This window comes from Coptis chinensis, chromosome 8 (genome assembly GCF_015680905.1).
Source record: "Coptis chinensis isolate HL-2020 chromosome 8, ASM1568090v1, whole genome shotgun sequence".
NCBI classification, from domain to species: Eukaryota; Viridiplantae; Streptophyta; class Magnoliopsida; order Ranunculales; family Ranunculaceae; genus Coptis; species Coptis chinensis.
Window position 1 is genome coordinate 25,464,314 of NC_141463.1, and position 71,587 is coordinate 25,535,900.

Consider the following 71,587-nt stretch of genomic DNA (forward strand, 5'->3'; position numbering starts at 1 on the left):
CATGGCGAATCACGACCTTCTAGATTGGAATAGATTCTACAATGCTTCTACACTATACCACTAAGTTTTCATCAAGGCTTCATCAACCCCTCTAATGGAGGTTTTAGCCTTGAGTCATCAAACCATCATTTCCCATTGAATTATAACTACACATCATATTAAAATTCTAACTTAACTAAATTAATTAACAATGTTTCAATCTACTTAAACTACGAAATGATAATCAACAAGAATTAAAACTAGATCTATAAATTGAGATGACAAAAATCGAAATTGACAAAATAACTATTTTATTTATCTAATCAATCAAGAACAATGATTCAAAGACTTAATCTAAAACAAGAATTGAAAATGGAACTAAAACTTAATTAATCTACTGAAAACTAGATCTAGAATTATCTATATTGTTTTAGGTCTAACTAGCTATCATTAACAAAGAGCTAAGCTTTGGTTTTTATACTTTCAGATCCAAAAATCGTGCATGGGCTTGGAGCCATGTTTTGGGCCAGAGAATCAGGCCCAAAACCCAATTCTTTCAGTCCAAAAAGGCCTCTTCAGCTGCAGTTGGCTTCAACAGACTTTTCGTCCACTTTTGCTCTTCTGATTGGGTCAAAGCTTGAACCATTGGAAAGCTCTTTCCGATCCGGTCGTTTTGACATAGGGTAGGCCCCATTCCGAGGTCTGAGTCCAAAGATACGGCCTTCGAAAGTTCTGCTGACTTGTGTGTTGTTTCTGCCCGCGACGACTTTTCAGCTTTTGACCGGGCTTTAGAAAGGCTTTGTCTTCTTGAATCTTGGCCTTTAATCACGGAACTCCTTAGTAACCGACCTTTGCTCCTTTATCTCGCTAAAGTGGCACATTTCTGCACAAAATGGACTTTGAAACCTAAAATGCATAAAAACACGTAATCAGTGTTAACTCTTAATTATTACTCACATAATTGGTCTAAAAGTATGACTGTTACAGGGTTAAAACTACAGTTTTGGGCTCTTATCAGGTGAGGATTATTCTCCTCATGCTTGACTTTGTATATCCACTTATTCTTGAAAAATTTTCGTCTTTGTGGTTTCTCAACTAACTCATAAGTGTGATTCTTATGCAAAGAATTCGTCTCGTCATGCATGGCCTTCAACCACTTTTCTTTGTCTATACCTTCAAGTGCCTCTTGATAGTACATAGGTTCTCCACCATCCGATAGTAAAACGTACGTATGTGGTGGATACCTAGTTGAAGCTAGTCTCTCTCTGTCTTACCTCCTTGCCCCATCTGCTGGTACCTCAGGAGGATGCACTTCTGCTTGCTCTGGTGGTGGTTCATGCATTTCATCTGCATCTTCTATACCAATAGGTTCTATCCCATCATGAGTAATAAGATTCTCATCATGAGTTTCAAACTCATGGTTCTCTACATTCTCAATGCCTTCTGCACGTTCCACAGTAGGAAGAACTTCTGGTTCTGAATCAACAAGATCATTAGTGAAAGCCTGTAGCTTCTCACCCTCCTCGAAATCTGCTATAGTTTGGTCTTCCAAGAACACAACATCTCGACTTCAGATTACCTTCTTGTTAATCGGATCATAGAGTTTGTAACCAAACTTTTCATCTCCATAACCCAGAAAAATGCACTGCTTGGCCTTGTCATCAAGCTTGGATCTCTCATCCTTCGGAATATGTACAAATGCCCTACAGCCAAATACCTTAAAGTATCCATAATCAACATCTCCACCTAACCATACTCTCTCTAGATAGTCACTATTTAGAGGCTTTGACAGCGATAGGTTGATCACATGCACGGCTGTACACATTGCTTCTACCTATTAGCTTCTAGGTAGATTAGAGTGAGATAGCATGCATCTCATCCTTTCTACAATGGTACGGTTCATTCTCTCTGCTATTCCATTCTGTTGCAGTGTCTTGGGAACGATCTGCTCATGACGAATCTCATGACTCTGGCAATACTCTTCAAATGGCCCAATGTACTCACCCCCATTATCTGAGAGAATACACTTCAACAACTTCTCAGTCTCTCTTTACACCATGCTGTGGAATTTATCAAACACGCCAAGTACTTCATCCTTAGTTTTCAGACTATAGACCCATATCTTTCTTGACGTATCATCAATGAATGTCAATAAATACAAAGCTCCCTAGTGGGACTTTACTCTCATAGGACCACATAAATCAGTGTGTACTAGTTCAAGGACATTATCCTTTCTGTGAGATGGGAATCTTTAGAAAGACACCTTTGTTACTTTCTTACCAAACAGTGAGTACATGTATTTAAATGTGTACCTTTAATGTCTGGCACAGTTTTTTGCTTAGCAAGAACTTCCATCCAATTTATGCCTATATGACACAGTCTCTTGTGCCACAGTTCGGAGGAAGCTTCTTCTTCTGCTGCATTCACTTCTACCTTACACAAACTAGCATGTGTTTTGTAAAGATAGCAAGTTTTCTTTCCTCTGGCTGCTACAATAGAACCTCTGCTCAGTTTCCATACCCCATTACCAAACGAGTTTACAAAGCCATCGTCATCTAATTTCCCAGCCGAAATTAGACTTAACCGTATGTCAGGGACATGTCTTACATCCTTGAGTGTCAAGGTGTAGCCGACATTGGTTTCTACATAAATATCTCCAATGCCTATAATCTTCGAGACTCCACTGTTCCCTATCCTCACTTCACCATATTCACCACAGCTGTAGGTAGTGAAGAATCCTCTGTGCAGTGTGATGTCATAGGATGCTCCTATATCTATCACCTACTCTGTATCCTGACATGAGGTACTAAGACAGCACACACCACAATCTAACACAATTCCCATTAGGTCGTCGACTAGTGCGGTAGTATCTCTGCCTGTGTTTCCGTTCCTCTGCACCATGTCTTCATGTACACAGTTATTCTTCTCATCCCTCTTCAGTGTTCTGCACTCATATCTGAAGTGGCCCTTGGTGGTATAATAGTAACATTGCCTCTCTGCCTTAGGAGTTCTAGCTTCACCCCTAAATTTACTTCTGTCATCACCTCTAGAACGAGATGGTTTTCTATATTTACCTCTCCCCCGTTTCTCTGTGACAAGGATCTCTGAGCGAGAGGAGCTGCCTTTTGAACTCCTTCTAGTCTCCTCATTCAACAAAGATGCGGTCATCTCCATGGTAACTATTCCATCTTTGGCTGCTCCATGTAGAGAGAATGCTAATGTCTCCCAACTTTCGGATAGAGAGCCTAATAGAAACAAAGCCTCAACTTTGTCTCCCAAATTAATCTTCATCAAATGCATCTGATTGATGATATTCTGTACTTCGTTAAGATGCTCAGACATTGAAGAACCTTCTTGGTACTTCGTGTCGGCAAACTTCTTAATGACCAGCACTTTGTTTCCTCCCGACTTCTTCTCGTAGAGGTCTTCGAGTTTCTTCCACAAACCGAAGGCTGTAGTCTCTTGGGACACATGGTGAAAGACACTATCGAATGTATCCTATCATTTTTCTGTTAAGCTTTTTCCACTCAGCCTCATCAGTCTTTTCTAGTTTTACTCCCTCATTCTCAATGGGAAGTGCCAAGTCCTTGCAGTATAGCAAGTCTTCCATCTTGGCTTTCCAGATGGTATAGTTCTTCCTATTCAGACTCGTCATGCGAGTGTTCACAGAATGGTCCATTTCTACAAGTTATTTAAACTCAAATCTTCTCTCAGGAATTATGTCAAACACCTTCCAACCAAGATTTGGATAACACCCTAGGCTAATCTAACCAAGGCTCTGATACCACTTGTTGGGGTTTATAACAATACCAATCGATTCTCCCACTACACAGATAACTTGTATTTGAACATAATTTAACTCCAGACAAATTCTAAATATCAACTACAACCTATACTAACATGCCCAACTTGCTAAATAACTATTAACAACAAATAATAAAGTAAAGCAGTAAAAGCAAACCATAACACAAAGATATACTGTGGTTCGGCCAATGGTGCCTACTTCCACAAAAGCTAGTTCTTTATAAAGTGGGAAGGAAGATTACAATCTCTCTTTTCAGTCTCTCACCTTACTAGATCACTCTTATCTCTTTACAGGGTTGTCTCTCTGTAAAGGTTATCTCTCAATCTTTATAGCTTTCAAGATTGGGTTTTCTCTGACTTTTGTGCTACCTCTCTTGTGTTTTCTTAGTGTTAGGTTTTGCCAAAAACTCTAACTCTTATTGCAAACTCGCGGTCCCAAATTTCTTCTGAAAATAGACTTGGGCGCGGGTCGCGCCTCAGGCAAGAACAAACTGAGTGCGGGTCGTGCTAAAAGTACTGGAAATCTTCCACGGCATGGGCGCGGGTCGCGCCTTGGTCAAGGCCAATCTGAGCACGGGTCGCGCTCAAACATTTCCACGCATAATGAAATCCTTTCCTCCTCATGTGAGGGATAAAGCCAACAGTTTATTGATTGATTGAGTTCTTAATTGGCTTCATTATGATGTTAAAGAAATATAGTGTTTTGAAAAATTTCCCGATTAATGTCGATTAATCCCCGACCAATTACACCTAGTCACTCTTCAAACGAGTAGTGACCGAGTACCGATTTAACTCTGCATTCCCAACTTAAGTGCTTATATTTAGCTTATATTTTTCTATATTTATTATTTGTTTGCTCATGTTTGTTATCCCATCTATTTTATTTGCGTTATTTGTTTTTGTTTTATTAGTTTAACACCATGTGTCACTTACAACACCATCACCATCACATACAAATAGGACACGAAAAAATATTGTTCATTTATGACTGAGCCTATCTGACGATTAAGAATAGTAATCTCGTCATCTAAACTAACATGATGTTAATCGTTTCATTCTGAGCGAGAGAGACATGAATTAGAGAATTAACCATAGTGACTACTATCCAAACCACCATGTTGCATTGGGCTACTGACCTACTATATCACAGGTCGTCCAAAAAAAACCAAAAAGTATGTGTGATCATTTTGTGTAGAGCTTTTTGTGTATCCTAAAAAAGTAAAAAAGCTAAAAAGTGCAATGTGATCATTTGTGTATCCAATTCAATCAGTCAAACCTTTTTAAAGCGTTTACACAATGAATTGTAAAACCTACACCAATACACATCATGGTTAGTATCATCTCTGATGTGTATATATCTCTTATTAATTCATGGAATGCTGGCAAGGGTTGACAGAGCCCTTGTAAGTAGGGTAAGGAATCAGGTCAGGTTTTACCCAAACCGGACCCAACCCGAATCTGAATAATAGTTCGGGTTCGGGTTGATTTTCATATTCGCTTGTTTATTTGGATTCGGGTTTGGATATGTTTTTTGGATTTTTTTTTTTAATTTGGAGTGTTATCCGATCGGGTCACTTCAGGTTCGGGTCAAGTTCGGATTGAGAATTTAAATTTGATTCAGATTTGGGTTCGGATATTGTCGAACTATTCAGGTTCGGATTCGGAAATAGCCATATCCGACCCGAACCCGGCCAGTTCCCTGCCCTACTTGTAAGCATGGTCTTGAGTTTGGGACTTGATCTACTTCAAATTGGCTTGAGACAATATAAGAAATTGCAGATTTGGCTTGTGCTTTTCATAGTTGCACTTTTCGGGGGAGAAGGATATCGATCGTTGGATGGAAAACGCGTTATCTTTATCAACAAACTTTCTACACAATGTAGATGCAAAATCGGGTTTGAAGCTGGTTGGTGGACAACTGGACATGGATGATTACATGAAAACTGTGGGTTAAGATGGTGAAGTTTGGGTCGGACTAATCCTTATTGATTTTGCAACAATAGCTGAAATGCTGAACCGCCCTTAAGTTGGCTATCAGATTTTGGGTTTGGCTTGGTAATTTAAGATTATTCTTATAATGTAACTTGTTAGGCTTGCTTAATAGGGGATTAGTAGATTAACTAGTTTGTAATGGTTGCTCCCGCTAATGATCATACTCTTAGAGTGGAATGTAACTTTGGTTATATACAAGTGGGGGTCTGCCTTAACCCCAGCTTATTTTGAAAAAATAAATGGTTTTACAACTCCCCCTATTTGAACGGGATTCGAAACTCCCCAAGTTGAATTTTTACTATTGAACCGGGTTGAACGAGTTTTTTGACGGTTTGAACCATAGTACAAAATATTGCGATACATATCTCATTTAAGCAAAAGATATATAAATACGCCCTCATATAAATATCACGATAAGTTTAGAGATATATACAGCTGTAAATATCATCAATATTTTGATGATATTTACGATATTTTAGGATATATTGTGATATTTGGGGATATTTAGTTTAGATAACAATCTTATTTAATATTTACCATCATATTTCAAATAAATATAAATGATATATCAAAAGATATCCACAATATTTGTCAATATAGCCTTTTAGATAGATACTAGATTTTGGATCCGGGCATACGCCCGGGATCTATTAAATATTTTATGTGCTGAAAAGGCTTTATAAAATATCTCACACAAATTTTCGAATAAGAATATATTTTTATTGAAAATAAATCGAAATACGTTAATGACCAGCGATTATGGTGCATAAGTACTTGGAAACTAAGGGATCAAATTGAGATAGCATCATCACTTTGTGGTTTAGGATATTAATCCATAATTTTCAAATAGAATTATCTTAAACTCGGTCTAGCTTATATAATAGTTTTATTAGATTTATGATGATTTAACGGTAAATCATCACCGTTCGGCTTACGTACTAATGTGAAAAAATCACTAAAATAGAGTGATTGTTTCCATATCCTCAAAAAAATACACTACTCCCACTTGAAAAGATTTATCACATGAACATGTCCTACGAACGGGTGCCATTATATTAAATTATTCTGACAAATATTAGCAACTATGCATAGATATGAGATATAAAAATTATATTAATTACTCATTTAAATTTCTCGCACCGCTCTCTATAAAAAAAAGCACCAAACCTTGATAAAACTCATCGACTTTTTTTTTTATTGTTAGGTTTAATAATAAAAGTTTGATTGAAGTTTTGTGAGAATGCCCAATGTGGCGAAGATAATATTGAAGCTACTTAAATAGCAAGGCATTCTCAATCACAATAAAAAAAATTATAATAAACAATATTTAAAATGCAAAACTATATTTGTCAAGACATTTATTCCCCCTACATATAATACAAATATGTTTTAGGGTTATTAGTTCAATGGATTTGTATCAAGTTTCTGATTTTCCATTAATTATTCTTTGAGGTTAGTTAAATGTAGTACGTTGCATCCAGATTCTAATTTCTCATTAATTATTCTTTGAGGTTAGTTCAATGTAGTTGCATAAGTTTCTGATTTTACGTTAATTATTATTTGAGGTTAGTTCAATTCAATTGCATCCACTTTATGATTTCCAGTTAGTTATTCATTAAGGTTAATTCAGTACAGTTGCATCCAATTTTCGATGCTTCGTTAATTAGTCTTTGAGATTAGTTCATTGCATTTGCATCCAAGTTCCAATCTCCCATTAATTACTCTTTGAGGTTAGTTCAATACATCTGCATCCAGTTTCTGATTTTCCGTTAATTGTTTTTCTAGATTAGTTTGATAGTTTATAATTTCTATACAGTTTGCATACATGTAAGAGTCTGTTTTTATAAACTCACTTTCATTTTGGGTTCCTAATTACTCATGTGATAAGGCTAAAAAGGTGGACATTTATGCTTTGAGGTCAGTGTGATGCAGTTACATCCGACTTCCGATTTCTAGTTAACTATTTTTTGAGATTATTTCAATGCATTTGCATCCAATTTCTGATTTCCCATTAGTTAATCTCTGATTTTAGTTTAATACAGTTGCATTCAGTTTTTGATTTTCCGTTAATTATTCTTTGAGGTTAGTTCAATGCAGTTGCATCCAATTTCCGATTTTATGTTAATTGTTCTTTGAGGTTAGTTTAATGCATTTGCATCAAGTTTCCGATTTCCCGTTAATTATTCTTTGAGGTTAGTTTAATGCATTTGCATCAAGTTTTCGATTTCTCGTTAATTATTTTTGAGGTTAGTTCAATGCAGTTACATCAAATTTATAATTTCCCGTTAATTATTCATTTAGGTTAGTTCAGTGCAGTTTCATCCATTTTTCAATGTTTCGTTAATTAGTCTAAGAGATTAGTTCATTGCATTTGGATCCAGTTTCCGATTTCCCGTTAATAACTTTTTAAGGTTAGTTCAATACATCTGCATCTAGTTTCTGATTATTTATGCTTTGAGGTTAGTTCGATACAATTATATCCGGTTTCTGATTTCCCGTTAACTATTCTTTGAGGTTATTTAAATGCATTTGCATTTAGTTTCCGACCCACTAATTATTCTATGAGGTTAGTTCAATGCAGTTGCATTCGGTTTTTAATTTTCTATTAATTATTTTTTGAGTTAAGTTCAATGCATTTGTATCCAATTTCCGGTTTCGCATTAATTCTTATTTGAGGTTTGTTTGATGTATTTGCATACCGTTTCCGATTTCCCGTTAAATATTTTTCAAGGATTTGCATCCAATTTCTGATTTCCCGTTAGTTATTCTCTGACGTTAGTTTAATGCAATTCCATCCAGTTTCCGATTTCTAGTTAATTACTTTTTGAGTTTAGTTTATTGCATTTGCATAAAGTTTCCGATTTTCCGTTAATTACTCTTTGAGCTCAGTTATGTATTTGAATCCAATTTCTGATTTCTTTATAATTATCCAATGTGGTGTGTAATACCAACTTCTACTAATCCATTTGTAGTGTCTTTGCAAACATGACATAAAAATTAAATTATGCTTAATTTACTATGTGGGATCATCGAAGATTATCCAGTTCCCAATTTCCCGTTAATTATTTTTTAAATTATGCATGGCTCACTATGTGGAATCTTCAAAGATTATCTATGAACGGATGTTGTTATATTAATTATTCTGAAAAATATTTGCAAATATGCATAACTATTATATATTAATATTATATTGATTACTCAACCAAATTTCTTATAACGTGAAAACCTCACTCTCCATTAAAAAAAAAATAACTCACCTTTGATAAAGCCCCTCAACTTCATTTTGTTGTTTAATAATTGAAGTTTTGTGAGATTACATAATAAGGCGAAGTTCATATATATTGAAGCTACTTGAATAGCAAGGAGATCTCAATCATACGGAAAGAGATAAGATAAACACTATTTTAAATGCAAAACTATAATTATCGAGACATTCCCACAACATATAACCCAACTATGTTTTGAGGTTAGTTCAATGCATTTGCATCCAGTTTCTGATTTTCCAATATTTATATTTTGATGTTAGTTCAATGCAGTTGAATCCAATTTCCAATTCCCGTTATTTATTTTTTGAGATCAGTTTAATGCAGTTGCATTAAATTTCTGATTTCTCGTTAATTATTCTTTTTCGGTTAGTTCAATACACTTGCATCCAATTTTCAATTTTCTGTTAATTGTTTTTCGAGGTCAGTTCAATGCATTTGCATCCAGATAATTATTGTATTAATCCAAATTCAAGAAATGTAAATTATTATTTGAGGTTAGTTATTGTTTGAGGTTAGTTCAATGAATTTGCAACCAGTTTCCGATTTTCCGTTAATTACTTCTTGAGGTTTTGCATCCAGTGTATTTTTTTAGATTAGTTCAGTGCAGTTGCATCCGGTTTCCGATTTCCCATTAATTATTTTCTAAGATTAGTTCCACACATTTGCATTATATGTTTCCAATTTATAATTAATTTTTCTTTGAGGTTAGTTCAATGCAGTTGCAACCAGTTTCTGATTTCCCGTTAATTTAATCTTTGAGGGTTATCAGTTAGCTCAATGCATTTGCATCCAGTTTTCGATTTTCCAACAATTATTTTTTGATGTTAGTTTGATGTATTTCCATCCAAGTTTTGATTTCCTGTTAATTATTCTTTGAGGTTAGTTTAATGCAGTTTTATCCATATTCCGATTTTATATTAATTACTTTTTAATATTAGTTTAATGCTTGCATTTGCATCCAGTTTCCAATTTCCCGTTAAATATTATTTGAGGTTAGTTCGATACATTTGCATCCAGTTTTCGATTCCCCATTAATTATTTTTTGACATTAGTTTCATTTATAATACATATTTTAAAATATTTGTCATTATTATTTTGCCGTTATTTTTTATTTTTTTTATTTTCTACTATATATTTTGTGATGTTATTTTTTGTATAATAACTATAGTTTGAGACCATGTTAAGGATATATTCAAAATAAGTCGGTGCTTTATCATAGACACTAAAATTGTATGATTTGTAATAAGGAATTAGTTTCTACAAATCACCTAATTTGTAGTATTTTTTTTTTATTTGACCAAATATATAAGAATTGGAACACTAAAAGTGTTTGATTCGTAATAGGAAATTACCTTCTACAAATCACCTATTTTTTAGTATTTTTTTTTATTTAATCAAATATATAAGGATTGGAAATACACTCAAACTCTCCAAATATAAGAATTGGAAATATACTCAAACTCTCCAAAGAGATTCCATGTACGTGGGATTGTAGGCTATTAGAAAATACTATATGTCTCTGCTTTAGTATATAGATAGTAGATTGTTTTAGATATATCTACGATATTTGCATATCAAACAAGGGAGGGGTTCTAGGGACATATTTTAGCTTAACATGTAAACAAACTCAAAATTGTTAGGGCATTTATAAGTTTTGAATTAGGCTAATTTTGTGTTGGTATGATCTCCTAACTATTCTAAACATTCTCACAAATAATAAAAAAATTCAAAAATTCAAAACTTGTTTAATGTAGTTAACAATTTACCAAATTTGGCTAATTGTAGACCGTTCATTTTCACCATTGTTGATACTGTATTTAGCAAGTTTATAAAAAAATTTATTTTTTTGAATATTTGTGACAATGTTTAAAATAGTTAGAAAATCATATCCACAAAAATTTAGCTTAATCCAAAACTTATAAATGCCCTAACAATTTTGAGTTTGTTTAAGTGTTAAGATAAGATATGTACCTTGAACCCCTCCCATCAAGCAATATAAATTGTCCCCAAAGATGGGGATATATCCACGATACATATCAAGAAATTGAGTATCGATAAACAGTCATATCCTAATATTTTGTACTATGGTTTGAACTGCCCGATTCAAGTTATGAACCGGTGAACCGGTCAACTCGGTTGTTCAAATGTTAAAAAACGTGTTTAACTTGGGAGTTTTTAATTAACCCGGCCGTGTTGATTCAACCAAATACTTCCTTTAGTAGCCTCAATTATAATTACAGGTTATAATCATATCGCTAAATCTACGGTGTGCAGGTTGTACCAAAACTAATGGCGCACGGTTTTTCTCTAACAAAGAACCGCTCTGGTTTTATTTGAACTAGTGGTCTAACCTGATCCGGTCAAAAAACCAGTTCTGATTTTGACCCAAATCGGGTAAGGTTGACGAAATTTAGTCAAATTTCCATCGGTTCTGATACTCAAATTTCATAGGGTCATACTGGTCAATACAAATTTCAAAATTTTGCGAAAGAGGGAAACCAAAAAATCCCGCTCTATCATTATTGAGGAATCATTATTTTGGATCCTTTTGGAAACCTCAATATCCCCGCTCATATGAGGAAACAAAACCTCCCTTTCTCTCCTCTCTCCATCACTGCCTCACTGGCTAGTACACACTCTTTTCTCACTGCTGCTGTACGATATTCTAAACTAGGTAGGGTAAGTAGAATACTCCACTCATCTCTCCATTAATTGTTAACAAATTGTTTTTCATCTCTCTTAATTTATGGTTTTTCGTTTCTGTTGCTTAGATTTTGCTTGCATTGATTCTGCTTTGATTTTCTTGCTTCAAAGAATCAAATGTATGTTTTATGAGGATGTTTTATATTTTGTTAGTTATTGATGTGAATTTAATATATCGATACTGTTCCGGTTTTGCTTGGTTTGAAGATACTTTATTTTTATCTTATTTGTTTGAAATTAGTATCTTCATACTGTTATAATTTTGGTTGGTTCAAGGGTGTTTACTTCACAATGATTTTATTTCATTTGAAATTATGGGGGTGTTTCAATTTCCGCATAAACTCTAAAAAATAATAGAGCAAAAAAAAAGTCTTGTTTCTTGAGTAAATTGGACGTATTTTCAAGTGAGCGGAGCGAACGATCTAGGCTGAGAGGGGGGGGGTGTACGTGGGACAAAAGGGAGTTTGGTTGGTTTATGTCTGTCCTCAATCTCCCTCCTTCACCCTTCCTCTCCATCTCCCTCCTTCCTTCTCAACCAAGCCCAACTCTCTCTCTCCCCACTACAAACCCATCTATCCCTCTCTCTTCTCCGCTCACATCCCCACTGCTTGCAGTTATCTAGTTTAGTCTAAACACAATGTTATCCTTCAATGTTATACATATTATGATGTTGGTGAATAGTGAAGTTCAAGTGGTGCTCGAACGTCATTAGGAACTTAAATAAGTTACATGCTAATGGTAGGGGAGAATTGTCACATCCCACTTTGGAGCATTGGTACTGGAACAGACCTATTCACTCACAAGAACGAGGCCTCAAGATAGTAGAACCATATACTTATTCACTTGCAACCCATGGTAAAGAAAATGTATAGCTATATTAAAATGTGTCGGGTATTTCAGTTAGTTAAAATTCACCATCTGACCAAATCATGTCATATACATTCTACATATATGGTACAAAGGTTTAAATTCCATGAAAACTAGATAAATTTGTCCAAAGTATACATAGCAAAAATAAATATGCAACCCGCATAGGGTACTACCAAAAATATCTACAATATTTAGCCAATAATTAAAAAATATATATATGCAGGACGAGTCCGATGCAGACTATGACTACTTCACTTGGTCATCTATGTTTGCTTAGTGTGTTTACACTTAGGTGTTCATTCTGTGTTCGACCATACTTCTCTTAATTAGAGTAGAACTACTTTAAATATTCTGGTCGTGTATAATTTTGTTGTTGTTCATCATGTATTATGAACAATTTGTAGTTTCTTTAAGTTTGTTATATATATTAACTTGTGTAAATGGCATCACATGATGAAGCAGTGGTGTTTAGTTTTGTTACAAAGCTTTCGCACTTGTGTTATCTTTTGTGTTGTGGGTGGCAACTTGGCTTGTTTCGGAGGACTTGTGTCATCGAGTCACCACAGGTGCGTTCCACAACCAGTGTGCCCCAAAGGGGACCCTGATAACTTTTTCTATATAAATGATGCATAAATTGCTTAGGCTTAAGAGTCATGGAAAATAAATAGATTGGTCCATGTTATGTGATTTCATTACTACAGCTTACCCAATCCCCATATGTTGACCGGACTGGTACACATCGGTTATGTCATGGTGTTATATCCATGTCAGGATACAATACCACTCTCGCACCAAACATTTTATACTAGGTGCACGGGATGTGTTACATTGCATATAGCCACGTCTCAAGTTTGTGAAGGTGAGATTAGGTTTGTTTACTTGTCTTGTTAGTGAGTTGTCTCTTTTGAGAGAAAGAAAAGAATGTGGGAGACGGAGCAATTGAGACAGACCTGGGATGGTTGACCCAATTATGGTTGGATATAATATCCCCATTTGTTTGAATTGTATCTAAATTTCTTGATTTTGATGAACATTCTCTTTAACTTAAGTTACCTTTTTTCTTTTCTTTTTTAATCCTTGGGCAGTTCCTAGTATCTCATACCCATCATTTGGGATATGTGGCTAACTTACTAAAGTAGCTAGGGTTTCAAACATACTTAAAAGGTAAATTGATGACATTGGAGGTTAGTGTTTTGAGAACAATGCTAGCTCAGGGCTTTTGCTTGGTATAGCTCTAACTAAAGGCAAGTTATTCTACATTGGTAGAAAATGGGTATTAAAAACAATAAGCTTTAATGCTCTATTGTCATGCGTACTAAACTATCAAATACTCAATATTGCTTATAAATATTATTTTCCATATCGTTCATCTCTTTTTCAATTTGTAATGTATTTGAGTATGCCTGGGGATGCAATTTTGTACTCTACTCTCCTCCACTGAATGAAAGCCTACAGTGTATTGTGGAAAAAGACTGTCTTGGGATACAACTCATTGAATGCAGGTTTGGGTCACCCTAAACCCCTAACCTTTTCATAACAAAAAAGAACAAAAAAAATTACATTTACTGCATTCACACTTCTTAAACAAGCTGTTGGAGCTTGCTGTGGTGCTCAGATTTCTTGCAGTTTAGTTAACTATAAGAAAATAAGAGATCAGATCTCTTAACACTGTATTTGACTAAGCCTTTCTCATTTACCGCTCTCAAAGTAATTTAATTGCTTGCACGAGTGTTCTTTGCATCATAGCATTGTACTGATTATCTCCATCTCTATGGAATTAGAAAAACTTGAAATGCTTATTGCTTGCATCTTTCCTTGCATTACCTTTGTTACGATAACAAGGATATTTACGTCATTCTGTAAGGGTATTGTAATCAACTGCAGGGCATATATTTGGGGTATGTATATATTTGTATTAGGTTTCTAGGGTTACTAAACAAGTCAATAGAATGCAGCCTTTAGATTTGTAATACCTTAACACTATTGTCTTTGCATCAGGTGTAGGTGAGCTCTTACTATTGATTCGAAACACGCACATTTCATATATTCTTCTAAATGTTGATTCGCTAAATCATAGACCTACTAGGGCATTAGGTCTAGCTCAAGACTCTTCAAAAGTAGAAATTTCCATGGTTATGACTTCACTTAGTTACCTGGAGTAAAGTATTTTACTTAGTTCATGTTCAAGAATTAATATGTTGCAAAACATTGCAGACTAGTGATTGGTAGAGCAATAAAAATAGTGAGATAATGATTGTAAACAAAATCGATAAGTAAGATTAACTACTAACCGTTTACTTGGACTCGACTTGCAATAATTAGATTGGACACTTTATCACTTTATTGAAGTTGTGATGTCCTGTCCATTTGATGAATTTATATTAGTAACGAGAATGTTGAAACTGTTGAATTTCCATTATGTCTTTTTTGCAGTGAAACTTAGGAATGGTCATTGCTCTATTATTCTCCAGTCTTCATATCAATGGATCTAATTATCCGGCAGTGCAGCGACCACAAAGAAGTTAATTTTAAGGCCCAAAACAATAACGGAAAGAAGCTGGACCAGGGTGTAGAAGATGTACAAGAAGCAGGATGAGTTGTCAGAGTAACTAGAACAAAGATATATATGTTATATGTAAGGGACCTGTAAAGTAGGTCATTAAGATTTGGAAGTTTACAGTTTGCTTTTTGGATGCTTGAATATGTACTTTGAGTCCTTTATGTGAGTTATGTGATGTAAGTGATTTTGTATGTGGGATAGACTTGGAACATATCCAGGGGTGCCACACACAACTAAATTGGTTTTCTAATGCTCTAAAAGTATAGAAAAGTATCATCATTGTTATTGCTGCTCGATTGTTAAATGCAAGAAAAAGGAATGTTGTCACTACTCACGTGCACCAAAATCTAGTATGTCAATGAGAAGAGCATAAAAAATGTCTAATATTACATAATCTCTGTCATAATCCAGTGATGCTATAAAAAGTAGCATATACCTACTGCATATTCTACATAATTTGTCTGGGCCTTGTACAGCAAAAAGCTTCTATTCGGCAGTATATAGACTTAGGGAATGATCTGTCTTAAGACATATCGATAATTTGTCATTCATCTGTAATTTACACATTTTGTCTTGGGTTGTGCCAATTATCCTCATAAGTTGTGTGATTGTTTTGCGTCAAGATGCCAAAATAATGAGGGGCTTCAAAAATTGTGCAAGGCAAATGAAGGCAGAGACAAAAATAATTTGGTGTTTTTTGTTTAAGATTTGGTTGGTTACTCTTAATTTGATAGTGTTGAGGCAGAGACAAAAACATGCAACTAGATCGAAATGACATTATGAAAGTATGACATTCATTGTGACATATGCAGTGAGATGTCAACACTGGAGTTTTTACTCAGCCAAAGTATGTCACTTAAAATAACATATCGACCCGTCAGTTTTGTAAACCAATATAGAAAGGATAATCAAGAGAAAAAAATTTGTTTTTCTTTGTGAGAGAATGAGAAAACTTTTTCTAAAGTTTCTTTGTGATTTCATTTTTTTAGTTGATTTTGTTGAGTGAATCGATTAATATGATGTTTTTTGTTTAAGATTTGGTTGACTAATTTGATATTGTTGAGGCAGAGGCAAATATATGCAACTAGAAATGACATTGTGGAAGCATACTATTTATTATGCCTCATTTTATTATAACATATGCAGTGAGATGTCAACGATTGGAGTTTTTACCCTGGGAAAGTATGTCACTTAAAGTGACATATCGACCCGTCAGTTCTGTAAGAAGTGGCATAACATATAAGTATGACAGCTATAGTGTCATATCTACTCATAAATCTTATATACGACAATGTATAAGCTGTAAACGACACTGTATAAGTTGTTCACGACACTATATAACAAAGAAAGTTTATATACGACAATGTATAAGCTGTCCAACAAGAGTATGAACATTCATTGTTCATAGTTCAATAAGATTATGAACACTGAATGTTCATAGTTCAATACACTGAATGTTCATAGCCCAACAAGAGTATGAACATTCAGTGTTCATAATTCAATGGTATGAACACTGAATGTTCATAATCAAACAAGAGTATGAATATTCATTGCTCATAGTCCAATAGGATTATTGATGTAGAGAAGAGCTTATAAGTTGCAGATTTTCACAACCAACACTAAAGCGTGTTGATTTCTTGTGAAATACCAGGGATTAATGGCTTCAAGGTTTGTTGATTCACACACAAGGAATACCAAAAAATGGAAACAAGAGAAGTAACTATTAATATTATTAACTCTAACCAAAACGGAAAACCCTAATACAGACTACCAGCCTTTATATAGGCGAAATACCCTAATTACCACAAAACTCGAAATTTTCCAAAAATGGAAAGTTTTGGGATAACCACATATTAAGAAACTACTAATCAAAATTAAACTAACCCAATTGACCAAATCGAAAACGGACTCTCCTATCAAAAGATATAGCAAAAACAAAATTTTCCTAAAACGGCAAAAACGTGATTTTGAAGGCCTAAAGGATGGATTTAGGGCCCGAAAGAGGGTGGTGCTTCGCCGTGGGTTATGCTAATTTTGATATTTCCAATCAAATATGGTCGCGTCCATGTCTTTCCGACTTTGTTGCCGCTTTTCCAGTTCATTATTGACATATGCATCATATGCCAAGTTCATTGACATATGCATTGGCAAACTGTACTGCATCAACTATGAACACTGAATGTTCATAGTCCAATAAGAGTATGAACATTCAGTGTTCATACTTAGTGGAGTATGGAGTATGAACACTTAATGTCCACTATGTAGTATGGAGGACAATAGAGTAGCATTGAAGATAAGATAAGGGTATAACAATATATTTCGACCAGTTATAAAATTTTGGCAGAGAACAACAAATTCTAAGAACATTCAACAAACATGAAAAATGTCATAACTAAATCAAAATGAAAAAGAGATGAACTTACTCTAAGCCTACGATAGTTGGCAATGAAATTTCTAGTGGAGGAGTTTTCAACAATGGGAATTGGTGGCACTTCGTTACATTTTCTTTTTCGGGTTTGGGTGCTTGATCCTCCTCGTGTTCGTGGAGGCATGTTTAAAATGACGGTTAGAACATTGATAGTTAGGGTTTAATGATAATTGTAATCTCCATGAAGTCATTGTTACATATGATATCCCAAAGCATTATAAAAAATGTTATAAGAGAATGTTTGAAACAAAAGTTTGTACAAAACGTGATTAAGAAACATTTGTCAGAGATTAATGTGTATTGGACTCTGGGTTGCTTGTTCCATTTCCAATTCACTAAATTAATGGAAGTTCAAACAAGTGCCAAAATTAGCTATAGAAACAGAATTCATAGTACACTGCAGAGCATCATAAACATACTCTGACTTATGTTTACAAAAGGGGAAAAAATCTCTTTGCATTTACTGTCTGACAGGAATATCCTTGCTAGTTCGCCAGTCCTGAATTCTTATTATGAATTAAGATAGCTTATCCTAGAACCCATTAGTCCCTCGTTCACTTTGTGCTGTAAAGGCAGCTGGTGTTCTTTTGTCATAACACAAGTGATAAAGCTCACCTGAAGCTCGATATGCCTTTGGTTCCTACCTTAAACCGACAAAGCACTTACTATATTCTGACATTTTAATACTATTTACAGAACACTTAACAAAAACTAGTTAATACCATTTCTGACATATTCTAATTCTAATACATTCTGCAATTTATGACAGTATATACACATACACAAAATAGATATTAAAGCCAAAAAATCTTGTCAGTACAAGGATAGTTACGAAAGGTTTAAATCCATAACATTTTTTGGAACCCTTTTATACCACTTCATGATCCTTGGTTCCATTATAGTTGCCCAATCCCAAGCTTTTGTCCATGCAAATGACTCCCACCCTAGAGCAAGTGGCGGAATAGGACTATCATCTTCAAGCACGAGTTTCACAAAATGTGTGCCTCCTCCAATGTGGCCTATTGTTGCTATCTTGACACGAGTTGGATCAGGTGCAGTCCACAAAGGAAAGTATGACATACATTCTTTCTCTCCAATGACGACAAGGACACTGAAAAGTATTAGCGGCTAAAAATCCCATTAAAGGAAGTTCAAACCATTCTTTGGGGTTCATCGTATATGGAACTATACATCGTAGATTTGTCTTGATTGCTTCTTTTCGTTCTTCTCCACCCATCATTAAAGTATAATCTGCCTCATGGGAAATCAACTCTGTCAACATAAGAGCCCTCACAGTAATCCATGCATCATCTCCATTAGACCCTAAGCATCGTGCAATCGCGCTAAATCCACAATGTCCATTCAGTTCAACATCTTGCCAATCCACAATGAAGTCTCGTATCAATGGATTTAAGTTACGTAGCCCATCATCCCAATTTCAGGTAAATCTACAAACACTTGAATATGAGCTCTTCTTGGTTTTCTTTTGCATGGTACCAACTTCTTGGCTTTACTATTCTTGCTTTCTTGAGTTACAATTTGTTCCTCAACTGTTTGTGCATACTCGAAAGCTGAAGGCTCTCTCTTTGTGTCCCTTTTATCTTTACAAGTCTTCACACCAATTTTTATTCCAGGTGGCCTACCCCTCACATTGGTGTTAACCCGAGGCTCTCGCATGAAAGTTGCCTTTGGATCACCTAGTTCTACACACTTTTTCAGCATCAAAACCTTTTGTTCATCTGAGAGCGACTGAAACTTCTTCTAAATCTGTCCAAGCTCGGGCTGAATATCAAAGGACCCATTAGGAAGATCAATCGGAGTGCTACTAAGCTATCTCCACCTAGGGTGTATCAAAGATAAGGGGATGCTTCCCCTACCAATTAGAACAATTTCACATAACTCATGCGCACAAGGAAGCCCATACATACTCTTGTAAACACAACGACAACGAATTTCATCTGTCCCAACTCTAACAGACCTTATTAGCTCTTTTGCTATCAAATCCAATGCATCTCTAGAAATGTACCCTCTAAGTTGCACATATGTGTTTTGTTTGTAACGATGATCCCAGATATTCAAGCTCCTATTAAAAGAACTTTTCAATTTACGCCACTTGGTTTGTCGAGAGATTATTAATCAAATTAAAGTTTTCAGAAGTTACCATTATTGCTAGAACGCAAATGCCTCTTCAAAGAGGAATGCATACTTTCAACTTGGTTACTGCTCGAAGTACCAAAATGTATATGGAGATCTATCCAAGCCGAGACAAACCTTTCTTTGTACTTCGAAAGCCACTGGTCTTCTATGTATTCCACCACACCATAATGATCTCCGTACTCAAGTTTAAAACAACGTAGGTGTTCCAAGTACTCAACTTCAATACGAGCTGTTATCACTGTTTCGAACATAAACATAAATTGTTCATACTCAACAAATTTCTCAAATGTTTTTTTGGCCTTTGTCTCGATGTTCCTCCTGATGTGAACTCGACACAAGAAGTGTGAAGCTTCAGGAAACAGTACTATAGCTATCGCATTCATAAGTGCCAACTCACAATCAGTTGTAATTATCTTTACAGAAATAGCTTTGTAGTCGAGAATATCACGCAACCTCTTCAAAACCCAAAGGTAAGAACCTTCTTTCTTACTCTCCAAATACCCAAAAGCAATACAGAATGTCTTCATCGTGGATGTGAACCCAACAACTTCAAACAATGGCATCTTGAACACATTCGTCTTATACGTGCAATCCATGACAATGATCTCAAGAAAACACTTTGCCAAATGAATTGATTGGGGATGCGCAAACAACAAATCTCTACATTCACCTGTTACTGGATTATCCCTATGAAACTCTGTGTAACCAAATTCATCTAAATTTCTTAGAAATTCTTGCATTTGGTTTCTTCCACTCAACCGAACCAACTGATTCTTGTGACAATAATTGTATAAAGTGCTTTTGTTTGACAAATTATTGTCATCTCTCTGTTTCAAGAGGGGTAAAATTTCACGCGGTTTAACACCACTCAAAGACAAATCTTGAACAATCAATTTTTCTTCAGCTTTTAACCTTCTGACGAATGCATGACCTATAAGATGCTCCCCAATAGTATGATTATGAGTTCCACACATAACACTCAGTATCCATCCACTTTCGTTTCGTAATTCCCCTTTCAACACAAATGGACAGCCACATTTCTTTGAACTGGATTGCCTATATTCTTTCGTTTTTTTGTTCAATATTTTCGGCTTTACGGATGGTCTAAATTTTCCACTCCTTTCGCAACTCAAGAAAACTCTAGGTCTTCGCCCAAGTCCCGAATTATCAGACCTTGATATCACAACCACAACTCCAACAAATCATACCAACCTGCCGAACACCATCGGATCAACGAGTGGCGATCTTGAAGACCTACGTAAAACCCTTGATCCTAGATACTATTTTAAAAATTGTTTTTGCTAAGTTATTGATAAAATAAATAAAAAATACAAGCTTTCAAATTACATTATTATCTCAATTGTTGTAAATGATTCGATCATATCGGGATAGCTAATTTCAACATTGTTGTAAAGTTCATCATCGGAATAATAATTTGATTGCAGTAGTGTTAAAGCTGATTCCATGTCACTTGGAGAACCTTGAAAGTTATCATTTTGATTTTGGCGGAAGAATTTATCTTGAATGTTGCTTCCAGCACATGAGTCCATTCTTAAAGTGAAAATTTGGTGGGAATAACAACAATTTTGTGGGAGACTCAAGACTAACCTAAGAGAACAAGAGAGGGAGAGGGAGAAATTTCAGAGAGCATGAGTGGTAGGAGTACTAAGTACGGTGAAGAGCTCGTTTAAATTACAATAGGGGTGTGGAGAGAGTTATTTAAGGTTATAATGGTCATATTAACAAAAAATGGGGTGTGGAGAGAGTTATTTAAGGGTATAATGGTCATCTTAACAAAAAATTGGGTGTAGAGAGAGCACTAGTTTTTTTTTTAATAAATTTGTCGTGTGTAGAGAGACAATCGGGGTGTGACGAGTATTACTCATAAGAGTAACATATATAGTATAGTATGTTATACAAAATTTCATAGAGTACAGAGTACGTGACCTACTACCCGGTACATAAGATTGCATTGTAAAAACATGGATATATGTTATAAAAAATGTCATATAGGCTGTAGTATGTAATTAATAGTTTTATAAACATAAAGTATATCATACTTTATGGGTGGTCCAATGGTACAATGTAAAACAATTGTTTAAGAGGATAGTATGTCAATAAGAGTTTTATATGTTTGGTAGTATGTCATAAGCGCTACAATCACTGATATATATTACTATATATGTCATACTCGAATGTCATGTCACTTTTTATAAGATATGTCAATAAGAGTTTTATACGTTGGGTCGCATAAGCGTAACAATCACAGATAGATATATGTCATACTCGAATATTATGTTACTTTTTATAATATATGCTAGTAAGAGTTTTATACATTTGGTAGTATGTCATAAGCGCTACAATCACTGATATATATGACACTATATATGTCATACTCAAATGTTATGTTACTTTTTATAACATATATCAATAACATATATCAATAAGAGTTTTATACGGTGGGTAGTATCATAAGCTAGAATCGCATATAGATATGACACTATATATGTCATATTCGAATGTTATGTCACTTTTTGTTACTTTTTGGTTGGATTAACTTGTTTATCCGAAATAGTAGTTTATGTGCCTTTTTTGTTGTATTGACTTGTTCACCCGGTTTGTTCCGGTTCTACCCTCGCAAATGTGGCTAGAAAACGCGTGCACCATTAGTTTCGGTATATCTCGCTCACGGTAGATTGCATTCATCAACGTTTTTTATTTTTGGAATAAACTTACACTTGTTTGTAAAAAGATACATGAGTTTGTTATACATTACTTCCAACTCCTGCGTGGGTTCTTTTTAGTTGACATCTGTTAGAAAACCAAATGTGCTAAAAAGGGAATTTAAATATTTTGCTCCCCATTATATATTTCTGTTCAATAAGAAATCATTTCCCACAAAGATACATTCGACAACTATAATTGACCATTCAAGTAGAAATCGAACAAGACGATGGATTTTTTTTTCGAATAAATTTCTATAGTGCATAATTACAGGTGGTCACATGGTGAATAACACTCTAATGTGCTCGCCACCAAATTCTGGTGGCAGATCGTTACGTATAAAACACATTTCCATGGCACCTACAACATTTGAGCAAACTAGTTCGTCTTCTGGAAGCAGCTTAGCCTACAATAGGGTCAATAGGCATTCAGTATCCTGCACTTCGACTCATGCTCAGCATGGCATGCAGGTGAACAAATTTGCGTTTGAGCTCATGAATGTCTTCACCAATTCCAAATGACATACCTGACCTTTTCTATCTGGCAGTGACGATGGCCGGTTGTTAAAGTTACAACTTCCTCGTATCTCTTCCATGGCATTACGCAACTGAGACCAATGATAAATAACAGTGAGAGAGTGATATCAGTATCCACCTATTTACATGCTTCCAAGGACATGGGGAGATTGTATAACACACGTCTGTAGACCAATCTTCCAAGTCCCAATTCCCATACATACAAAATTTACTGCATCAACCCAATATGCACACAACATCTGCTTGTGTGATCTTTACGACCTATACCGCTACCTCTTGAGTGTGCTTTCCTACTTGGCCCCAAATGTAGTTCTCACAGCCTCATATACTTGAGTTAGAGTCTTGGGAGGACAATGTGTCGCCACTATTTCATCAACAGTATATAATACCAACTTTGATGAGAGCACATTCAGCTGCAATCAACTGAGATCAAAACCAGCCTCTGCATTAATTGCATACAGCAACTTCTGTTCCAGTTGTTCCTTGCTGATCACAAAACATTAGAGAGGAGCATAAGGCAAAGAGGATTAGAATAAATCTACATTACATGGACATGCCATACTTTGAAAATAATCCGTGTCGATTACATATCCACGTGTCCATGTCAGACACATAATGGACACATATTGTGTGTAATGTACCTCAATTTTTATATTTCTCCATGTCAGACACGGATACAGACACACCTATGTGTCAATGTAACATAGCAACAAACATACTGTAGATTAAAGATTAGTATATTACAAATTATGGTTCGTACAAACTACATTATTGAGAGCATTTATTCTTTTTCTTCTTTTCCTACTACATAATTACTGCAGATAGACCATTACTTTCCAGCATCCAAAATGACATAATGGCAGCACTGGACAGTGAAGGAATGTTAACCTGGCTTGACCTATTCAACTGTACACACACACACATTCAAGCTAGGAATAGACATAGACAAATCCTTTATAAGCTAGAACTATCACGCTAATGCGACTGTGCATATTGTAACTGTGCCTAAAGAAAATAAAGTAATGTCAATTTCAGACCATCTGAAATCTCCAACAATTGTGTCACATGGAGGTTGCAAAATCTTTAGTAGTAGAATCCATGGTTTCAACCTATAGCTTCTCACTTTACACTATCGACACTATGATAGATTTTAAATCGGAGCTTTTGTCCTTAACATTCAGAATCCCAACCCATGGATTAACTAGATTTTTACCAGAAGTTGCCTTACTACTTTTTTCTAGATGAAATGGAAGGAACGAATATACACAATGTATAGAGTGCAGTCACAAACTTTCCATAAGGTGGAAGCTTTAGAAGATTCATGCAAGTAGCCGATGTTGGCAATCGATCAAGAGCTTCTTCAGAAGCATCAGCAGCAGTCCTGCACTTGAGCAGGTTTACTCAGTAACAAATAGGAAAAGAGTTTTTAAAATGATAAGATGACAGTAATATCATGATTTCATTCTTCAAGGATATATCACCTCTGGATGCAGAACTGCGGTTCTAGATGCTTGAACCCAAGCAAAGGTCCACGAGAGCATCCTGTCACAAACCTGCAAAAGGTGATTGATCAGTTGAACTGAACTCCAGTGAACCCTCCCTTTTACAGAAATTGTTGTACATATAGAGGCAGCAAACATATGTCCTACAATATTCTGAGTACTTCTTTCTGCTTTGCAACCAAGGCCATTAAGTAGCGGGAGTAAAAAGAGCATTTAGACTGTACACTGAACTGACATGTACTAAAATGATAAGGTCTATGGTACAGCAATTACTTACTTCAAAAATTTCTTCTGATTTTCCAGTGAAAACTTCTTCAGAACCTCCCAGAACATCTCAATAACATAATTTTTCTGCCAAAAATAATCAGGTTTATACCATTAAGCAGACTATGATTGAGATGTGCCTACAAACTGTCAAAAATACAAAATGCCCTTATGATCTAACAATACAAAATCAGTTCAACCACATCATAGTAAATGTATTTTAGGAGATACTTGCGAATCTACAAAGTCTTTCTACAGAGCTTAAAATTCAATATGTTACATCACTGGTTATAAGTCTTGGCAATGCTAGGTTTCTCTTACCAATTAAAAATATAATTAGGGCCTTTGACCCCCCACCCCCGAGATACTTGCAAACTTACAAATTCTATCTACAGAAAGCTTGAAATTCAACATGTTACATCACTGGTAATAAGTCACGGTTTCAGTTACCAATTTAAAAATAAGTGGTGCCTTTTGACAATCCCGCCCCCCACCCCCACCCCCACCCACACCACTTATTGTCACTTGTTGGGATATGAAATGCAAGAGAAAACACAGTGGATCATAAGACATGACACTGCAATACAAACATATAGCTGAAGAATGTATTTGCTACAATTCGCATAAAACAAAGAGATACTAACAAAAGGAGACAAAGAAATACTATACATTTATGGACCAAAATTAGTTTACTGATGTGTAAACTGAAGGGTGTGCACTAGCAGCCTTCATTATGCAAGGAATGGAAAAGAAGACTTACATTATCATAGCCACCATTATAATGAGTATAAGAACGCAAGTCATCAACATTCAATCCCTCAAGTGAACCTGATATTAAAAGCTGTCCCAGAAAATATTAATTATATGAATTAATAAAGAATACAAAATAAAATACAAAGAAGGGAGATCAAATGTGATTGAACAAGCAAACCCACTCAAAGGAAGGCCAATTACAAGCTTGTGATAACGAAGAAATTACCTGTAGTTCATGCTCATTGAACATTGATATCCAATCTTTCTCTATAAGCTGCTGAAAACCCCTCAAGAAGTGTGAACTTTGGCTGCGTGATCTGCCAAAGGACATCATATATAGTGTCATGCATCAGAGTGAAGATTTGTTTTCCAATACAACTTATAACCATTATTATTACCTGATAATTCAAATGATGGTTGGCCATTTGATGAATATATACGATAACATTCTCTTTCGTAACACGGATGTCTTTACCCCCAGGCAATAACTCCTCCTCTATTTGCCCTCCATATTCATTGGTTACTACAACAAAGTATAGTTCTAACTCCTCTATATCACCTTCATAACGCTGTAGATAGACAGTTACAGTTAGATCATCCACCGCATATAAAAGATTAAACAAAATTATATACATTTCTACTTATTACATAACCAGTAGAAGATAATCAAAATATGTACAGAAGAAAAATGTCGCATCTGCTTGAAACTTAGAAAAATGTCGTGTAACCAAATCACCTTTAAAAATAGAAAATCACTGTAATGTAATTTGAGATAGAAGATGTGTTTATTTTTAAGAATTCAAACACAACATAGAATACTATGTATAGACAAAGTCTTTATAGTCACCCATGAGGTCACCCACCCAACAAACAAAATGAAGGGAGAACTTATCCAAATGAAGCCAAAGAATAAGGTTTTTTTTGTCAAAATAACCCTATAAACACATATTTAAGAATGCCAGATGAGGTGAATGTAGAACAATTGTTAATTTTACAGAGGGATTGTAATCATAGCTTTCAGTTCCCTATGCTGAACACTGACTCAAAATACACCTCCAGAAAAGCTTATGGACCCAGGTTTCACGGGACTGATAACTCTTTGAGGCAGGTGCTTTTAGTCCTTTCTAATGAGACCAGCTACATTGAAAGTAATTATATGCAACTAAGGATTGTATGGATTTAAGAGCACCACTTAATCAAAGTTTTTCATGTGCAGACCTGAAATGCAACAACATCTTGCGTACCTAATATAATGCCATATTAAAGGAGTAAATTACTTGCCTAATATATGCATGGTGTAAATTACTTACCTAATATATGCATGGTTTTTCTTTTAAAAATAAGTCAGGTAAAGCACAAAGTACATAACTATCTGGGTGACAGCTCATGGAATTAAGATATCATATAATAAAAAGAGAACACATCACTTGTTTCACCCAGAGTTTCCTCATATCCCGGAGTTGTTAATTTATGCAAGAACAATCTAATCTGGTGAGGCGAGTTATTGGATGCAAAAAAGATAATGTTGAATTAATGATGATTTCAGAATCTTTCAAGAAACATAATCTATCATTAAGCTGCAGAATTGGGGCAAAAAGAGCAAGAGAGAAAATTTCACCTTCAAGGAAATAAGATGACGAGACAGTTCTGGGTCCAACGACGGCAAGTCATTCAAATAGTTGTGCCTAAGCAGTAACATCACGGTTCAGAATAGAAGTACTTGTGTTTAGATAAACTAGACAGAATAGTAGATAACTCCAAAGTAAGATATCCAGATTATGCAACACCAGTAAAGGCACCAAATGATAATACACCTATAGAAACAGCCAACATTCCACATACTATGAACTCGGCTATTACTTGTATGCGGACATCAAACAATCCTCCGTGTACGTGTAGGAGGTAAGATTCTTTTTTAATAAGTAACAAAGTTGGCCCCTTAGCCCACTCATCATGTGCCATACCACCCCTTGCGAGTGATTTGATATGAAGATTAATAGGTGGAAGCAACAATTATCCTAGGACCACCAAAGTGTGTCTGCATGAAGTGACATGACACGCACATCATAAGCGTTGACACTCACTAGGCTCCTATGTGCATAACACGTTATATCTTCGGCCACTTATATCAAGAAATTTTAGATGGTAAGGACTAAGCAGCAATTAATAATGCTTTCCACTATGCGAAAAAGAAGACCACTTAAGCATATAACTGGAAGACAAGTACATAAGAAATGACCATCAATTGCAACAGTCGCAGAACTCACTTTTGTTTTAATTTGCTCAAAAAGAACATCGCAAATGGTATGTCAACAAGAATCCCCTCGAACATCGCCTACAAGAACAAAGATGAAACCATGAATTTTCATAAGAAAATGGTCCACATGTAAAATTTCAAGCACATTCACATATATGTCATCTCCTTAATCTCTCTAACATCTATCCTAGTTCCTCTCAGCTCATCATCCACTCTGTTAGAGTTCTAAGAAGACATCTCCTGAATATTTTAGGCAGTTTCTATTACTGTAAACCCTTAAATTATTATTATTATATATATATATATATATATATATATATATATATATATATATATATATATATATATATATATATATATATTGAAGTGATACAAGGCCGTTATCTTCTTTTTTCTCCAACTTCTCCATTAACAACAATACAATTTTACTCACTCGAATTAACCTCAGTAGTTACCATTTGTGGTTGTCCTCGACCTATTCTTAGTCTCGGTCTCCATCTCTCTGATACCAATTTTGATTCAACAAGGCCCAAGCAACTTTGATTCAAAAATACCATCTTAAATTAAAACATTTAAAGTTTCATTCTCCAGAAGAGGAAAAGCATTCTCTGAAATCAAGTTTCTTGAAACATTGAAACCAATTTTTAGGTATGTGACATTGACACGAATACATGAATCAGAATTTGACAAGGATACAAAGCATCAAACACTGTGAAATACAAAAAATTCAGGTCTATAGGCCTTCAATTTCTTGTGTCGTATCTGATATTTTTCTTCTTTTTTTTTATTGGGGAGCTTGTGTTAAATGAGATCAGTAACTCAGTAATAATGGCGATTTCGAACTCATCACCCAAAGGTTTTACCTCTGGTATCCAACATTGTCACCTATATGCCTATCCAACACGGATTTGTTTGGAAACACGGAGTGTTGATGGTGTAGAAATCATTAGGAGACAGAGAGCTACCTCATTTAGTAGTTATTCTATTGCTAGATTATTATAAAAAATCCAAAAAGAAGTGAGAGAAACATGAGCAGCCGATATAGGTGTCAAGGAAAATATGTGGTTGGAATAAACAGGCAAGTGCCTTTGCCTGTTTATATTTTGATGCCCTTGCATCATAAAAGCTAGGGGTGGAACTTGGGTCGGGTTAGCACAAGCCCGATGGGCTAAAACCCGACTTTTGCTAATCTTGGGCTAACATTTCAGATCTGTGGTCGGGCTTGGTCTTGTAAAATCAAAGTCCGACTTGGTTTCGAGTTGGGCTCAAGGTTAGAATATCAAATAACCGAAAACTCCTAGCTCGTGTGCATATGTACATTTTCCATTCTTTCTATTCTTGTAAAAAATAAGGTTGAGACTTGAGAACATCCATTTTGAGAGAACAATGAAATCAATCTGATGTATTCTAGGGTTAGAAACCTTTGTTTTGAGTCCTAATTGGTTCATATGTTACTAGGGATTTTAGAAGCATGTTTGGTTGCTAATTTGGTGTTTTTAGCATAGGTTATTTTTAGGTTTATTTGTAATTCCGAAAATTAGTTGTTTTAGTTTCTAAATTTGAATTAGAAAGCTAGCCTCTAAATTCATAGTTCATTTAGTCTATGTATTGAGTTGTAGGCCTTTGGCCATGGTTGGTTATTAATTAATAAACTTTGTGTTTGTGTGAGAAAGGTTTTGTCTTTGTGTGCTCTTGTTATTGATTATTTGTAGGGTGATTACAAGCAATAATTTGTCATCTCCCTTCTCATATTTGTTGGTTTCAAGTCCGATTGTCGCACATAACAACCGTAGTGGCTCACAAGCAACCAGTTCGTGATTCTCCGACGTCACGTTCATATCTATATGCACACTAGCGCATCACAATCAGGTTAGTTTCCCATTCAAATAACCAAATCCCTTTGATTTTGTTAGAAGATTGCAGTTTTGGTGTTATTTATTTCCTAATTTCAAAAAGAAACCACGAAGCTTGACCAACCCGACGACCCCCGAGTTGGGCTTGGGTTGACATATTTTGGTCGGGCTAGGGCTTGGGCTGAATATTTAAAAACTGACTAGGGCTTGGTCCCGTACTCGGGTCGCAGCATTTGAAACTCGGGTTAGGCCTCAACCCGACCCAACCAGCCCAAATTGCATCCCTAATAAAAGCTCATTTTGACAGAATAAATTAATATAGATAAGAAATAATCTTCGGAGATACATGAAAATCATGTAATCTCTATCTTCTAGGTAAGTTGGACCAGCTAAGAGCCTATGTTCTTTCAAGATCTCAAGTATAACTTAATAAACATGTTATTGGATAAGAAGTAATTATCAAACGAGATAGCATACCTTTCCAAGGACAACCCCAAGGAAATGAAAATATTCAAGATGTTTCTCATGCACGATTCCTGACCCAGGATTAGGATAGAGAAGGTGGTCAGCTGTTTCCTGTAATTAATAGACGTTAATAACACTAAATTGTGTAAAATCATAGTATTAAGCATACACAAACAAACTAATTTTTGAAAATCCTCAAAGTGAGTGAGGATTGAGTGGTCTAGTTCTTAGACTACTTTTCATAAATTTCCTTCCTGCGTTGGATGGGTACAAGTACAGGCGTCGGATTCAGACATGGGTACAGAGGGTCTGAAACAATATTTAAGAAAAAAACTCAAGGACTCGGATGAAAATGTGATAATTAATTATAAAACAACTATCTGAGAAGTTAACAAAACAACTTTAAGTAAATATCCATAATGATCCCTGCACATAATCATTTATTTAATTTGGCCCATTTCTAAATAAGGGTCATATACAATTTCAAACTTTTGGTAAACAAACATCCGATAATACCCATACTGAGTGATGATACGCCTCCAACCAAATGCCCCAACACTCGGAGAACTTTCAAAGTCTTAAAACCAAGTAGGACACTGAGAACATGAACCATATTCAAAGTCAAGCACTGATGAAGAATTAATGTACTTTCATTTTATCGTTTTTGTTATTATTATAATTACTATATTCTTTACTTTTTATTTTCAATTTTTTTTTTTTTTTTTTTTTTTTTTTTTTTTTTGCCCTACACTCCAAAAACTTTTCAAAACTTCTTTCATTAGTCTTAACAGCCAGGTAGGCCACTAAGAACATGAAGTATACTGAAAGTCAAACAGGACACATGAAATACAATGTGCTATTCTTCTCAAGGAGAGCATATATTTCTGATAACTATCAACCTTAAATAAACCATACTGCACATTAAAGGCCGCTCGAGTGATGTTCTCCATGAAATCTTTGAAAATCCCGCCTCCGTCGATTCCAGCTTCCTCTACCCCAAATTCATTGACAAATGTTACTCGAATCTGTAAAAATAAAAAAATAAAAATTGAAAATTGAGAAGAAAGAAAAAAAGAATGAAAAGAGAGAGAGAGAGAGAGTTAAAACTCTCAAGTAATATTAGTGGGAAAAGCTGAAATCTGTACCACGCCCCGGAGATCTGCTTCAGACAACTGACTCATCTGACGAAAAGAATCTTCAAATATTCGATCTCGTCTGATACTGAACCGGTTTCTAGCTGAAGCACCATTAAACCCTTCCCTGTTCCTTGCATCTCTTAAAAACGACTGTTCAATAGTTTCAATAAAGTTAAGGTGAGACAACAAATACAACAAAATAAAATTTTTAAATGAAATGCATGCAAGTTTCAAGGAAAAATTTATTCTCAAGGCACACATTCACCAATTCGATGTTCTTAATTCTGAAAAGGTTTTATCACCATCAAAAGATATGCACAACATAAATGGAAATAAATTTATACTCCCAGATTACTCACAGTGAATATTTTCACCCTGCTTGTAAATGGCACCAAGAAGGGAGACTGTCTTAAAATGTCATACGCTCTGGTATTTTCAATTAGAGCCTGGGAGAAACAATAATCAGAATTTGCAGATTCATGATAAATTCGCCTACATTTAAAAAAATGCTAGTGTGACTTTACCAACCTGTGACATAAAATACTCATCAACAACTTCCAGTGCATGGAAGTCGCTGGGTACCACAAACTGTCGTCTATTATTCAAATCTTGCAACTGAAATGACAACATGCATTGCATAAGAATTCAAATGAAAAAGAGCAACAATAGAAACATCCAAAACTCTCCAATATATATGTTTTCATTCACAAAGTATTTTGGTAAGTTCCAACTTGGTAGAATTTCAGCATTTCAAAGAACTTGATAAAACTGATTTTTTGAGAAGGCCCACGTAAGTAAGATTTATATTGCTAGTGATAAATTTGAAATAGGATTTATTCGACGACAAATATGAACAAATGTGATATAATTCATATACCTGTGTAAGGAGCTCAGAGGTTACAAAGCTAACTCTGTTTTCAATATAACCCAAGGAGAGCTTCTTTCTTCCAGACAGTTCAGTTGTAGGCTTCACTGAGTTGGAGGGCATTCCAGGACCTACCCAAAGGAGCTGCCATAAGGCCTGTATGTAGAAGGAAATTCACATCATAGCTGATTAAAAAGCTAGGTTACATTGACACGGGCACGTGTCGGTGTCCGACACGGATACGGGGTGTCGGATACGGCGAGCAGTTGAAGATCGACACGGGGACACGGATAGGAATAATTAATTAATTTTTTAATAATTATAAATTTATTAAATTAGATGGTAAATCAGAAATTCGAGGTAAATTAAATACAATATGTGTCCGTGTGTGTCCAACACGGATACGGACACGGACACGTGGATACGTATTTGACACAATTTTTTTTCAAAATATGGCGTGTCCATGTAACCTAGTTAAAAAGTGATTAGCAAGGAATGGTAGTTCACAAAGCTCAAACTGAATGAAAACAATTATAGTCCATAGTCATGCTGTCTATGCATGTCTGAGGACTTAAAAAGGATAACGTGTTAAATGTACCAATCAGTATGTCCTGTGGCCTACTACTGGTCAAGACTTCTTAGGTTGGGACCAAGGTCTTGGGTTCAGTTCCCACCTTCACCGGTTAAAGGGACATTTAAGGGATTAGGGAATAAAGTTCTACCTATTAAAAAAATCAAAAGTACTGAGGATCAAAATATACTTATATACATATGTTTTGTTCTGAAAATAATAGCACACTTTTCATACAGAGATAAACCATAAATTTTAAAGGCCATAATTTTCCTTTCTGATTTTAATAGTTTTATTAGACTGCTGGAATATAACAAAGGAATTACAAGGAATAAATATTTTTAAATTAAGAAGAACTTACATGTCTAAGTATAACAATCAAGCTTCTGACATCCTTTAACGAGAGTGGTTTCTCCTGCTCATAAAATTCTTCATTGTCTACAATCATGAGCATATGCCTGATAAAGCACAAAAATTCAGAGTACTGACGAAACCATGTTTCATGGGTGGGGTCCTGGAGACTCAAATTTCTTTTCCAACATCAAAAGAACTACATGTCTTTCCATCCAATTGTACTTCTTAAAGTAAAGGAAGTATGTGTACCTATTTGTAATTTGAAAGTACCAATTTGTAACACATGTTCCTTTGATTTAAGGTACACAGATACCAACCCTTTGATGTAATACATGTACAGCTAGGATGTTGGTTGAGAATACAAGTCAAAAGAATTTCAGCCCCAAAAACCCAGTCCTGTCGTAACTACAAGTTTAATAAAGTACACTTACTTGTATACAGGACAGAAAACAGCTAGAGGTAATAGCCAACCAGGCGCATCTCCTGGGAGATTTGCTGCTAGGTCAGACAAAGATGGCCATAGCCGACTTTCATGGCACAGCTTCATAAACTTCCAAAGCATAGGAACAAGCATGGTTCTGTAACGCCAGTCCAGGCATAATGCGCTCAACAGGTAAAGTATTGAATGTGGTGTGCAAGAAGGCACAAATTGCTCCAACACCTGAAACATCTTCATTATGTAGCTCTCCCCCATGTGAACCATTGAGGAGTGAATCACCAACAACGTTTACCTGTTAAAGATAAATAGCATTGATTCAAAGTAATGGAATCACTTCCAACTAGGAACAAAAGAGAAAGACAATGGATTTGGTGAGTGATGACATCAGTAATGAGGAAGATGAAGAGGACAAGTCGACTCAGCAGTTCGGGGGAGGTGGGGGTGGAAACGAAGGAGGAATAGAGTGGCGGACTAGTTCGGTGGGTTCTGGGCAGGGTGTTGGTTTGGGTGGTATTGGGTTTCCTTTTGTTTTTGGTTTTTTGGTTGTATCATCTTTGTTAATGTTAGGTATGGGGCCAAGTGGCCAACAACACGTAACCTTGGTTACCTAGGTGGGGTACTGTTTATTAATATAATTATTTTTACTAAAAAAAAAACGGCATACAAGTTTTGCAAGAAGATCCGAATTGATTGCATCCGTGATCTGTTGTTCCAGATCGGCATCCATGGCAGGAAGCTCTACAATATATTCCTCATCAATAGCCATTTCATCTTCACCTGATACATACAGTAAGTAAACTAAATGAAGAAAAACAAATAAAAAAAAAAGGCAGAAATCATAAAAGTCAACAATTGCTGAGGCAAATATGAAGGTGCCAATCAATATTTTATGTTACAATAATTGATAGAGATATTGAATGGCAAACCTTTCCTAGATCTTATTAGAAATACTTTTGAGTAATCAAGTGTAGCAGAAGAAAGACGTACTTTCTTTGCTTCCTCTATTAAAAGATTTTAGAGGTGGAAGCGCATCCAGCATATATGCCGAAACAGCTGCAAAGTCTATGGCCTGATCCAAATAAAAAATGGAAGAGAATGTTACACATACAACGTATCACTATTTGTGGAATGAACTGATCATTCAGATTTGGAAAGTAATATTAATTAGGATCATCGACATAAAAGTTCAGAAGACTGACGAGTCCAGATTCCCAGTATTGACAAAATATGAATGATTGGCTTATATAGAGACAAAGAAAATGACGGGCCTTCCCAAGTAGAAGACATTAATTGTTTACATAAAAATACCAGACAAACAAAAAGCAGAGCAATCATCTATCAACAAATACTCCAGTATATAAAACTTAGAACAAATAATATGCCATCATAAGATGGACTGATAAAAAGACAAAATTTAAGGGGTATAACAAAGACCATACTTTTGGATTGTGGAAAATAAAAGCGGAATGAACAAGTCTGAGGATGACCTATATAAAACCTGGTGACAAGAGAGCTTGATAAATATCAAGCTAATCAAAGAATCTGAGCATGTGCATGGCTAATGATTAAAGAATCTAACACTGCAACCGCGGAGACGGTGTCATTATTACAGCTACAGGCCATACACCGGGTATCTTTAGAAAAAGAGAATCACAACATATTCTAGAGAAGGTTACTTTGGCAATAGTTCCTGCCGTATGTTAAAATAAATTCATTATTGCATATAGCATCTCCATAAGAGGAACTTTGTTTTACAAAATATCCGAGAAGCTGGAAAGCTGATCATAAAGGAACTTCATAGACAACATTTAGTCATTTACAACTCTGGCATTCTTCCACAGGATTAAGGAGCAACTAGAAGTCCATTCACTCGGAACTTCCCAAAACTTGTTTTGTACTAACCCACAATTGCATTCTCTGACATAGACGCATCTTTCTCACGGAAAAACTGAACTATTAAAAAGTATCAGCAATTGAGGCCTACTGTTCTAGATCATTCATGAATTCATCCAAGAGGACATTGAGACTGTTGCTTAAGCTCTGAAAGAGGGTATTTGACTTTGAGAAAAGAAAGCCTACACAAACAAAGATTTGGAAAAAGGTTTTGAAACAACGGGCCAAGTAGCTACTCCTGACGTCATCATGATCAGGTAAAAGACTCCATATCATCTCCTGAGTAGGGCTAAATGTTGTGTTTTACTTGAGACTAGACATCAAACACCAAGTTGAAAAAGCACATTCTGATTTAGAAAGTTCCAACTTCCAAGTAATTCCCAGATTACTAACATAAAGGGAGAATTTAATCTAATCATGGCAGGCTTCGTCAACATATCACTTCCTTTTTTCATTTTTTACGGTAAAGTGTATATTTTATTACTCTCCAAAAGATACAATCCTTACCTTTTTTTTCTGTATCGGTAAAGAAAGAGATTTATCATATATAAACAGAGAATACAAAGCAATAGGATGACACATCCAAAAATAACATTACAAATACGACAATAGCAAACTGAAAAAAGACAAAACCAAAACAACTAAATCTCGCTAAGCATTGCCTAACAAAGATTCCCATCTAAATACAAATTTTCTAACAGGAGTGTCACACGATTCCTCCCTATCTTTGACCAAAGGAAGACGAGACCTTTTATCAAAATAATCACCTCCTCCACTAAGTGCGATGTATCCTCAAAATGCCTCCGATTCGATTCCAACCAAAGTCCCCACATGATCGCGAAAGGAGTAATATTTCATATCTTACACGCCTCTATAACTCCTTCAAGGAGTGGGGAACAAACCAAACCACCCGCAATTGTCAAAGAAAATGAAACTACACCTCCCAAGAGAAAGGAGAATGGATGAAAGAGACTACTCTACATCAAACGAACACAAGGGGCAAAAGTTTACAATGATTTTCTTTCTTTTGATAAAGTTATCTATGGTTAGCATTTCATTTTGTGCAGGACACCAAATTAAAAAAAAAACTTGACAGAGATAAAAGAGCTAGGGAAATTGGTTGAGGGATTAGGTCGCTGAAATAGAAAGGTTTGGTGCTAAATGTCTAAGCATTGCTAAAATTCCAAAATCGGCAATCACCGTTTGGTCTCACAGCATGGATAGTCTCCAATCTCCCCAAATTGGCAGCAAGACTCACAATATCCCTACCTGTCATGGAGTTGTGGATGGCAAAGTCCCAACCAAAATGACTACTATCAACCCAAATGATTTCCCTAACAGGATTTCTTTAAAACTGGGGCAATTTTTAAAATTTGAACAGGCATCGAAGTCTCAGTAAGTCCAACAACAATGGTTGACTCACCAGCACTTCCTGCCATAAGTTAATCCTAGCACCATCTCCTAATTTAAAGCTGAACTTACTCTGAAAATCCACCTAAAACCCTTTGAATCTCTTTCCACACTCCACACCAGTATGTAGTAGTAAGCAGAACATTATTCCATGATTTCCATCCCATACTGGTCTCCCCAAATCTAGACCTAATCACTCTTCATCACAGTCAGTCTTGCTCCTCCCAGAACCATTCCATGCCAAATTAAATTGATGCATCCTCCTCAAACCCAAACCCTTGGCTCTCTTAAGCAAACACACTATCATTCAATAAACGACGTGGTATCTATGGTTCTCCTAATCATTCTATAAGAAGTTCATCTTAATCCTCTCAATATTCTTAGCCACACTCATCGGCCTAAGAAGAATAGACATGTAATCAAATGGAAAGTTTGAGAGAGAGCTCTCAACCAAAATCACATGCCCCTTTGAATAATGTGCTTGTGCCAGCATTTTAAATTCCGCCAATTCTCAATCACTGGATCCCAAATCCCCACTGATTTTATGTGGAGCTGGCAATGGGAGGCCAAGATGTCCTGAAGGCAGTGTCCCAGCACTCCAACCAATAAGCTCAAGTCTGTCAAACCCATACCCACTTCAAACACCATACTTTTTGCTATGTTAACTTTAAGCCCATAAACCAACTCAAAGCAGCAAAGGATCTCATGAAGAAACCCGAGATGCGAAAACTCTCAATTTAGAAAGACCACAATATCATCTGCATGTTGCATATATGAAACAAGCACGCGACCCTGAGCATCGAAAGCCTTTGATAAAACCAAGCTCATAGCTTACTAATCAGCTTACCAAGAACCTCCACTACCAACAAAAACAAGGGAGGGGAAAGGGAATCCATGTGTCTAATACCTTTTGAGCTTCTAAAGAAACCAGCGAGTAACCCATTAATCAAGATAAAAAACGAGGTGGTAGACAGACAAGTCTTAATCAACTTGGGCCACTTCCATCAAAAGGCCATCCGGCTCATCACATTCTCTAAGAACTCCCCACTCACAAGATCGTAGGTCTTTGTCAAATCAATCCTACCAATATTACCAAGAATACCGTTGGATCCCCTATCCTCGGTCTCTTCATTAGCGGTGAGAACTCCATCCAAGATCTGTCGACCATCAACAAAAGACCTTTGTTCCTCTGCAATCAAAATGTAAATTACTCCTTTTAAGCCACATCGACAGAACCTTAGAAATGATTGTATAAGCACTACTAACCAGACTAATACGCCTCAAGTCACTTATGTCCACCGTCCTTTTTAGGGGTGAGCTCGATGTTGTTCAGGCTATTGGCCAAAAAAGATTCCTGAAAGGTGTCTATGACATCCTTCTTCACAATCTCCCAACAGTCCAACACCTTTTATAAAATTCTGTATTGAAACCATCCGGACCTCGCGGATTTATCCTTATGGAGAGCAATAATGGCTCTCCAAACCTCCACGCCGACAAACTCCTCCAGCCAGATGCTAATTTGGGAGTTTACAACCTTCCCACTAACACAACTTGAAACCTAAAGCCCCTCAAAATCACTGCTCCCCAAGAATTTTGAATGCCTCATTAAGAATTTCATTACTTACGTAAATAGTCTCCTTGATTTATAAAAAGACTTTGAAAGTCTCCTTTGTCTTGTTTTGAAGAAACTCTGATTCCTTTGAACCCCACAATTTCTTTTACTTAAGATGCTCCGTTATCGACCTTCCCTTTGAGTTAGAATATGGGCTGATGTCCCCACCAAGCCACCAAAGCGCTTCCTCAATGCTTACTGGCGATGCCCAAGACTTGTTGAAAGATGCAAATGGCAATACCCACACCCAATTTTGAAAGTTAAGACAGTTGATGAACAAGCAGCTAAAGTATACATATATGTATACAACCAAGATCATTTTTCATAATATGGACCAAGTCATAATCCTTTTTTTGTTTTCATAAATAAATAGCAGTTAAAGAGACCCAAATCCCTGATGGCATTTACCCCTTTCATCCTCTTGTTAGTTTCGCACAAATGCTTCATATTAGTAAAAGCAAAAGCACAAATAAACGTGCCTAAGAAAATCACTATAGCCTTCTACCATTTTCTTTATTAATTCAAAGAAGCAATAAAAGATTGGTAGAGGCCGCATACGCTTACCTATACCCATTGTACCCGGACATCTAAAATAAAGGAACAAAAGCCCCTCCCATAGAGGGAATGCTTCAATGCATACTAACCCTCCTCACAATGTTCACCACCTGGGCACAAAATGGCGTCTGGAATCTCCTATTTTGATCTACCTTTAACAGCTCAATGATGATTGCTGAACTTTTTGTATGAGGCTTGAACTTTATTAAAAAATTGTGATGGTTTTCTGCCTGTTGCAGTTATGTTGAACTTGTGGAGTTGTGGGTGATTTGATTTGAAAGAATCAAGAGGAACTTTTGGAGTGGATACCCATCTCATGACATCATTGAGCTCGGCTGCGAACAACGCAGTCAAACCCATTAAAAGGAAAATATTTTGCTATACATCTAGTATTTAGGTCAAACCTTTGAAACTTGTGAAATTACCACTTGCAAAGTGATCAAAAAATAATGGCGAGTATTCTTCTTTTTCTCAGAAAACTTAACAGATACACAAAAGAAGAATGAGAGAAATTTCATTCACAAACTTTTACATGTAGAGAAGTGGTATGCAACAAGTACAAGCACACTCGAACAGAGCAATTACGGAGAACTACAAGTAGAACTATCAATTCCTTTATACAGGAACTACGGAACTACGTCTTCCTTGAATACCAAAGCAATGCAAAACTTCTCAAGAAAAGTAGGAAAGTCACTGTGAAATAAACTTCTAGGAGATATAACCAAACTTCTAGGAGATATATACAAATTACGATTTAAAGCTACCCTTACAAACTTACTACCATGCTAGTCGCTTGTAATCTAAAAATCTACTAGAGATATTTAAGGAGTCAAAATTTATATCATGGTTCCACACCAACCCCATTGTTTACCATACATAAGAAAAGTTACCTTGAAGGACAAAAAAAAAAGATGTCCCATAAGGTAAGGATATTTACAAAAGAAAGTATTTCATATTTACCATATGGATTGAGCACTTTGGTCGAGATAAAGCAGCCCCAGCTACTTCTAATATATTTCCTAAAAGGCAGGCATACCCCGGAAAATCACGTGATAGATCAGCCGGAAGAAAATTGGCATCCCCACGCAGATGCACAGCCAACTGATGAGTATAATGGTCAAACCACCCCTGAGATGCAAACTGGAAAACACAACAACAGCAACAATAATAAGAAAAACAATAACAATTAAGATAACAAAAATTATAATACTAGCAAGTATGATGATAAAATAATAATAACAATGAATACGAGCATAACATTTTACTAAATCAAATAAACATATCATATGACGAAAGTCTCCGCGTCTCTAGACATCTTACTATCTCACATAATTGTAGTAAGAGATTCTGGAAAACAACATATTTCCAAACTACTTTATACTTTTGGGTCTAATATCTAAATGAAAACTCACATGAGTTAGCCTCATAAATGATGTCGAATAAACTTGAGGGGCAGCCCTATTAAATGTGTAGTTGCTTATTTTGTAATATAACTTGAGGGCAACACGTTGGTTCAACTAAGCGGAGGTAAAAATCAAACTATAAAAGGAAAACATAATTAAACAACAGCAGAGCCTACAGCCTACTGACCAAGTGACAACCGCAATGTTTTGGAAAAATCAAACTAAATCCACTTTGATGCTGACCAAAATATCTCAATTCAACATTGCCTCGCTATTGTATAATATACAGAGTGCAAACTGACCCGGGTATAGCAAGAGAGTGTAGACTACAAAGTTTCCCTGAGACGAACTCTTTAAAATTCAAAGTCCAGACTCATATAAAAAAACTAAAGTTAATTTCCAGTTCTAAACGCAAATCTAGGTGCACGGAGAGATCCAGTCCAGAGTCAGTTGACCAACCAACTTGATCAGCTTTAAGCTGCGCTCTCCCTGTTTTCACATAGTCCGCTCCAGGGTCACACTAGGTCGAAGAAACTACACATTGGAGCTCTACCAACTGAGATATATCCTCCGAGCCAATGCTTCTTCTGTACTTTTCTGGCGTGCATCCTGGACTTGAGCCACAGGTCACGCCAATGAAGAATCCTCAGTTGTACTGCGCTCTCCATCAAAATGTGGTTAAAAAGATTACAGAGAAAGTTATTGACACCACACTCATCTGCAAAGACTAGTTAATTCCAATATCTTCCACATGTCAATGCATTGTAAACTCTTTGCCTCCAAACTTCAGTACCAAATTCAAGATTTTTTCTTCTCTAGCTTCATGTCGCACAAGACATTGGCCAATTCCTCCTTCAGAAAGACCACTTGGAAACAAATTGAGCTAATGGGAACGTAAAAACGAAGTTGTTCCAGATCTAATTTCTGGGGGCACGCTTTCCTCCTCCCAACGATATCTCAATGATTGCTGAAAACAGATACGAACATACAATAATCCCTGACTAAATATTATCTAAACAAGGTTAACTGCCAAAAGAACGAGCTATATAAATATTAGAACTTCGTTAAAAGTTAATCGACTGCTGCTAGATTGATCTTGGAGTCACTTTTAGTTCGATATAGCAGACACTAAAGTTGGTAGTGGACTGCTGACCATCCCAAGGCTTAACAAGATTGATCAACCAATGTCCCCTGCATTGTTCTACTGGGCATGACTTGAAAGTGCATCGAAGCAATAAATACATTTATTAAAACTGTACACACGAAAGTGTGCAAGAGCCAATTCATACAAACAGCTTGGAGCACCGAGTTTTTACGTAAATTCACTGAAAGGAAAAAAAACGAAAAAACACACAAAAAACAAAACAAAACTATATTCAACATGTGATATACATAAAAACACCAATAAGGGTGATCACCTCTTTTAAGAATGGAAAATGCCTCCATAAGAAAGGAAGGGTAATAATTTGATGGCAGAAACTCCATTTTAGGTCAGTATTCTGGCAGGAACAATCATTTTGGCCAGTGTGAGAAACAATGTGGATAAGGACTTGTTCCAACAAAGATTTTCTCCTGCTGGAGTCATGATTCGACACACTTTCCTGCACAAAGAAATCTATATTGATAAGATACCAAAAAATTGTCAAGCCAAACTCATTCAAATTCTAAGAGACAGATGCAGTTCTAAAAGGTGAAAGTGTAAGATATAGTATTTAGTTTACTATCATTGAGGTATGAGGAATACCAAAGTGCTAATTAGTGATCCTTTGTATCATTAGTTACTCTTCAAAATATGACTAGCAAGAAAAGAATGATACATATTATGACTCATAACATTTTAGCTCTTAGATATGTTCTGGTTTTCAAACCTTTCTAAATTTCTAGCAAAATGCAGCATTTCAGATCTTGGACTCCTCTCTCAAACGCCTCTCTTCCCAAAAGCTCTATTGCATGGGTGCGCCCTAATTTCCTCTGTATCGCGTGCCTTTGTCCTGCTAGTACCGGACACGGGTAAGGACACGGACACCGGACACAAGCAAAACAGTACCCTAATTCTCAGATATCGCCCGTGTCCAAATCGCCGCACCGTGTCCAAACCAGACACTCCATCCCGCACCCATGCAACACAGCCAAAAAGTAAAAGGATCCTTAAAATGGATAATGCAATTTAATAAAAATGCACATTTATCATTGTTTTAACTTATAACGCCCAACAGATTTAATGGGTGTTGAGTACTTTACTCCTACAATCTCAGGTACAGCTCAGGACACTTTGGACTTCTACATTGACGTTTCATTTCAGAAATATTTCTTTAGCACAACCTTTACCCATGATACATCTTGATTTACATGGTGAAAAATCAATTACATCATTGTAGTGCTAGACTGCTAGTTTATTATTTGTCATTGTGAAATAGTATTCACTCACTTGGTATTTCACCATTTTACATACAACTTTAAACAGTAATAGAGCTATTATTTCATTACTTTCTGAAAATGAAGCCCATTACAGCAAAAGTAATCCCATCTTAGCACAATACTAAGTTTAGGCTACCCCCTCCCCTCCAACTTGAATAAACAAAACAAAAAGCTTATAGTACAATGAATTCCCAGTTAATCATAAAATATTGGAATCTCAATTCTTTTTAAGCGTCCCACTCCCCTTGACCATTATATAGTTGCCTCCTTCACTTTATGTTTGAAGATTCTCCGGTTCCTTCAATTCCATAATTTCGTACTCCATCTTTCCCTTGGAAAATGGGGAGTACGTACAATGTCACCCTAAGAGCCTCCTTCGTCCCATCCGGATGTACCAAAGCCTTGTGTGGAACAAAGCAAAAAATATTTCCCACGCCCTCCTAGCAATAGAGCATCGAACAAAAACAAGATCCACAACTTCCTCACATCATCTACAAAGTGAACGATGAACAAACATTGTCTAAAACTCTAAATCCTTCCCTTTCACATTAAGCTTGTCTATGGATTGAATACACCTTAGGTAAGTCATCCTAAAAGGAACAAAAATGGTATCGGCCAAATTCACTGAGCTTGTCTATTTCATAAAAAGCTACAACTGAGAATGTCTCCTCTTCACCCAATTTATTAAACGCAACTTAATCAAGATACTCTAAATACGTGTGACCTAACATTGAAATCACAATTTTAAACTCCTTACTTTTTAAGGACATGGTGCCAAATTGCCGATCACTAACGCAAGTTGTAGGTTGTAACTATATAATGATGGGAATGATGGGAAGGAAATAAAACTTTCCTTTATTACTTTTTCGTTTTGAAATAGTTATAGCCTTATAGGGTTAGGCAGACACCAACCTGTCTTGCTATTCAATATCTAGTGTACCACATTCCCGTAGGCATCCTCAATAATTTTTTTTTTTTAATCAATAAACTCAATTAAATTCATTCAACTCCAAAAGGTTAAATATAATGATCTTAGGCATAGTTGTCAACTCCTGAATCGGAACGGGGATCGTTTTCTATTTTTACTGAATCATAAATCGTATCAAGTCGTAAATCGTAAGATTTAAGCCATATTTTATATAGGTGATGTAAATTTTTAGATATATATATATAGCTTAAGAATATTACTAATCACGTGCTTGTGTTTTGTGGGGTGAAGTTTGTGGTCCTTTAGAAGCCAATAAACACAAGAAAAATAATAAAGAATGGGGTGAAATTGGTTTACATTTCCTCAGAAGCTAGGACAGACAAAGACACTAGCCCAATCGAAGAAAACTTCTTTGACCTCTTCCACTATCTCCTGTATCTCTCTTTCTCTCTGTGCTCAAAGATCCTATTTTTCTCTTCCCATAATATCTAGATGGCCGCCACTAGAAATATGACCTGCTAGCCAACTGAACTTTTGCTAGACATAGAACACACGGTCAATTTCCCCACCAATGCTTCTCTAACATTTAATTGTGGATCCCGAAGTTTATGGAATGAGAAGAAGAAAGTGTTCCAAACATCAATTGAAAGTGGACAGTTGACAGTTGACAAGAAGGTGATCAATACTTTCCTCCATCATTTGCAATGTTAGTAAAGGTTTGGCAGATTGATACCCCTTCAATAAGATTAACAATCATTTTGATCCTTCCCAAGTGGCCAAGTGGGCAAGCCAACAAAAGAATACCACTTTCAACGAAATAGACATCTTCGAAATCCTTTCATTTGAAAAATTAAAGAACATCTCCATAGCACCAAGATTTGAGATTTTGCAAGGAAACCACGTTGGTCAAGACCAAGTAGAAGGTTTTCACGATAAACTCATCTCTCTCTTTCCAAACCCACTACCATGAGTCCACCTCCCAAAGCTATTCCCCGCATGGGAAATGGAGTCTAAGTTCTCTGTTTCCAAATCATTAAGGCCTCTTCAGTAAATTGTAAAAACCAAAATAGACAAATCTACTCCTTTACAAAGCTTTGGGTTAATTTTGGATCAACCTCTCGCTTTCATCCTTTGGTTAGTGATTCATGTATGATCAGGTTGGGTTGTGAAGAGCCTTGTTCTAAAAAACGACCTAAACCGCCTAGGCGGTGCCCAACGTTCTTGCCTAGACCTAGAACATCGAAAGAGTATATGTTTCACTTCATCCTCTCAAAATAGATCATACCCTTCAGTCCTCTCTTCTTTTCTCGTTGTTCAACTCGGGCAGTTCACTAGCCACCTTCTTCAACTCTTATGCCTTTTTTAAAGAAGTTCTTCTGCTTGTGTTTAATATTTGAAACATTTTCAATGTTTTATACTTGAATTAATTGTAAATAAGTAAAGTTTGATAAGTAGTGGGTGTTTGTGATATATATATATATGTGTGTGTGTGAGGGATAGAACCACATTGGATACGAATCCAAGCAAAATTGTGGACTTATAAGTTGAATTAAGAGCTGAATTTTTGTAGATATGATCTCCCCACTATGGAGAACATGCTCACAAAAATTTTGGACCATTAGATGACAAGTTCAAAAATGAACACTAATTTTTGCATGGTTAGACATCCAAATATGATGATTTTTTGTAAGAATGATCTTCATGATGGTGAGATCATCTCCACCAAAAACCAAGCCTTAATTCATTTGTACATCGAAAATGTGGGCACAATGTGCACATAAAGAATGTGGCTCTATCCCCTTACTCTACAAATTTACTTCTGACTTTATTTTTTTTTGTAGATGTCATTTTTCCACCATAGATAACAACCCTACCAAAAATGGGCTTGTTTGAAATTTTTGAAAGATGCCAAACGAAGGTTGCAAAATTTTAAATCTTGACACTTAAAAAAAAATCACATTTTCAAATCAACTTTTGAAAGGAGTAGAGATTTCGAAATGAACTCAAATTTTGTGGATTTGATCTTTATAGTGATAAGATCATACCCACAAAGTATTAGCTCTTAGTTCAACTTAAAAAGGGGTGTTGTATAAACTGTTGTACAAAAAGTGTTGTATATATATATATATAAGAAAAAAAAACCCACCTAGCATCTAGGCGACCGTCCGACTACCGCCTAGCCTTTTTTAGAACATTGGTGAAGAATATTTTTCCTTAAGGTGCTTTGGCTCAAATTGTGGTTGTACCAATCAATTTCTATGTTTCGATTTTGATATGACATTTAGTGGATCTTCCAGCATCTTGTTATCAGTGTTTCATGTCATAACAGGGGGGTGTTTGGCGAATTTTTCTACCCTTGGCAGTTAGTTCAGCTCAAAAGACTTGGCAAATTACCTTTTATATTGTTTGTTTAGGGTTTGTGGATTGAGGTTCAGTAGGATTGTCCTTGAGAACCATAGGAAATGCATGTATATCTTTGTAAATGAACCTCCCACTTGATGATTATAAATGAATGTAAGCTTCATGATTTGTTTGAAATGGCCCGAGTAGGGGGCTGCCTTAAACCCCATAAATTATGGTAGGGGTATTTGTAGCACGCTTGTCCTCAACTAACTTTGTATAATTTATTATGGATATTCACTTAAATATATTTTTACAAATAAAATTAGTTCTTCCAAATGTTATGAAGAAAATTTGATATCACCTCATCTTTCTCAAGTTATTAATGACTAGTATTGGCCTGTGCCATACGGCACTAAAAAACCCCAGTAGAAGCCCAACGAAAAAAGCCCAACTGCCCACCCAAAAAGTCCAGCCACATTTGTTGACTTCAAACAATTATCCAGTACTCCTGTTGCCACTTATTATACTGTCCACGCCCCATAAGCCCTAGATCCGCCACGTCATAAGCATTATAAGTAAATCCAAAGGTTAGGGTTGGTTTATGGGCCCCACACCACCCTAATTTGTTATATAGATATTAAGTAGTTTATTGATAAATTTAAAGAAATATATACAGATAAACAACATAATCAATGAATAGGACCACATTTACTTGATGTAACAAAATAGCGGAGAATCATTTCAAAAAGATTATTTAGTTAAGAACATACCATCCCCAAGCAAACAATGTCTCTCAACATGGCATGTACACGTCTTTGTGATAAGTATCTAATTGTTTTACAAGCCCGTGGACGGTTGGGATTTGTCAAAATAACAACAGTCTCGAGCAAGCAAACAGCTGGAAAACCCGCAAACTCAGACGACATCAAAAGTTGATCCTTCAACTGATTCCTATGCAATGTAAATTGCGTGTGAGTACTTCTAACTAAATATAATAAATTATAGATATAATCAAATGATTTGTGAAAGTGCAAGACATTATAAGACTTTGCATTATATATCAACTTCAGAGGTCAGACTAGAGACTAAACAGAATCCAAGAAAAACATTTGAAGCCCCACCAGGTTCAGGAGAATGGCAAACAGATCCACCAAATATGATTACGATTAATCATAATCTGATTAAGCAATACAAAGAGTCAAAGACTAGTAATACACGTATATTTTCAAATGAGATGTGTCACACTGTAATCATAATGGCAGTGTGAATCATAGAAGATGAGAAAATCCAACAGGAAAATCTCATATTTCCATGATGAAGCAAATATCGACATTCCGAATAAATTGACTTTGTTCTTTCTTGAGAGGACAAAAAATCTATGGGTGTAAATTCTCCATAAGAAAGATGTTATAAAGATGGTAAAGTTGTAACATCCGATCAAAAAAGAAAACATACGCTTAACAATGAAAGAGTTCGTTAAAAACAGGACTGCCGCTTTAAAATTCTTAAATTCTTTAACCAAAGCTAGTAAGTATTTAGTACAAAGTTGTAGCAAATGGCCAGACAAGTTCCAAATGAAAATTCAAACAGGTATAGTCCATAAGGGGTAAAGCACCCACCTATTCTGATGAACAGCCTGAAGACATGCATATGCCAGCTGCTTAACGCTATTGTCCATGATGGAATGCTCTGAACAGTCCTTCGTCCTCAGAAAGAAAAGATCCCCTGTCACATGGTTAACATTTGTCAGCTGATAAACAAGATCAAGTAAGAGACAGAAGTGAGAATGAAGCAAGCAATGCCATATTCCTAAGCAAACAATTACGAAATGATGAAGAGCATATTATTGCCATAAAGAAAAAGGAATCTCAAATGTAATTGATATAAAGTAGAGCTGACCAAGAATTATTATTTGACTTGAAGACTAGGTTGACTGCACTCCAAAATTATAACTCTCGCTCTTCGTAACTTTAATAATGTATATGAGTTTGAGACTTCAATCTTCTCCCTCTTCTATGCCAGGTATGCAGTCGTAAACTCTGAAATACTAGTGCATTAAATTGATTCCCAACAGCGTCCAGCATATCAACATGTACCGGTGCCATGCCATTCAAATCTAATTCTCTCCCTCACCTTAGTCATATTCTAAACCTTACAAAAGTAAATGTTCCACAACTTTTACGAAAAAAAAAAAAAAGATATATGAATTGATCAAAGCCATAAACTAATTCTACCAAATCTTTGCTCACTTTTCAAGTACGTGGAAGAAAGTTTCTATCACTTTGCAATTTGTTGATTTTATATATAATCGGGATGGGCTAGTGAGATGAGTGGACTTTTGTAATTGCCTAATAGGTGTTTTCGGGAAGTTGAGTGTAGTCGACTGGCTCATCATACTAGCTCCTTGAAACTTAGACCCTTGAACATTGTAACATTTATTATATCTATTCTAATAGATAAAGCGAACTCCCCTTGGTAAAAAAAATATATTACCTTATTTTCTGATACTAAATATATAACTGTATTTCCTAAATTATCGACCTAAAAAAAAAGAACTTAAAATGTATTTCCCAACCAATGCGACTCTTAGGTGTTCAACTCATTCACTTCAAAGACAGAAGATGTCTTTTACAAAGCCAATAACTGTTCGTCTCCATTATCCTCTCCACCACTCAGTCACTCACTAATCTCTAATCTCTCTCTCACTCCAACTGGTTTTCCGCCATTTGTTTTTCTCTCCTCATCTTTTCATTCCAAATCAAACGTCTCGGGATATGGAAGAGGTAAGATTAATATTTTCTTCTTCTTTTCTTTTCAACTTTTCTTTTGTTTTACTTTTGTTTTTGGGCATTGTTACAGCCTCAATTTTGCAGGAGTTCCATTGAATAGGCAGTTAATGTGCGGACAACTTATAGCACCGACAAACGATGATTTGTATGTGGGTTACCTTTTTCAAAGAATAAAAATGCTGTGAAATGTTCTATTCAGAAAAAGGAATTCAACGACCTTATTTACAGCCTCAATTTTGCAGGAGTTTCATTGAATAGGCGGTTAATGTGCGGACAACTTATAGCACCGACAATCGATGATTTGTATGTAGGTTACCTTTTTCAAAGAATAAAAATGCTGTGAAATGTTCTATTCAGAAAAAGGAATTCAACAACCTTATTTACAGCCTCAATTTTGCAGGAGTCTCATTGAATAGGTGGTTAATGTGCGGACAACTTATAGCACCGACAATCGATGATTTGTATGTAGGTTACCTTTTCAAAGAATAAAAATGCTGCGAAATGTTCTATTCAGAAAAAGGAATTCAACGGCCTTATTTACAGCCTCAATTTTGCAGGAGTTTCATTGAATAGGCGGTTAATGTGCGGACAACTTATAGCACCGACAATCGATGATTTGTATGTAGGTTACCTTTTTCAAAGAATAAAAATGCTGCGAAATGTTCTATTCAGAAAAAGGAATTCAACGACCTTATTTGCATGATGATATAAAGGTATTATTTTGTTTTCCTATCCTTGGTTTCTCAAGTCATGTTTTTATTTTCTTACTGCCTATATCTGATTGTCTACAACTTCAATCAAATGAGTATGATGAAATATTTTTCTTATTAGGGAGATCAGGGTTTAATTTTGAAACGCTTGGTCTCCTGCGTCTAACCGATGCTTCTGTTCCAGTGCTTTTTATTTGAGATTTTGATGTGCAGTTCTGTTTCTTTCAATTTATGATTTATGAAGGATGTTCTCATTATATTGTAAACCTTGATGAATCAGTGACTGGAAAATTAACTAGACTTGGTCCCATTACTGCATTAACTGATCAAGGTTGAAAATCATCCATGTTCATCCAACGTACATTTTTCCCCATTTTTTTATGTCACAATGGTATTGGAACAGACCAACAAGCATACCATAATGTTGACTCATGCATATAGCCACACCTACAGTCTATACGAAAAACTATAGTGAGTTGGTTGACACATACTCTTCCGGGATGTGCCTGCTAGAGATGGTGACTTTTGAACACCCTTACAACGAGTGTGAAAAATCATGCCAGATACTTGGGGAAAAAAGTTGTGAAAGGTGTGTCCTTTCATGGATTATTTATCTTGACATGTTATTGCTCATTTCTTATTTTGTGTTTTTATTTTTCTGAATTGGTGTGGTGGAGCACTTCTCTCTTTCAGTTAATGCGGTTTTCAATTTTTACAGTAGTTGAGTTATGTGTTCATCCTTGGTGTTATTCTGTTGTTCTCACTAATTCTGTTATAGTTTTTTCCGGATTCTCTCGAATGTTTAGGTTGTTTGTATATCATACAACCAGACGAGAATCCGGTTTTTAAGAATCAATACATCTCTCATAATAATCACCACTCGTTTCAAGTTTAGTTATTATCATGCATGGTACATCGACCACTTTGATATTTTCCTGTTTTTTTACTCAATATCTTCTTTTGGCCAGTGATAACAAATCAAAGTACACAGATCAATTTTGAAGTGTGGTGGGTTGAGTATGACGATCTTTCGTCAAAGTACACAATTCAAGAAACCCTTTTATTGCTTCATATATACCTACTACTGGATTGTGTCATCTTAGTCATTTCTTTGATTGTTCACTTTTTAGATGGTTAGCAAGAATTTGACCGTATATGTCATTTCCATTGGTATTGGAGTATTGGACAAGACCTCATTGCTGTTTGAATCATTAAGTTCGAATAGGACTGAATACCCAAGTTAAACTATCTACAGTTTGCTCACCTGGGTTGGTCCTTAAAGTATCGTTTCTCAATTTTTTTTTCCAAACTCATTTCCTGATTTTTCTAATTAATGCTTGAAACTTGCTTGAGCACACTTGAATTCAATATGATGTAAATACAATTTTAAGTTGGTTTACATTAGGGCAGTATATACGTACAATAATTGGGTTCAAAACTCTGCTTTACCATGTAAATGGCCAGAGGTTAGCAATGGACATGCTTCAATTATATATAATAGTTTGGTGCAACTTTTATGTATTGTATATACTTTGAAAGATGACAATTATTATAGGTTCATTGACCAACCAATTGTAATGAAATGGTGTTCGTCACAGAAGAATTTGAGTGTGAACCAACAAGGTTTCTACACCTAAAAGCACGCTTTTGTGGCTACAAGACCTACATCAAGACACCAGGTTATATATGTTAACAATCTAACTACAAAAGAATTGCTTATGAATTCGACCAAGCCATGGAGTGCACTTGGAATAATGTGAGTGTACACCAAGAAAGGTTTTTCATCCAGACCACTTTTCTACTAGCAACATTACTTAAACACCTGGCACCCTCAATTGAAGACTAGACAAGAATGAGCTATTGATCTATGTGAAAGAGTTCAAATTCAGAAGAATTACTTCTACATACGACCATGCTAAGGAATGCACTAAGAGAGAACGTGTTGGATTTGAAGACTACACATCTCACCAAACATCCAAGTGTACAATGCATATGGATAACTTATATGAAGTGTTCAAGCTCAAGATAGTATGCAGGTCTTCATTGCTACTCATGCTGATTTGTTATGCTTTAATACACAATCTGTCAGTGTTCCCTTTTTCTATAAATTCAAAGGTCCAGAAAATTATGTAAGAACTGAGAATAAGAAATTCTCTCTATCAATTTTGCGTATGTAATAATATTTGCTTGGTTTACATGTCCTTCCTTACAGTTTTTAAAAACATATTCTTCTTGCAATTGTTTCAAGACAACGTTTTACTTTTTAAAGAAAATGAGTGAAAATGTGATAAATTTTGATTCCTGTATTCAGTTGGTTTTCTTCGGATGTTCCAATTTTACCTATGCTTTTAAAACTTCTATGGTCCTGTTACCGTCTATTGAAATCTTTATTATTATTGTTGTACTTAGTTAGCTTCGCAAGTGCAACGCGCGTGCCAATTTGCTAGTTTCTATAAATGCAAAGTGAATTTTACCGATCAAAAAAAATAAAATAAAAGTCTTGTTGTGAATTGTCTATTTGTTTTAGTTTCATCCTTGCTCAGCCATGCATGATTGCATCCCTTTGTTTTAGTTTTCTGTAGTAGTTAAGTAGTTTATTTTTTTTTTTCTAGTATTGATATTGTAACTGTCTTTCCCTTTATTGTATCGAGTGGGATATCTCATCCTACAAAGTTGACTTTATGATATATATATACACACACACGACGCACACATCACATTTTACCGATAGAAAAAATGTCTATTTGCTACAGACTTCTTCTTGATTTCTTTTGAAAAGCTTGGGCCCCACAATTGAACAATAAAGAGTGTCAATCAGGGAGATGGTCATTTTTCAATATCTTGCATGTTTAATTTTTTTTGCCTCGAGAAAAGCTAATCCTCTCCTATTCTTGGCATCTTCTTTCCTTCCCTTTCCTTTACAGTATTGAGCATATTAGCTGTCAAACAATGACATTTTAATAGAGGACATTGTCTACTATGACACATCTGACTTGAACACTCGATCGCATAGAAAACAGGAAACAACTTCCAAATAAAGTTCATGCAACAACAAAGCACCTACCAACCAGAAATAACTAGCATATTTGAGATAACATTGCTTATCAAATATAAAAAACAACTAATATTAAACCTACCATTAACTCGAACAAACTGAAGAAGCAATCGGCATGTCTCCACAAGGATAAAAAAATCACCACTATTTCGAGCATCGAAGAAGAAAAGCAATTGGCGGAAGAACTTCGAGTCCGCATCAAAACAGTCCCTAAATCAACAGCTTGAAAAGATCAAAGAAAGTACAAGATGAACATTGGAAATCAAACTAGCATTATGAATCAATGGGAGGTGGGCTTCACTAACTGAAGTCAAGAACATGTTTTTTCATTAGATGATGTATATATACACATCAGGAAAATAAAGTACATTGAAGTGAGATTAACGACACGGGTAAAAAGATAAAAACAGAAACAATATTCATAATAGCCTAACACCCTTACCTATCAACCTTTTGGCAGCGGTTACCAAAAGTCAAGTAGAACTCCTCTCTAATCTTAGAGCGCTCGGCCTGTACAGCCTTCCTCCCTCTGAAGCATTTCTGCATCCAGTAATAAGTCAAGTTCCATACTTGGCAGTAATAGGTTGAATTCTTGTGCATTTAATCCCATTATTAGTTTTAGCTCTGTTATTGCTTTACAGGTAGAATTCGAGCCGAACTACTCCAGCTTGAATTCCAACCCTAGTAATTCTAATTACTTTGATAAGCCAACTGCATACACGTGTTGATCATTTATAGGTTCACTTTTTTTTAAATGAAAGTATTACATCCTCATATAATAGTGAATTTGTGAATAGAAACATTAAAATTAGAATTAAGGACAGAACTACTGACCTGGATTACAAGAGCAGAAGCTTTCTGAATCCGTAACTTTTCTCTACGCTCACGTTCTAATTTAGTTTGTTGAACGAGTTTATCTCTGTCTCTTTCTTTTGAACTTCTCCCACCTAAATCAACTCTTTTCCGACTTGATTCTCCACTGAAATACATTTTTTTTTTTTCCCTTAATTTGATCGGAATGTTTTTTTCTTCTTCTTCTTCTCTCTCTACTATTTAAAGGAGGGTTTTGAGAAAGTGGAATATTATGTCGGCCTAAACTCACTCTTTTTTTTTTCTTTAGCTTTCCGTTAAAAGTGGGAGTAGAGAGTTTGCGTAGTCCCTGGAGTTTGTTAGCCTTTTTTATAAGTGGCAAATTGGTCAATTTATCGTTGTGGAAAAAAAAATGGTAGGGAAGCCATGTAGATTTACCTCCTTTCGTATTCTCTATATATATATACTAGTTTTTGAACCCGTTCAACGAACGGGGACCGTTTTCATATAATTGATTTGATTTTTTTTTTAATATTTTTTAAATTATTCTATATCAAAAAGTTTTAACTATTCGTAGAAAGGGCATTAAGGCATAATAATATAGTATTAATAATATAAAAAAATAGCTCAACAAACATAATTAATTTGATTTATGACCAAACCACTGACAAATCCTAAAATTTAAAAGTAGAATCTATTTTTCTTTCATGCACAAATCAAAATTGAAAAAGTCATTGAACTCAAAATTTAACTGTTGACACTTTTTAATTGATTATATTTTGACAACCAATCATTTTTTTTCCCTAATTTACACTTTGATTCATAGGTGGAACATGTTCAGTTTACATTTTGTGAAAAAAAAAAAAATTTATATTTTTAAATTACTTACTTAAATTATATAAATCGACACTCTTCACAGAACAGGGACCGTTTTCATAAAATTGATTTTTTTTTAATTCTTTTTGAATTATTATGTACCAAAAAGTTTTAGCTATAAAATATTGTAATAATTCAAATTTTGATGAAAAGACAAATACTACAACCCTACGTGGGCTATAGTATTAATAAAAGAAACAATAGCTCAGCAAACATAATTAATTTTTCATATAATTGATTTGATTTTTTTTTAATATTTTTTGAATTATTATGTACCAAATTTTTTTAACTATAGAATATTGTAATAATTCAAATTTTGATGAAAACACAAATACCACAACATAGTATTAATAAATGAAAAAACAGTTCAACAAACATAATTAATTTGATTTATGACCGAACCATTGACAAATCCTAGAATTTAGAAGTAGAATCCGACTTTAAAACTTGCGCAGCATGTAATACCATCGATCTTTTTTAAAGGTTATGTATAACTTCAAAAAAAAAATATATATATTTTTAACCTCGTAAGAGCATAGTCAATTAGTAATTAGCAACATTTAAGTACCTAATTTTTTTAAAATTTGAACATTGTAAGAGACAATGACGTCAAGTAATTCCATAACAAATAGCATAGACTCATATAAGAAAGAAAATTAAAACACATAATGATCACCTAAGCTATATTGATAAGGTAAAACAACGAATGGAGACCGTTTTTATATATATTTTTTCATTTTATTATTATGTATAAAAAATCTTACTTTCAAACTATATTTAAACTCATATAGTAAATTAATTGATCAAAATTCCCAACGCCAATTATTTGCGATTTAGATTTATAGACTTCAAACAATAAGAAAAAAAATAATAAATAAAGAATTATGCAAGACATTTATGCTTTAAGAGAGGAAGCTCTTGAGTCCATCCACACTATAACAGTTGCTAATGATAAGCAATATAGCAGTTAACTACTAAATAATTAAGCTCAGTATAAACTAAGAAAGTACTCTCACTGATCTACCTATAACTTCAGGATATTATATACAATATAGACATAATTTTGTATGGCTCTTTACCTTTAATATGGGAAGCAATACTACCATTGGACATGTATAGGTGAACCAAAAGCTTTTGATGTTTGGCAATCCGATATTATCGTAGAAGGTACACACCCATTTGTATATAATTTCCCATCCATTAGATTTTAACATGAATTTCGTAGATAAAAATTTATGAATTAAACCATGCATCTACAGGAGAAGCAATAAAGAAATATGGTACTGAAGAAAGAAGAACACCTTTGGGGGAATATAATAACTGCAGTCTTTTGTTCACCATACACAACCCACCTTTCACTTCTTTTCATAGCAACTATGAATGCCACAAAATTGAATAAAGTAGAAAAAATATTAATATTGCAGGGGTATATAAGGGTCGTATCAAAGCGAGCACTTAAAATTAAAAGAAACTCCCCCTGTTTCATATGACCGTTTTCATATAATTGATTTGATTTTTTTCAATATCTTATAAATTTAATTTTTGAATTATTATGTACCAAAAAGTTTTAACTATAGAATATAGAATATTGTAATGATTCAAATTTTGATGAAAACACAAATTTATAGAAATATTCAATGTGTCCATATTTTTTTGTTTGGCTATTATTTCTCTTTTTAATTTTTCGATTTTTATTTTTTTTTTATTATTTTTTAATAATATATATGGTTTTGTTTGAGTTGTCTGTGCTACGGGATAAAGAAATGAAACCTATGATAAAGATGGCAGATGTATTTCTTATAATGCAAATAAGGTAATGCTGATACTATAAATTATTCTCTATTTTTCATTCCATTTTGGTTTGTCAGCCCAAACATAATGCCACTTTAAATCCCACTTTAAAAAGGCCGAGTGAACAAAAGATCCTTGATTCCCAACAAAAAAGGTAAGGAACTCCCAGCTACAACAATGAGCTTAACAAACCACATTTCCCACGCCCAAAGTTTAGTATGATACAAAAAAAGGAATTTAAATAGCTTAACAACAATGAGCTTAACAAACCACATCATCAAGCTGCTTGGAAACAATGATGAGTAATTGTTAATATGCCCTTGGAAAAAGCTCATCTCATCACCACTTGGGAAGTCTAGCAAAGCAACTACAATGACATATCGGTTAGAATCATTAAGGTAATTGGCATTTTGAGGAGTCGAGGATCAAGCCACTACACCATCCTTGTATCTATCGACTTGCGGCTCTTATACTCCATGTCCTCGTGTTGATTGCTAACTTCGGTGGACACTCCTACATTGACTTGTTCCACGTCTGCGCTAACCCCTGAACCAACTCCGTATTCTGTTGAGGATGGTGCCTGAGAGTTGGGGCTATACCTGATGTGTTATGTTGCTGCCTCGCCTACCTTTATATTCATCAACTTGGCAATCCATCCCAATCAACAGGTTGTCCCAAACTTAGTATGAGGTAGTCATCATGTGTTACATTTTGAAAATGGTTGAATTCTATTTAACAAACAATCACTTATACCTGAAAATAGATTTGAGATATTATGAGGTTATTAATCCTAAAACCGATACACCAAGTTAAAATACAAATAAAGGCAGAATGTTGCTTTAACGATACCACAACCTTAGTGACTACAACGAACTTGCACAAACGAATACAATTCAAGCAAAGACCGTCCTTTAAAATGTCATTACAACTATGAAGAAAGCTTACATCTACATACAAATAAGTTAAGTTATCAAAAAACTTCTCGGCATAACTCTTATATTAATAACTCTTTTCCAAATTTGAATAAATATAACACCCGATACTCTCCCGAGACTACCTTTACCACCTTTGTTATTTCATGCATGCCTTTTGAGAGAAATTAAGTAAAGCCAAAGGAATAAAAAGAAACTAACAACTTATTAAGAATTGGATGCCAATCTTTAAGTAGCCAGCAGAGTATGTGTCTTCATCAAGTCACGATGTGCTACGTTGTCCGCGATACTTTGGTTTAGACTTCTTGTATCTTTTTGCTAGGTTGGTTAGTCTTCTTGTAGATAGGTTGAAGTGTTGCGAAAGTTAATGAAGTTGAGCTACACATTGAAGTATTAGGAAACAACATACTATTTTAAAAACCAAATGTGAAACATAAAACATAGGTTAGCGTAAAACACTTGAGTAAATTTACACTCCTACAAAATGAATGTTGAACGTGATAGAACTTGGACTAACCATCTTTAGCCACAGTTCCTCCACTCCGGTCTCTCTCCATATATAGTTTAGTTCAAGCTATTAAACCTCATACAACTATATATCCTATTTTTTTAAAGAAATATTGGTCACACAAAGACTACAATAAATTAAGCTTTCAAACAATCTGATAGGTATCTTTCACGGCTATGAATGATATCCATCCAACATTGTGATGAGTGCTTGATATTGGCTATGAAGTACATACCATCAACCTCATTAATGATGGTTCTAACACTGGATTTCCACGCAACCAATGTGTTCTTATTTTACTTTACTATTCTTTTATCTTATCTATGGATCATCCTAAGAAATGAAATTCTTTCTTACTAAATGTATGTGGGAACTGGACACATTACAATCTATAGTATAAAACATTTGTGCTCAAACTTCCACCACTAAGTTCCTCTTCAAAGATCTATTAAAGAGAAAATGAATGCTGACACTTGGTTGTGCAATTAAAGAACCTAATTGTCTACACAAAGTGGTGTTGGAATATCTAAAAAGAAAAATAAAATCTCACCCAATAACTTTGTCTTCTGCAGTTACGAAGTCAATATTGAAACCCATCTTTAGACATCTCTTAAGATTTTTTCAAACAAATAGTTGACCACGAGTCGGGGACTATAAGACACTTAAGCGTGAAATAGTCCTCTAGATGTTCTTGCCAATACAAACTTGATATCAGTAGCAAAAACATATAGAAATACTGAATAAAATAAACAACATATTGAAAAGAAAAGATTTTTGTTTAGCCACTAAAACTTCATATCCAAGTTTAGTTTTAGATGGGCCAGTCGCCATGTGTCCATGTCACCACTTCCATATGTCCCCCTCCTGAAGGTATGGTCTATTAATACACATTTGAGTTTCTTCATTGCAATCTTGACCCCCATCCATCATCTCCATCCTTAATGTCTTCCCCAACTTATGTTTTGTCTCCCTCCACTCGAAAAGAACTGATTTGACCCACATATGGTCACAGTTTAATATGATTTGTTATTTGTTAATCTCACATACGGTTGTATGATGTTCCTAATATATTTATCTCTGAATAAATTCTTAATATCAATTAAAATTTTGAGTTTGTGTGAGCGAAAGTTGTTAAAATAATTTACATCCTTTGCTTGAGAGATCCACCATAGAACCATCTTACCCAATGTGTGCCTCTTGCCTACTACATTTACCATTACAATTCAAACACAAAAACAAATGACCTATTCTATTGGAGTAGAATAGCTCAAGGAACATTGAGCGAAAAACAATAGACTCAAACATATTAAGCAATGTAGTAGTCTACCTACATTCATCAAATTAAATTTATTATGTTAAACAATAACATACACGGTACAACTTTTCTTGATTCTTTCTTTTTGGTGGTGACAAAGCGAACCTCATTTCCTTATATGTCACTTCGCACGCATTAAATCCCAATCAAACAAACTAATATAACATCCAATAACATCACCTTCTACATATCCTTGGAAAAAAAAAAGAGTAAGGATAAAAAGAAATTCACATTAGATTACCTTGTTAACTAAAAGAGATGGAAATTAAATACCAACAAACTCTTTTAGGATTAGGGATTATAATTACCTTGTTAACTAAAAGAGATGGAAATGAAATACCAACAAACTCTTTTAGGATTAGGGATTATAACATAATCTATCTTAGGATTCTTAAAACCAATCCTACAAAAATCCTTACTAAAAATACTTGGTTTTGCACTGTGTTCTTTCTGTTTCTTCGGTTATTTATTGCAAAAGCCCCAACCATCGGTTTGTTTTCCCAGCTCCTAAGCTTTAATCCATTGTCTACAGATTAGTAATATAATTATTAGAGCTTATAATAAGCACTTATATGGTTATACCAAATGTAGTCACTCTTTGTTTCTCTCTTTGGTTATACCAAATGTAGTCACTCTTTCTTTCTCTCTTTGGTTTCTCTCCTTTTCCGGTCCTTTTTTTGTTGATTGATTTAGGGTACGGTTCTCGTTGGGTTTTTATGGAAGAGAATGAATGTTGATTTTTATTTTATTTTTTGATTTTTTAATTTTCATTGCGAACATCTCTCCCTTATTCTATTAAACCCCAAAGTAAATTTTCAAATCCTTATTCTTCTTGTTCATAGATAATTGATAGATGTTGCATAACAGTTAAAAGTACCAATGTGTCTAGCCTAAACCTTGAATGGAATATCTAATATATTGCCGAATGCAAATAAATATATTTAGCAGTATGTAGTTTTAACTGCATATAGACAACCATAATATTTGTGAAGCAGGAGACTCACTTTGCTTGTCGTTGGCTTGAAAGGGTTTTGATTCAAATCACCGTACAACATTTCTAAAGCCTCTAAGCGTATGATAAGCATTGCCTTTGGTTCTTCTTTAAGCTTTTATAGTTGCTGAAATTATTGATGAAAGCAATATTAGACATTTTAAATTGGTCAATAACAACTAAATTTATAATGCAAGAGTAAACAGATTATCACATTTATCACTGTTATATATATTGACCGACATCCATATCATAGGTAACATAGTGCTTGATCAAAACTAATGGAACCATTTTATGAGACAAATTCTCAAACAGTCAAACTCACAATTAAAACCATCTGATCACATAAAAAATAGCCATTAATATGACTAAAAAAAAAAAAAAAAAAAAAAAAACTTTCATAGAAAGCAAAAATCTATATTATTAATTATTAGGAGGGATAACCAAAGCTACCGTAGCGTCTAAGAGCTCAGAAAATGCTAAGCATTCAACTATCCGTTCTTGACTTGCAAGCATCTTACATAGTAAATTGAAGTCAGATAATATAATACTATTTTGATGAGAAATAGAAGTTACATTAACAAATGAAAATATAATTCTAGGCGCATTCGGTTTAAGATTTTGAGGTCACGGAATCTAAAAGCCCAATGCTAAAACTATCACCATAAAACCCAAATAAGATCCTGCATAATCACCTACAATATAGATGTGTTCCAACGTCGGACATAATCTTAGATATACTCGTGAGGCGTGAAATGAAAAATTATTTGGAAGAAATCGATTACTCACGGTTAGAAACAACTATGAAATATGCATTACCAATTAAGTCAATTGTTTTTGTTTATCGTTACATGAGGGAAGAAAATAGTAACAACAAGCGAGTGGAAATAATCCTATTTGCTACATATTAATGCAAAGAAGAAAATCAATTCAAACCATGAGTATAATTAAACAGCTTTGAAGTTAATATGAAGTTCAATTCACTTCCATTCTATTACTTAATTACATGCCAAGAACTGGGTTGGGATTTTATCATCTTAGCTTTTTGCAATATTAAGAGAAAAAAACATAACTATCATTGAGACCAAGCATTGTGCCCACGTCATGTTTCTAACAACAAAAGCTTCGACAATTGGTGTTATTTTTTTTTTTTTTTTATAGATAGGAATCCAAAATCTAGCCTTAACCTTCGATGCATCTGAGAAATTAGTTTATGTTTTTTGCAGTGAGACACCTAATCTAACAATCCCTTGCAAAAATCAATGTCCCATTATCATAATAAATCCAAAAGAAAAGAGAAAGAAAAGCAAGGGTGTAAATCTATTAGGTTTTCCATGAATCCAAATTCTAACCTTAACCTTCTAATGCATCTAAAAGCGGTTTATGTTTTGAGGCGGTGAGACACCTAATCTAACAATCCGTTGGCAAAAATCAATGTCCCATAATCAATCCAAAAGGAAAGAGAAAGAAAAGCAAGGGTGTAAATCTATTAGGTTTTCCATTAATCCAAAAACCAGTAATCATCTTCTCAGTAACTGCTAAATCTAGTATTGGGTAATTCTTTGTCGATTACAAACCAATTGACCCCAAAAAATCTTAAATTTAACCAAAATTAATGCTTCACCTAGTAAGAAGTCTCAAACTCAAATACCTATTATTTTGTTAGCTTTTGTCATCCATGAGGTTGATGGTGCACCACTTGTCAATGTCTTCATTGTGAACACAGAGAAAATTAGCTAACCATTCAACATAGAGAGTAAATCAGTTAGCTTCTAACCGAGAAGATCATCTATTAACATTTTAATTGAAGGATTAAGCTATTGATTGAAAAATAAATATAACTCTACCTACTATACAGCTCGACCTTCTCACGAATAATCTGTCTTTCTCATGGTTATCCAGCTTCTCATATTAATCTCTTGTACAACTCAACCTGCAATATACAACCTAACACATTATCATAAGGATACACAACAGAATCATGCACCTTAGAGTTCGAACTCGATATCAGATAATAATATTTACTGAAAGTTCTCAATACATTGTGATGTCAACATTTTAGTGGCAATTTTATAGTTTTTAGATTTCTTAACATATACTTGTCTTTTTTAATGAAAACATTGTGATGAAAATACATTATTTCATATCATCATTGGTGTTTATTATATACCCGGATCACATTGACTATAAAAATCTTGAGAACCTACAAAACCAAAGCCAAATTCAAATGAAAATTTTCTAAATTATACTCCATGTAATTAGATTACTTTCCCAGTTTAAGATCCAAGTAAATATCATTCTCAATAGCTTGCAAGATATTTCAATGCAACTCTCAATAACATTGATCAAAATGTAATGGTTTTGAAACAAAAATCAAGATATTACTTTGTATTTGCCTACACCAAAGTGCCTTTGAATGATTTTTTTTTTGGTTTGGATTGCATGCGTATTGAACAGCTCAAATGGAACATTCGTAGGACCCTACAGTTTTAACTCTTTCAAAAATTGTTAACTACACATATTTCAAACTTTTAGTATAGTTGTCAAATTACTCGCCAAGACTCAGTGTAAGCTACTGACTCCAATTCTACACATTGCTAATTAAAATAACTTATTCAAGCTTCAAAAAGAGCAAGCTAGTCTATTACATTTTCAGCAGCAAGCTACAACTTTTAAAGAGTCTAAATCTGATTGAGTTGCAAGGACCCTAAGTGAAATATTCCTATATACAAATACTTCCTTGTTTCAACCATAACATACTATACAATCAATATCGACTAACCAATTCATCGTTCCTAAATCATTGGATCATAATGCATTAGAATGTTATACTTAATGGAATAAGTTGTGGTCATATAACTTACTGCCTCATGTGTAGGATATATATAGTTACATGGGAAACCGCATAAGTAAATTAGTTTAACAGACAAACTGAACAAAAAAAAAATCACTTGTCATAGGCATCAAGCTAGTAATTCAATGGGCATTGGGGCATCACCAATTGATTTGCAACAGGATAGAAAAAACCAAAATTTTGAAACATTTCTAGATAAAAAAAAAAAATGATTGCTAACGTCATGCTCTGCGACTACCCATCAAAGCAATCTATTCAAGCAACAACTATAAAAACACATGTTCTTAGGTGGTCTCATTCTTTAAACTAAGAATGGGACTGCATGTGTAAACCATTGGATCCTTCAATTCCTTGCTATCCATTCTATGGTAAGCCACACGATAATTTGTTCACAAAGAACCCAAAAAAATTTGAAACCTAAAAAACTTTTTAGTAAATCATCCTATAGACCCTTTAAAAATGATATTTTGAAACCCTTCTTAATTATACACCAATTAGTCTCCCAGCAATAAGATGATGGGTCTCAAAATGGTCAATTCATCAAAAATAGAAAAAGCAGATTGAAGAAGAGACAATTAACCATATGGATATCTATGGTGTTTCGGTGTATACACAACTGCATAAAGAAGTCATTAAACCTTGTTTTCACCCTTAGCCAACTTATCCTTTTTTGTCACACCTGTAACTATTGCTTCAATTCCTTAGCAAGGTATAAATTAAAGGTAAGAGTAGTTACAACTCCAAGATAGAAATATATAAAGTTAAATCATTAAGAAATTACAATTAAACACAACTCCAAGATACAAATATATAAAAGTTAAATCATTACGTAATTACAATTAAACACATAATCTTGAAATTTAGTCCTTTAAAGGTGTCATACTGACCACCTAGCTTTACATCTCAATGGGGCAAAACAAATGATAAGACCATTACCTAAACTTAAGTGATAGTACCTTATACCTAACATTACTATATATATGCGTCCAAAATTAAACAACCATCAAATTTAACAAATTTAAACGTTCACACTGTAAATAATCAAATATGTAAGGCACTGAAGAATTAATGACTGGATATGAAAGTAGGATTTAATCAAAGAAAATTAGTCGAACTTCTAGGCCATGAATGTATCCTCCAGTTTGGGCTGTTTCCCTTACATTCAGTAATAGTAAGCTTTTTCCCTTACATTCTGTTGTTTCCTATAATAGCTGTTTCCCTTACATTATGTTGTTTCCCTTACATTATGTTGTTTCCTATAATATTTAGAAACAACAAAAAAAGATAAACTCTTGTTTCTCGGCTGCTGGTATTTGGGACCTTGCCAGAATGTTTCAGTGTTCTAGCACGACCATAAAAGATCAAATATACTATTCATTATACCAATAGAAAGGTTCAATTAACCACTCTACAATGTCGAAGATGAGGTTCAAAATATATAGATTAGCAAAAACCCTTCATAATGGATATAGTAACGGTATGTTCACATTGGCAATAGAAAGAGCATAAGCATGACATCCTTTTAATCTTAAAACGTGATAAAATATATGAGTTACCCTACAAAGGAAAAGATAACAAAATATTTGGAGCCCAATACAAAGCATGCGAATAATAGTTGTGACCACTAATAGGCAGTTGTTTCTCCTCGATGTTTTTCCAAAATTCTTACGGAAAAAAGTTGTCAAGCTAGTGACGCCCCTAAAAAAGCGTATGAAACTATAGATATTAGGAAATTTGTACAACTGCTTACCAATATAATAAACCTGATAGCAGAAACATCAACTAAAGGTGCTCAATGCGTAGACAAATTTACACCTCATAAATGAGCACAATGATTTATGCCAAGAACAACAACAAAGAGATGAAGCATACACCTGCTCCTTAAAACCCGTAAACTTGTAAACTAAACCATCTCTTATCCGAACCCCAAGCTGAAAGGTCATTGGAACCTTCATCCATGTTAGATTAACAATGTCAGACTTATCAACCTCGAATATTATAGATAATAAAAGAAATAAAGTGCTCTTTACCGCTTATCGCAAGAAAGAGCAAGAAAATCTGAGGGAATAGTAAGTATTTGACTACGAGGTCAAGAGGGCCGATGATATTAATAAGAAAAAGAAAATGGATAAATAAAACCTATTTGAATGAATAAAGGCGATACCTCCTTCAATTGAAGTCTTGGAAATCCACAGCTTCAGCCTTCCCTTTGTAAATAGGGGGGGAGGGTTCGACCCAAACACCACTAATAAAGGATAAAACTGGTCCTCTTTCAATATAGAACAATACGATTTCCCTAGATTTAGTGCGCATTGCATTGAGAGTCTAGAACTCTGTGGAGTCTATTGTCCTTCAATTCTTTAAATCTCTTTAAATCTACTTGTAGTCTATAGAAAATTATAAATAGATTAGGGAGATTTAAATAAATCTAGGGAGGTGACACTAATTATTATTCCATCCAATTTTTTAGGAGCCAATCATATTGTTTGAAGTGCAAAATAGAGCGATATGGTGAGGAGAGAGAATGTGCGCGAGCTTTTATATATATATATAGATATATATATGCACGTGCTAGCATGTGGAAATGTCCCTGAATAGTTAATGTATATGTTCATTATTATAGAGCATAAAGTATATAGGCAAAAATAAAAGTTTATATACAAAAGCTATTAAGATAGAGTACAGAGGTAGAAGGCAGAACGAACACTTAAGAAAAGAGTAAACATCATATATATATATACAAAATAGCAAAATAGTGGCTAGTTGTTGGGATCCAATAGAACAAAAGTGGACTATCACGTACATATACAAAGCAAGTAAAGTTAGAGCCACATAAGTTCTTTATGTCTGGCAAGTTTTTCGTTAAAGCATTCAGTATACCAGGCTTGGAGCATGATGACTTGTTTACTCATTCCTAATAGGAGAGACTTTTGAAAGAGTGCAAAACTGTTTTTCTGTTGCTTGTTGAAGCTGGTTATTTTCATTTGAAATATAACTTTACTAGTTAATGCCCGTGCCTTCGGCACGGATTTCATAAAGAGACATCGTCAATAGTGTGTGATATAAAATTGTACATGCATTTATCTAATAGAAAAATAATTCGTTAGAACTACGTATGTGATGCTAGAATTCTTTATTTGTGTGATGTTGGAAAATGAATTATATCACATCAATTTTTAGAATTCATATGTTCTGCATGTATTGATGTTTATTGTTTACTAACACAATGACTCCAGAGTTCACATGGTTGGCTAACCCCTAACCATCATTAGTGGTTTGATCGCCTGAAATTATAATAATGTAACAATGCTCATGACATTACACATATGCTACTTACAATCATCTAAACAGCTTTGGAAGACAATGTTCAGCTGTATTAAAAAAGAACGCAATAAGAATTCGAAGAAAGCTGAAAAAGGTAGTGGTTGGATTGGTCTTCTTACATTCATATGTAAGTAGTTCAAATAGGTGCATTTGCAAGATGATCGATACTCTCTCAATTTCCAATGCAACTTAATGCTAAAAAAAACTTTTTCACCGTACCAAGCTCAATGGGGTGGACTTAAATAATAATAATAATAATAAACAATAGTTTGTGTGTGTGTGTGTCTGTGGTTTAATTAAGCTAATTTATATATATAACTTAACCTAACAGTCTGATATTAGGCATTAATCATCAAGGAATCTATAAAAGAATATCCGGAATGAGATAATGAGGAAAAAAAATACGAGTTGATGTATATATCCAAAGTGTGCCAAGTTGCCAACTTAGTTCCTATCTTATTGCAAAATCAGAAGAACAAAAACACGGGTCGGTTGTATGGAACAAATTGTACAATGAGCTTTCTGTTGAAACTAAGGGAAACAAATACATCAAAATTCCTTCTACATTACATGCTTAGAGAGCAAAATAAAATAACTAACAGTATAGACATGAACTTCGAAGCAGAAAGTCGTCTTCTCACAGCCCTTCAGAGGAAACCATAGAGCAATTGAGTCTGATTTGACTCAGTGGCCTTGTCAGGACTTGAAGGCTCGAAAGCTTGATCATCACTTGAGCAAAGTCCCGCTGGAACAGTGGTCCATCTAATGAGTAGGTTTGAACCCAAATTTTGCGGTTGCTTCATTGGCCATCAAGCTGGCTTGAGCGACATGTAGAATTCCCTTCCCTTCCACCAATCTCTTATAGTAGTGTGTAACAAACCCTGATCATGTTGTCCCCTCATAGTCCATATTCATGCGAGGCTCCTAAGGTAAATCCCCACTGTTATTACATCTCGACCTCATCTAATCGCAGTTGATATCATTTTTTTAGACACTGCTACATTGTAATTCTTCAAGGCATGTTTACCCTTTGAATTGAGATAAAACATTCTCATTTTGGAAAGGCCCGTGAAAAACTAAACAAAAAGTAGTCATCTAACCTTTAGTGTAAAGCCAAAGATGATCTTGCAATTCCAAATGCCAAATGCAAAACGGAAGAAGGACCTCCGTCTTTGAAGTGTGGAAACAACAACCTTTAGAAAAGTTGGCATGTATTCCATCAAGAGGCATTTAATGAAGGGCCAAATTGACCATGATTAAGATGGCATAAGCATACATGTGCGATAGATAGTACTACTCTAATATACTATAGACACTGAAATAAGAAGTTTATCATAAAATAGGAAGCACAACTTTAAGAGAGTAATAAAAAGAGCAAAGTAAACCCACAACCAAAAATCCCATGAACAAAAGCGGCAATCACTTCATACAGTTGAACATAAGATATGAAAGCAAGACATATAGGTGTCGAAAATACCTTGGGCTTTGCTTCCCCTTTTGGTAACTTTAAGACCTCCTCCTTCAATGTGTTTTCCTAGAGCAATAATTTATCAGATGCATGTGCTACAACTTACAACCATTCTAATCGTAAAAATTAAATACTGAACAGAATGTTTCTCACCTTCTTTGTCACAAAAAACAGGCTCCTCACCTCTTCCACAGTTCCACTCATAGAAGGATCCAACTGTTTATACCTTAATATCATTAATAAAATCAATATCTGACACTTTATGAACCAATATCTATAACTTACGTTGTTCAAATGGGAAAAAAAAAGAAAAAAAGAAAGGAAAAGTATTGACATAAATTATCATAAATAGGAAATTCAGTTCGGTAAGAGAATTACCAACTCAACTCTTCCTTCCTTTTCCTCTCAATCTCTTTGTTTTATCATGAGAACTGGTTCATTGAAGAAAAAATTTTGATTTAGAAAATGGAATAAAAGAGTTGTAATTGACTTTGAAAATTGATTGGCCGAGAGAATTGGGAAAAAAAAAGAAACGTACCTGATATCAAAATTAGCAACTTGCTAGTGATGGATGCAAATATACGATGATTCTTTCTTCTTTTATTTTTATTTTTCTTATTTGGTCATAGGGAATATTGAAAAGAGGAGAGCAACCCTTCATTGGTGAGAGAGAACTAAGGGTTTTGAAGGGAACGGGGGTTTATTTCTCTTTGTCGATTGTGAAGACCAAAAGATTTCTCTTTGTTCGTTTCCATAATGGTTAAGACTGGTAATTAATATCTAATCCACCGCCGGGGAGGAATAACTGCCCTTAATGGCGAAAGTGAGAACCAAGGGTTTGCACTACAAAGGGTTATTAAGACATTTAATTAATTCCTAATACACATGGCGTAACCGTGGCCCTCAATTTATACCCACGAAATCGAATCCGGCCCATGAGTAAGGAAACTTGACCCGTTAAACACATTGTTGCTTTTACAAACGGTAACCATGTCTAACGATAGTAACATTCAAGCATTATGATACCAAATTCAAACCCCAAAGCAAACAAACAATATACGTCATCAGAAGATAACAATAACTAAAGAAGAAACACGAACCATTTAATAACCAATCATGCCATAAGTTGAAACCAATAATCCTGAAGGTTTAAACATGACTATTGAAAGTCTTGAACAATTAAAAATAATTTTGATCAGAACAAAGGGCATACATATCCACAAAAAGAGAAAGAAACACGCATACCAAGTAGTGGGTATATTTCTTGTGATAAAGATCCCGAGAACAATGATTTAAGTAAGCAATACTAACATCAAATTGTAAAAGCAATCGAGGGAAAGACACTTTCGAGAAAACAAAATAGAAAATATATTTTAAAATGGAACTAATCACACAATTTAAAATAATAAATAATGGAAAAATAATTACCTGTTATATAAAAGTTCCACTCCAAAATGGCAATCAAGCGGAAACCATGAATCCAATACATTAAAGCGAGAAAATGATGCAATTGGAAATGCATCGAGTTTGAAAAAATGGTTTGATTTCAGGTGTTTGGACAGATCTCCTTGAGCCAAGCCTAAAAAAGTAAGAGAGAAGAGAGAGAAAAAAAAAGAATTTGATTGTAGAGGAACCGCCCGGGATATGTGAGTTAAGAGGGAAAAGGAGTAAAACCGATATTTTGAGAGGAAGAGGAACCGTGGGGGTGGTGGGAGAGAGAACAAAAGGAGAAACTAAGGCATTTCTCTTGTTAAAGTTTTCAGAATTCCCAAACCCTTGATTTAACCGTGTCCACGACCCTTGATTTATCACGCAAAAAGCGAAGGTTTTTTTATTTAACTTCACAATTAAGATGGTAGCGGGGAGGCGTAAAGTGGAGAATTGAGAGGAGGCGGAAGTTTGGAGAAACGAAGGTTTTTTTTCGTTTAATTCTACAATTAAAACTCTAATTAATTCCCAATCCATTGGCAAACATGGTGACCCTCGATTTATCCCCTCAAAATGAATCCCAGTGAGCTTGAAGAAAAGCTGAGCTATTTTGTTAAGTTGATATATCACTCTCAAAATGCACTCCCTAGTCTTAAATCCACGGATGTCTTTATGGTTTTGATTTGCATGCAAATATGCAATTCATCTCTTCAAGAACTGGCAAAGATGGGCTAGACACGACAAAGACAACGCTAGCAATTCTAAACTATGTGATTAGCAATTCAACATAGATTATTATGACAAAAGAAGAAGTCATTGGGACCAAAATATTTAGCAATTACTATGACTAAAATTACAATTACTATGGCTAAGTTTTGATACAACTTAAAGAAGGCGACAATTAAAAACTTTATCTGATTGATATGCATGTCCAAAATTGAAAGTCTCACTAAATCCATAGAAATTCAAAAAGAAAAGTTCACGATGTTGCCATCAAATAAATTTGTCAAGACATTGAATCAACACATTTATTAACATATTACTTTGAAGTACATCTATCACATAAAGCTTCCGGGCTTGCAGTTTTCATCTTATAAGTTGAACATCCATGTCATACTCTATCTATATCAGTTTGAAATAATAAAAAAAAATGAGATGGGAGCAAGATGAGATGGCTCTGCATTTGACCTTGCACCCTATGCATTAATTGGAAGTGTAAATTAGCACTGGTGATCCAATCAAATCTACCCAAATTGCTTATCTTGCTACTCCCATGATGCAATGCTCGCAATAAGAAAAGAAAAAAACAGCCGAGGAAAAGAAATATTGGAACAACCAAATCCAATAAATTTCAAAGTAAATGAGGAGACATACCCATTAGAAGAAATGCATATCACTTGTGCTCTAGACGGTGATCACTACAACTACTGTTGAATGGGACAAAACAATTCCATCAGCTTATAACTATAAAAGGCTCATGACATGTAGAAGCTAATGAAAGAAGATATATGTGGTAATAAAACAAATCAGAAGATTTGAACAAAAAATAACTTTACCTTGCTATATGGCCTCTGAATGATATCAAGCAGAATACCAACATATGTTCGAGAAGACTGATGCATCCGAGGGAAATTTTACAGGCTTTACAACCAAACCTTCTACTGAAATATCTACAATTCATTACTAAACTCATTTCAATAACTTCCATTAAGTGTACTTCTTGATTTGAGTCGGTAAAAGCTTGGTTAGATCCTCTTGACCTCTGGCCACTGGTTTGAGTTGGTCAAACTACCAACCATAAAATGAGAGAAAAAAATGAAAAATGCTAAAAAAAAAAAAAAAATACTCCATTAAGTGGGGGAGAACATGTCTACCAAAGAACCAATATATCTACCTAATAAAGCATGGAGTCGTAAACTACCACTAAAAGTACAAAGCTCGAGGAAAAAAAAAGAAGCAAGAACCCATCACTTCTAGCGTGCTATTCTTCCTACTATTCCACCTTACTCTTCATACAATGCTTACCCAAAGAAGAGATTTAACCGACAGCGTGAACCCAAATCACGAGATATCGATAAATTAGTAGTAATTTCAATTCATTATGCTTTTTATGGTTATCTTTGTAAGTATGACATCACCATAAAGAACACCACCTCAGACTTTTCAATTTTGCTTTGTTCTTGTTTTGGTTTTTTGATATAAATAAGAAGAAAGCTCGCTGCATTGAGAACTGGATTGAATTGCATCAAATAGTCAAACAACATGATTTAATTCCAATAGAAAAATAAGTACTTAGTTTGTTGCTTCATTCAATTTCAACTATCTATAAGTTTAATATAATTCACAAATTATCCATTAAGCCCCGAGTAAGCTAGTGACAACTAACAACATTTTGAAGTAAAAAAAATTCTAAAGCATAAAATAATTAGAATTTTGTGTACACAAACCTTGGCTTCCTTGGCAAGTTTCATGTAAATTTGTCCACTGAACTTGTACTTGCCAATCAACAAATTAAGATGTCTTATCCGTTAATACTTCAAACCCCCTAAGAAAGGAAGTAACTAACCAAACATCCATTTAGATATTGTACATTTATCATCACTACAACAATTCTATTATAGATTGATTGTTTATGCTCTTATGTTGCAAGTTGTACAATAAAATATTGAAATATGATACCTCTATGAGTTTGTTGT

At 34.9% G+C, this 71,587-nt stretch overlaps 1 protein-coding gene and 1 long non-coding RNA gene across 3 annotated transcripts; both read right to left on the reverse strand.

Annotated features, from left to right (window-relative positions):
• Nucleotides 1-22,694: 22,694 nt before the first annotated feature.
• LOC147480756 (E3 ubiquitin-protein ligase UPL6-like) lies at nucleotides 22,695-53,710 on the reverse strand. The gene is given in 27 exon segments (XM_086575768.1): nucleotides 22,695-23,505; nucleotides 24,311-24,400; nucleotides 24,501-24,572; nucleotides 24,799-24,872; nucleotides 25,546-25,626; nucleotides 25,765-25,852; nucleotides 25,935-26,107; nucleotides 27,157-27,223; nucleotides 27,806-27,873; nucleotides 30,126-30,224; nucleotides 31,013-31,138; nucleotides 31,259-31,399; nucleotides 31,609-31,695; nucleotides 31,778-31,864; nucleotides 32,127-32,270; nucleotides 33,047-33,143; nucleotides 33,471-33,622; nucleotides 33,624-33,770; nucleotides 34,143-34,255; nucleotides 34,466-34,547; nucleotides 39,909-40,088; nucleotides 41,770-41,952; nucleotides 46,811-46,991; nucleotides 47,660-47,765; nucleotides 52,677-52,804; nucleotides 53,037-53,134; nucleotides 53,429-53,710. Coding segments are annotated over 27 exon segments (3,087 nt in total). The 5' UTR covers nucleotides 53,585-53,710; the 3' UTR covers nucleotides 22,695-23,438.
• A 13,762-nt stretch (nucleotides 53,711-67,472) lies between these two features.
• LOC147480757 (uncharacterized) lies at nucleotides 67,473-70,630 on the reverse strand. 2 transcript variants are annotated; one of them, XR_015205630.1, is made up of 5 exons: nucleotides 70,448-70,630; nucleotides 70,266-70,318; nucleotides 67,842-67,894; nucleotides 67,617-67,689; nucleotides 67,473-67,529 (listed from the first exon to the last, which is right to left on the reverse strand). It is a non-coding gene; the product is annotated as an uncharacterized LOC147480757 (long non-coding RNA). The 2 variants fall into 2 exon arrangements; XR_015205629.1 differs by lacking the exons at nucleotides 67,473-67,529; nucleotides 67,617-67,689; nucleotides 67,842-67,894 and having other exon boundaries at nucleotides 70,216-70,318.
• Nucleotides 70,631-71,587: the final 957 nt, after the last annotated feature.